Source organism: Vombatus ursinus, unplaced genomic scaffold (genome assembly GCF_900497805.2).
Source record: "Vombatus ursinus unplaced genomic scaffold, bare-nosed wombat genome assembly UNPS02001287.1, whole genome shotgun sequence".
Taxonomy (NCBI): domain Eukaryota; kingdom Metazoa; phylum Chordata; class Mammalia; order Diprotodontia; family Vombatidae; genus Vombatus; species Vombatus ursinus.
In genome coordinates this window covers 3,037,840-3,107,489 of record NW_020941065.1, presented here as the reverse complement: position 1 = coordinate 3,107,489, position 69,650 = coordinate 3,037,840, and the positions used below count along the sequence as shown (strand labels likewise).

At 44.0% G+C, this 69,650-nt stretch overlaps 1 long non-coding RNA gene across 2 annotated transcripts; it reads left to right on the top strand.

The window, feature by feature from the left end:
- Positions 1-21,694: 21,694 nt before the first annotated feature.
- On the top strand, positions 21,695-42,775 carry LOC114045404. Of its 2 annotated transcripts, XR_003569370.1 has the most exons (4): positions 21,695-21,839; positions 38,147-38,351; positions 38,843-38,920; positions 42,383-42,775. It is a non-coding gene; the product is annotated as an uncharacterized LOC114045404 (long non-coding RNA). The 2 variants fall into 2 exon arrangements; XR_003569369.1 differs by lacking the exon at positions 21,695-21,839 and having other exon boundaries at positions 37,723-38,351.
- Positions 42,776-69,650: the final 26,875 nt, after the last annotated feature.

Below are 69,650 nucleotides of genomic sequence, written 5' to 3'. Positions count from 1 at the left end.
AAAGAAAGAAAGAAAGAAAGAAAGAAAGAAAGAAAGAAAGAAAAAGGAAGGAAGGAAGAAAAAATAAAAAAGAGAAGAGAAAAGAAAGATGGGGAGAGAGAAAGGAAGGAAGGAAGAAATAATGGAGGGAGAGAGAGAGAAAGAGAGAAAGAAAGAAGAGAGGGAGGGAGAGAGAGACAGAGAGACACAGAAAAGAAAGAAAGAAAGGAAGAAAGAAAAGAAGGAAGGAAGGAAGAAAGAAAGAAAGAAAGAAAGAAAGAAAGAAAGAAAGAAAGAAAGAAAGAAAGAAAGAAAGAAAGAAAGAAAGAAAGAAAGAAAGAAAGAAAGAAAGAAAGAAAGAACACTGGCATGGAAATGAGAAAAGGAGAAATGCCAAGTTGGAGGGCACAAGGATTGTTTCATTCTTTGTATCTGTATCCCCAACATGAAGCACAGTTCCTGGCACATAGTAGGAATAGGGATGCGGTCTAGACCTAAGATTTCATTGACATAGGGAACTCCTGGAAGAAGAAACTTCCTCCAACTAATGAGGTCAGCACCTTCTCTGCAACTTAGAATCTTAGAGTTGTCTATATGAACGCTAAGAGATGAAATGACTTCATGCAGCCACTATTTGTCAGAGGAGAAACTTGGATCGGGGCCTTTCTGGCTCTGAGTCCAGCTTTCTATTCTTATAGTAGGTGTTTAATAAATGCACATTAATTTATTGATTGATTGAAAAAGTAAATTTTACATTGTCTAGGGGGTGTATGGGACAGCAGGCTGGGCTTGGAATCAGGAAGACCTTACTTCCAATCCTGTCTCAGACACTTACTAGGTATGTAACCCTGAGCTAGTGACTTTAACTCTCTCAGCCTCAGTTTGTTTATCTGTAAAATGGAGATAACTGTAGCCTTTGCCTCACAGGGTTCTTCTGAAGCTCTAATTAGATGACATATGTAAAATGCTGCATACTTCAAAGACATTCTTCCTTTCTTCCTCCTTCCCCTTTCTCTCGCCTTCTGACACTTTTCCTCCTCCCTCTTCCTTTCTCACTTCCCTCTAATTTCCCTTCTCTCTCTTTTCCTCTCTTCCTCCAATATGCCTCCTGACTTTTCACCACATACTCGTAACACTCCCCTATTCCTCTTCCTGCCCTCTCCTCCCCAATCCCTCAGTAACAGAAGGGGCTATCCACCCCCACTGCCTGTACTACTGTGTCAGCCAGCATCAGATGGGCTTGGGAAAGGGAAAGTATCTTCCACTTCTTTTTTCAAGTCTTTTTTCAGTCATGCCCAACTCTTTGCAACCTCATTTGGAGTTTTCTTGACAGAGTTACTGGAGTGGTTTGCCATTTCCTTCTGTAGCTCATTTTAGAGATGAGGAAACTGAGGCAGACAGGGTGAAGTGACTTGCCCAGAGTCACACAGCTAGTAAGTGTCTGAGGCCATATTTGAGCTCATGAAGTTGAGTCTTCCTGACTCCAGGCCTGGCTCTCTATCCACTCTGCCACCTAGCCCTCCACCCGCCTATACACTGTGTCCATGTCTCTTCCTTTCCCATCACCTCTGACCAAGGGATGGCATTTCCACATTGCCAAGAACAGTCCCTGGGAAAAGTCAAGTCCCACCCACCCACCCAAAAGTATGGTTTGCCCCAAGCCCAGAGACCCTTCTGCCTACCAGCTCAAGGCTTGGCTGGGGAAACCATCTGGTCCCCACCATCTCCCCTCTGACTTCACTCCACATCTGGTTCTAATGCTTCCTTCAGGAGTTTTATTTTTACCCCTCAGTCTAATACAAACTATACTATTGTACTACACACAGCAGATTTCAGGTTGACCTGGCAGCCTTGCAAAACTTTGGGAGAAGTAAGGTACCTGAAGTCCCGAACACCCACACCTTAGCAAAAGCCTCACTTTGCAGGGTTTCATAACATCTACCCGTCACTTTCCATCTCCTCCGAATCTAACCAGCTCTGCATGCTTTGGAAACCCTGGGGAGACAGTGGGCTCCAGGACACTGCTTAGTACCTTCACCTTTCTTTCAGGTTTCTGTCTGTGGCTTTGGCTCTGGGTGGCTTCCCTTTCCTACAAGTCTCTCTGTCTCTGACTGTCTCTGTCTCTTTGAGGCAGCTAGATGGCCTAGTGCATCCAGGGCAGGAGCAGAAGGCAGGCAGACTGGAGCTTCGTATCCGACCTCATATACTTAGTAGTGTGACCTTGACCAAGTCACTTCACCTCTGCCTCAGTTTCATCAACTATAAAGTTGGGATAATAATCACCAAAGGGCTATTGGGAAGATGATATATGAGTATAGTGCTTACTTATTAAGAGCAGCACAATGATGAAGTGGATGAGTGTCAGGACTGGAGTCCGGAAGATGGATCTTCCAAAGTTCAAATCTCAAACACATACCAGCTGTGTGGCCCTGGGCAAGTCACTTCATCCTGTTGGCCTCAGTTTCCCCATCTGTAAAAAAAAAGAGCTGGAGAAGGAAATGGCAAACCACTCTAGCATCTCTGCCAAGGAAACCCCAAATAGGGTTATGAAGAGTTGGACACGACTGAAAATGACTGGGCAAAACCAAAGGCACTTCATAAATACTTATTCCCTTCCTTTCTAACTCTCTGTCTCTGCCTCTGCGTGTGTCTCTGTCTTTTTCTGTATTACTCTTGGTTTCTCTGTCTTGTTGTCTCTCTGTCTACCACTCTCTCTATTTTCCTTCTCTTCCTTCTTCTCCTTCTCCTTTTCTTTCTCATTTTCCTTCTCCTTGTCATTCTTCCTCTTTCACAGAGAACTTTGTGTGTCCTGAATGCCTCGGGCAGGCTGGTGAGGCCTAGGGATCCCTTCCCAGAACAGTGTTTTTAAATGCATAAAATAAAATGCATAGGATTACAAAGGAAATCAATAATATTGAAATATAGTCATCAAAATATTTTCAAAGAAACAAGTTCACAGATGGCGGATTATCTCTGTCTCTGTGTGTGTGTCTGCCTGTTTGACTGTCTCTATCTGTGTCTTTCCTTGTGAAGGTGATAATGATGTTAGTGCTGATGGGGGTCCTAATGGGGGTGCTGATGTTGGGACTGATTTTCACTAATCCAAACCATCTGCTCTAGGGAGAACCCTGGGGGTCACCTGCCACTTCTCTCTGGTCTCTAGGAGAGCTGAGAAAACCAGACCCCCCTCAGAGATTTGGGGAGTTCCCCATTTCCCTCCCAGTCTATTGCTTCTTCTTCAGCAAGAACTGAAACCTGAATTTTGATGGGCTAGCCACACACTGTCAGAGCTGCCAGGCGGGGTAATATTGAGTGGGCTGGCACACTCATTGAACAGATGCTCCAATCTCCCCAAAGAGCCCTTGGCCATATCCTGTGGAATAGGGGGTGGTCACAGGCAGAAGCAGAAGAAGGATTGTTCTGGGGACAGAGGGTCGGGGAATCTGGAGCTGGGGTGAGGCTGGCACTCAGGTTACCATTTCAGCCTCAATCAAAACCTGAAACATGGCCCCTCCCCTGAGCTCTGAGTGACAGTCAATCTGCCTCCAGGGTTGGCCCATAACAGATTCACACTGGGAGGGTCAGTAGAACTGGTACCCCAAGGGCTTAGAGTTGGGCAGAGCCTTGGTGTGTTGACCACAGTGTGTGTGTGCGTGTGTGTGTGTGTGTGTGGGTGTGCACGCGTGCACGCTTGTGTGTGTGCCTCTAGGTTTATGTGTGTTTACACTGGGTGCACATGCATCTGCATATGTATATAAATGTCTGCATATGTGTTTCTGTCCATTGGGATTTGTGTGTGGTATTCAAATCAACTCAACAAGCATTTATTAAGGGCCTAATATGGAGGGGGAGAGACAAGAATGCATTCGGTCCTGCCCTCAAGTTGCCTACAGTCCCCTACAACCCCAAGTCTTCATCTTTTTTGTTTGTTTTTCATCTGGACCTGAGTTCCTAAGTGTAGGGATCGGCCTCAGAGCAAACTCCAACAAAAAGAAAGATTGACGGGCACCAGCTCCGTGACTTGGAGGCTTCAAAGTGTCATCTGGGGCAGTCAGGGCTCCAATGACCCAACCAGGGTCACAGGCTGGGACACTTCAGACAGAAGATGAAACCCCAGCTTCCTGGGCCTCACCTTTCCCATGCAGAACCCACCAATGAAGGTGATTCTTCAGGATTCAGTACTGAGGGCCTACACCCCCCTAGGGATCCAGTAGGTAGAATTCAGCAACTCTTCCTTTCCCCTTGAAAGAATGAAATTGCTTCCTTCAAAGCCCTCTTGGGGGAGGCCTGCTATGCTAGGCCTTTCCTGCTCTTCCTAGCCCTCCCCACCTGCTGTTAGTGTGTTTTTCCTCTTCCAAATCAATTGGCATATCTTTCAGACATACTTATCAATGCATGAATCAGTTAGTCAATAAGCATTTTCATCCCTACTGAGTGCCAGGCACTGTGCTAACTTCTGGAGCTGGGTCTACTTGGATGGTAGAGGCACAATAAATACCAAGGTGCCTTGGGACTCAAGAAAACCTGGGTTCAAGTCCTGCCTTGGATACATACTGATTGTGTGTCCCTGGGAAAGTCATTTCATCTCTTACTGCCCCAGATAACTCTCTGAAAGTGGAAATTTGAGCGCTGATCTGCATTGGTAGAAGGAATTTGCTCACTGAGAATTTCCCCTCATACACATATTCGTATATGTAATCTTTATAGAATGCATCCTCCTTGAGGGCAGGGACATTTTTGTTTACATTATTATAATCCAAGGGGTCCAGCACAATGTCTTGAATCAGGACTCAATTCCCCTTTGCTAAATCAAAATAAAATGAATGTGGGGGAAGGAAGGAGGAAGACATTTTCTTTTTTTAAGAGCCCTGGATCAGGGGCCAGAGAACATGGATTCCATACCTGAATGCAGCTGCCTGGTTGTGAGTCACTTAACCTCTAAGGACCTCAGTTTCCTTTTCTGTAAAATGAAAGTAATCCGGGCAGCTAGGTGGTGCAGTGGATAGAGCACCGGCCCTGAAGTCAGGAGGACCTGAGTTCAAATCCGGCCTCAGACCAAACACTTGACACGTACTAGCTGTGTGACCTTGGGCAAGTCACTTAACCCCAATTGCCTCACCAAAAAAAAAAAACAAAAAAAAAAAAATGAAGGTGATCGGCCAGATGACCCCTTCCCAGTTCCACGGAAAGGGGGTGGGAAGGGAAGCTACATCCATCCCCATGAAATGTAGAAAAGGTAAAACCAAGAGCGATAACTTAGAAATTATGAAAGGAAGTAAAATCATCAAAGTGAATCCATGTGGAAATGCAATTAGGAGAGAGTCTGAAGACCTTAGCACCTCAGTTTCCTTCTCTGTAAAATGAAGGCAGTAAAGCAAAAGACCTCTAAAGTTCCAGCTCTGACTATCGACTCTCCTAGAATACACACAGAGACTCACAAAAATATATACCCAGGTACACACACCTTCTCAGGCACAGGAGCACAAATATTTGCTCCTGAGGCTCACATGTTTAATGACAAAAGCTCTTTTGCTGAAAATAAAATGAAAAACCTTCCAAATTCCCAGGAGCCAGAATGAATGTACATCCATTTGGTTTCCTGTCCAGAATCTCCAACAAATCCCATTTGCCGGCTTTTTTTTTTAATCTCCCCCTTCCTTCTCCATCTCTCCCCCTCTTCCCACTCCTTCCCTGGCCTCCATCCCTTCCTAGCCTGCACATTGTCACTCAGCAGCAAAGCCCGGTCCAATGTGGGCTCCTTTTGTTTGCTCAGCCCCTCTCCTAATTGTATTCCCAAATGAATTCACTTTGATGGATTTACTTTCCTTTTATAATTTCTAAGTTATGGATCCTGGTTTTGCCTTCCCAACACTTCATAGGGACAGACGAGCTTCCTCCCCCCTTTCCAGGCCTCTTCCCCCATCTCCCACTTTTCCCTTCCCCTCTCTCTAGGCATCTCCCCCCTCTAGCTCCCTCCCCAAGCCCCCACCCCTCACTGCTGCCTCCTTCTTCCTCTCTCCCTGTCTCCCCCCATATCTCTGTCTGCCTTTTTCCCTAAGGATCTCTCTCTGCCTGCCCCTGCTCTGCCACCCCATCTTTCCTGTCATTTTCTACCATTCTCCCTTCTCTCTTTGCTCTCTACTTGTCTCCTACTTTCTCTGGCCTCCCTACATTCTTTCCCTCCCTATCTTTCTCTCCCAATCTGTTTCTTCCCTCTCTCGGCTTCTCTCTCAGCTTGCCCATCCTCACTTCCTAGCACTCATCTCTCCTCTATCTAGACAACATACCTGTTCTCCTTGCCTTGAATCTCCCCATTTTTTCTGTACCTATCTTCCTCTTGTCTCTCCCTGCTCCCCCATTTCCTCCTTCTTTCTCCTCTCTCTCTCTCTCTCTCTCTGGATTTCTCCCTACCCCCACCCCCTCACTTTCCTTGCTTTCTTTCTCTGACCCCTACCCGTTCCCAAATCTGCCTGCCTAAGGGCCTTTAGCCACCCACCAAATAGAGACTCATTGATTCCTATGTGCATTTTCCTTCTGAGAAGGACCCAAAGTGTTGGGGGAAAAAACCTATTTGTGATTGTTTTCTGAAAGTCTGAATTTACAAGTTTCCCTTGGTGACTGTTTGCAGTAGAAACAAGTGTGTAAAGTTGGCCAGCTCTAATGCTCAGAAAGGATGACTAGTGGAGATGACCTGGGGACATCTCCACCCTGTGACTCTATCCTGCCCTCTCGCCACCCCTGTATTGGGGGGCTGGGCTCAGACCCCTCATTAGAGATGGAGTTTCAGGATTCAAAAGGAATTTTTCAAATGTTTCTGTCCTTCTGGGGAGTGTCTCTCCATTTCTTCCCTAAAAAACCAGTCCTTGTCTGTGGCCTGGGGAAGACAGAAATTCCAAAGATTCAGTCTCCTTGTTAAACATGAGCTAAAAAGCAAGCAGCCCCCCCCCCCCCCCCAGCACAAGTGACTCAGAGAATGCTGGGCCACTGCAGCTCTATCCTCCCATGGGAAAAAACAGAGGACTTGGAATCACATCTGGAACCTGCCATCCACTCACTGTGTCACCCTGGACAAGTCCCTTCCCCTCTCTGGCTGGGCCTCAGTTTCTTCTGTTGCAAAATGACAGGGTTGAGCAAGTGGCTAATAAAGGGCCATGGCTTAGCTGGGTGAGATAAGTACCCAAGTTAGTGCATGCACTACAGTCCTCTGCCCTATTTCAGCAGCCTCCAGGCCAGCTTTCAGGGAGCCTTTATCTTGCCTGCCCCCCCCCCCCGGAGCAATCCTATAATGAGGGGTGTGAGGAACTTTAGTAACCAGCCAGTGACCCCTAGGTCTGGACCCAGGAGTGACATGTAGGTCCCCAATCTTATGAAAACTCTCCCTCAACTCGCTAGGAATTTCATAGAATGAAGATACAAGTAGGGAGGGATAGATTGGGAAAGGGAGATGATACAAAAAAAAACTAAAAATTTTAAAGAGAGACTAAACTAATCCGATCATTTTACAGGTGAGGAAACTGAGACACAGGGAAGGTGAAAGATTTGGGTGGCCTAGGGTCACTCTAGCCAACCTAGGATGAAGCCCTTGGGTTCCCTCTATCATCGTTCCTTTAAGGGCTTTCGAAAGGAACACGTCTAAGTTGATCCATCTGCCTTCTTCCCTAGCTGTGGGCAGGCCCAGGCCCAGGGGTTCATCTGCTCTGATTCCTGGGGAGCTCTGTCAGGGCCCCAGCCCCTTCAGTTACACTCCTTTAAGGACCCTCCACCTACTCCAGGCAGGAGATTGAGGTAATTATCTGAATTATTCATTTCTTCTCCTGCCATTTAAAATTTAAAAAAAAAAATTTTTTTTGTCCTCAGTTCTTGGGTATTTCGAGTGGAAGTTTCACGTGACCCTGAATTAACTGGATAACTGGATTTTAATTCTCCAGGTGTCCTTCCTCCCTAGAAAGGGGGAGGGACAAGTAGAAAGGGCCGCTGGGGAAAATTCCACGGAGAGGGGAAGGCGGAGGGAGTCGCCAAAGGTGAGGCTCAGGTTTAGGAAAAGTGGTTGTTGAGAACGGTGGAAGCGGGGAGTAGTCCCCGGGAAAGGGCGTGCCCGGACTGTGCTAGGGCAGTTCTGCTCCGGGCTGCTCCTATCGCTCCCTCCCGGGAAGAAAATTCTTCAAACATCTTTCAATGGGAGGTTTCAGGCTCCAGAAGGAATTTCGTTAATGCTTCTCCCACCCCCCACCACCCAACCGGGGAGCTTCACTTTCCACTTCACTCATAACAAGCCAGCCCTTGTCTATGGTTTGGGGAGGGCAGGTAATACCTGCGAAGTTTAGGTCTCCCTGTTAGATTTGGGCCGAAAGCCAAATGGGGATGGGGAAAGCGGTATGTTCCACGAGACGGGATGAGTTAAGAGGCGATGACCCGTCTGCTCTGGACAAACCTTGCGCCGTAGAATATCAGCGGGAGTCTGTTCTGACTATGTATCAAGAGCGCTCCCGGTGACTGAGATCATTTTACAGATGAGGAAACTGAGGCCCCAGGAGAAGTGAATTTGCCCGAGGTTATCCAAGTACTAAGTGACAGAGGAATTGGGCCTCAAACCCAAACCTTTGACTTCAAATCTACTCTTTCCTTGACGAGAATTCTCTGTGGCCTCATTTTCCCCATATTCAAAATGAGATTCCAAAAAAGCCTTCCAGATGTGATATTTTGTCCACCTCTTATCATCTATATTCTGAAGTCCTCCCAGGTCTGGTTTTCTATGTTCTAAATTCCAAACCTCCCCCCCCCGCCCCCCCATGCATACATATTTCTATTCTGAGGCCCCGCTTTGCTCTGACATTTTCTGCTCTAAGGCCCCTCCCATATCTGACATTCTCTATTCTAAGGCCCCTCCCAGCTCCGACGTCCCTAGTTCTAAGGCCCCTTCCAGCACTGACAGTCTATGTCTAAGGCATCTCCTGGCTCTGACATCTTGCTTTCTAAGATCCCTCCTAACTCTGATAATTCTTGTTCTAAAGAACCTGCAGCACTGCTATTCTAAGTTCTAAGGCCTTCTCACCTCTAGCACACTTTCCAGCTATAACTTCCTATAGTTCTTTCCAGCTGCCGTCCGGCAATGCCTTGGCAAAGCCCAGAATCCGGAGCGCTCCCCATTGCCGTCCGGCAAATTCAAAGGAGGAACTTTGGCCAGTTCGATTTGGTTTTGTTTTCCTGCAAGCTATGCATACCCCAGAGCACTCCAAATCAATACCGCTGGGGGTGGGGTGGGAGGCTCCCGCTGCGACAAGATCCAGTTTGAGAAGTGACTCACAGATTCAGAGAAATCAGTTACACTCGATCCCGGAATCTCACGTGAAAAACGAATTCGAACAGCAAAAGTCTGGCAGAAGCCAGGGTAAACAAGTCCCCCAGAACCACTAAAAGACATCGTGGTGTTGGTGGAATGGCAGTTAGATTTGATGTTAGATGCCCTGGTTTCTAATCTGTGCGCGATCAAGTATCAAGTGCTCGGCATTGTGCTGGGCGCTGAGAAACCCAAGACAAAAGTGAAAAAGTCCCTACCTTCTAGGAGTTTATAATCTAGCTGGGGAGACGAAAGAACTACACAAATACAGAAGTAAAAACTCTGGGCCTCAGTTTCTTCTGCTGTAAAATGACAGACTCAGACTGGAACAGAGGTTCTTCACCTTTTTTGTGTCCTGGACCCCTTTCCATCAGTCTGAGGAAGCCTTTTAATCCCTCATAGGTATCATGTTTTTGAATGTATAAAATAAGACATTTTTTCTTTTGTTGTTCAGTTGTGTCCGATTCTTTGTGACCCCATTTGGAGTTTTCTTGGCAAAGATACTGGAGTGGTTTGCTATTTCCTTCTCCAGCTTATTTTACAAATGAGGAAACTGAGGCGAACAGGGTGAGGTGACTTGTCCAGGCTCACAGTTAGTAAGTGTCCGAGGCCAGATTTGCACTCACAAAGATGAGTCTTCCCGACTTCAAGCCCAACACACTAGGGTTACAAAGGAAATCAATTATTTTGAAATAGTTATGATTTTTTTTTTAAAGTTCAGGAACTCCAGGTTAATAACCCGGGCCTGGGATGATTGCGAAGAGTGCCCCGGTCCTTCTACCCCAAACCTTAAAGAGTGTTAAAAATATATCAAGACCTGGCGATTTCTGAGATTTGAGAATCACAACCCGTAGATACCCTACAGCTTTCAGAGGCACTGGAAAATGGTGTCAAAGGGCCGCTTTGAAGCCAGACTGTCTTCACTCCTGAGTTTATCATCATCTTTCAACCAATCAAAAAGCGTTTATAATGGAGCTGGTGCTGGGTATGCAAAAACAAAAATAAACCAGTCCCTGTCCTCCGGAAGCTTACACAAGAGCCTGGTATCATTTAGGAGCGCTGAAGGGGCCTAAGAGTCCAGCCATCCCAACCCGTTCATTTTATAGAAGACATAGAAAGGTGAGGTGACTTCCCAAGGTGACACAGATAGGAAGAGGCATTTCAGAGGTTCGAATCCTGGGCTCTCTAGCTCGAAATTCAGCTCTGCTTTCTCCATGCCACACTGGCATCCTCCGCGTTGCTTCCTGCCGCCCAGAAATAGAAGTTAATTCGATTTCTCTGCCGTAATCAAAGAGGGGAGCTCTTAGGTAAATGACTACCTAACGGTCCGGAGTGGTGTTCACTGAATCCGAGTATCCTTACTACCCCAAACCAGTGCGCCCCCCGCCAGAACCGCCCGCTCCGCCCCGGTCTCCCTCAGACACGTCGCCAACCTTGGTGATCGGTGCTTGGCATTCTTCGCCTCCCTTTGCCAGAACTAGGGGGAGGACAGATCAGAGGGGGTTGGGACCCTCCCATTTCCTTCCCAGGGGTACCCACGTCGGAGCCAACCCCTCAGCAGCCTCTACACCGGGGCGGCGATGTTAAATACGGCCCTTTTAATCAGCGGCTAATCCCCCTGACGCTTTTAAACTAGACTGGGCCATTAACCCCGGGCCGGCTCTAAACTCCCTCAAGCTACATCTGTTGCTCGGCTCGGGTCACCGCATGAGGATTAGGCTTTTGCGCTGGGGAAGGCGAGATCAAAGCGCCGGCAGAAATAAATATAAACAGCCCCGCTCACTTGTGTACACACACGCACGCTCACCGGGCATCCATCATCTCTGAGTGCCGCCCCCACCTCCCCCCGCCCCCGCCTCACCCCCTGACAACCTGAACCTGGAGGCTCCACAGGGTCAGAGCACCTAGGGACACAGGAGCAGTAATTAGCCAGAGCAACTGAGTCAGAATGTCTGGTTCAAATTCGCCCTCTTCCATTTATTATTGTGTGGCGTTGAGCAAGTCACAACCTCTATGGGCCGCAGTTTCCTCAACTGTAAAGTGAGGGGTATTGGACTAGGTGGTCTCCAAGGCCCGCTCTAGATCTATGATTCTAGAGACCCAGGTTTGCAGAGTTTGACTTATAGCAACCCCACCAAGTAGATATTGTCCCCGTTTTCAGAACACGTAAGTTTAACAGGTTAAGCTGCTTGCCTGGGATCACATACAGTCTGAAGCAGGATCGATCCATCCACAAGTATTTATTAAACGCCTGTTCTGTGCCTGGGACTGTGTAAGGCTCTGGGAATACAAAACCAAAACTTTTCCGTAAGGGTAGTTATTCCTTCCATTTCACAGAGAAGGAAAATGAGGCTTAGCGAGGTAAAGTGGTTTGCTCTCAGTCACCAGGTTCCCTAAACTGAACTCTGCAGACATGACCCCAGTCCGACTCTGCCCCTTAAATCTTGCCCTCTTTTCAGGGCACCAAAGTAGCCCCTGGAATCGATTGCTGCTATTCTGCGTAAATGGGGTGTCGGAAGTCCTTGGGTTCTTACCCTATTTCAGCCACTAACTAGGGGCAACTTTTCTTAGTGTTTTCAGAACTGGTCTCAGAGCCAGAAAAACAAAAACAAAAACTGGGTTCAAGTTTTGCCCCGACGCATGCTGGTTGTGTATCCCTGCTTAGATCCCTCAGTATTGAAGAGAACTCTCTAAGACTTTTAAGTAGCAGAGAAGGTACCAGTTTGCACTTGTAGAGTACTGTCCCATACTGTCTCTGAATGTCATTTGTAAAATGGGACGGAGAGACAGGTGGAGAGGAGAGGCTGAAAACTCCTACCCTGCTGAATTTGTCAGTTGGTTGCTTTGGGGAGCTGGAAATTTCCAGGCTCAAATAAAATGAGGGATAAGGAAGGGCTTTGTAAATTGTGTAGCTGTCCTATCTTCAGGGATGAGAGGGATGGCATAGTGGTATGCCCAAACGTATATAATGCTGTATACTCCCGAGTAATTAATACTACTACTACTAATAATAATAGCGGGCATTTACATAGCACCTTGATTAGGTGCCCAAAGAGCTTTACAAACAGTATCTCATTTGGGCCTGTCCACTTCTTTCCCCTACCCGAAGGTGGAGCTGGAAATTTTATTAGTACCATTTTCAAAATTCGTAATCTTGCTGATTTCAGCGGTCATTTCAAGATTCATTTCAAGATTCCTAACCAGTTCTGCGAATGAGAAGCAAAGTGCCTACCAGCCCGGACACTCACTGCTGGTAAGCGTCAGAGAGAATTCGAACGCAGTCCCAGCTGAATCCGCGTCCTGGCGCACTGCGTTCTGGCCACTCCCCGGAGCTAGGCCCTGCCAAGCCTCTGGGGCGCAGAGCCTTCCCTTGGGCCGTTTAGCCCGCACTGAGCTGTGAGATGGTGATTATCTGCCCCCTACTCTCCGGATTAGGGGAGGGTCCGTATCCCCCGGTGGATCTTAGGGAAGGGAAAGAACCAAGTCCCTGCCGTGCCCAGCTCTAGCTTACGCCTCCTGCGCTACTGGGGCTGCAGGCAGCGCGCTGTTCTTGTGCTGCGCCATAAAAAGGTTTACAAGACTCTGTTAAAGCGGCCGTAAAAACAATTAACTTTAATGGCACCTTGACTGCATGAGCGTGCACGCGTTTGCCGGGGTTTTCGGGAGAGGTGAAACCCGGGCTTAGGCGCCCTGCCCTCCTGCCAGCGCGGAAGGAGGCAAATGCTTGTTTCTCCCTCCCTGTTTCCCTTTACACGCCTATCTTTCCCAAGGGTCGGTGTGGCTATGTGTGGGGGTGGGGTGGGGGGTGGGTGTGTATCCGTCTGGGTAATCAAGGAGTGTACTAGTCCGTGAGTGTAGATGCTTGCTTTTTCTCCTCTCTCTTTTCTTCTAGCATACATACATACGCTCAAGGCTTCTTATCGGGGTGAGGTGTGTGCATGTGTGTATCAGTGTCAGTATGCATGCCCTCTCTTTTCCTTTGCAAATACATATTCTCAAGGCTGTGTGTCAAGGTGGAGTGTGTGTATGTATGTGTGTGAGCTAGAAAGTGTTTGTGTGCATTTTTCCAACTCTGTTTTAGCTACCAAGGGTAAGTGTGAATCAATCTGGGTGTATCTGGGTGGGTGTTTGAGTCTCAGTGAATGTTAATGCCTTCACTTTTCCCTGAGCATACACACCTACAGATAATGGAGCACGGGTACACCCAGGTAGATACACACATCTACCTTGACACACGCACGCACACACGCACACATACACACACACACCACATACTGACGCTAACTCACACTCATTCACACGTAGATACACACAAGGCCACATACATACACACTGAGGCAGTGCCAGTCTTCCAGGCATGCTCTTCCCCTGTGAAGACTAGGGTTGCTAAGTAACTCTAGTATTATTTCATCTGCAAATGCTTGTGAATAGTGTTGTTGTCCACCAAGGTCTCCTCCTTCCTTTGCCCTCCCCATACATGCACACAAACACACCTCCCCTTAACCCCAAGGTAGTCAGCTCAGAAACAGCAAGGAGGGAGGGGAGGGCTTCACGCTAACTCTCTCAGGTTCCAGTGAATCAACCCTGCCTCCTCTGAACGCTCCACCTAGAGCGAGAATTCATTTGAGCAGAAACAAAAATGCTCAGGAGTCCCCATCTTCCTCTTTGTCTTGACTCCTGCTTCTCTGCCAGACGATGGAGGATTCCTTTCCATATGCAAACCAATCTTCCAGGGCCAATTAAATCCCTTTCCCTTCTTTGTCCAGGAATAGATTTGAACTACCTATTCCAACAAGGCAAGAATCCTCAGTTATCCTGTATGTCATCAGCTTTCAGACTGGCCCACAAGCACTGAACTGCCCATGATTCTATAAGAAATTATGATTTTTTTTTATTTGGGGGAGGGAGTACAGGCCAAAAAGAAGGGAATTCAGAACTGTTTAGAACTTCATTCATTAATTGAAACAAACAAAAAAAAATATTGATTAGACATATGCAATGGGCTCAGCATTTCCCATCACTGAACTAGTATCTCATTCATGGAATGTTCTCCCTTTCTTTTTTTTGCAATTGGGGTTAAGTGACTTGCCCAGGGTCACACAGCTAGTAAGTGGCAAGTATTTGGTCGCAGGCTGGATTTGAACTCAGGTCGTCCTAACTTCAGGGCCAGTGCTCCATCCACTGCGCCACCTAGCTGCCCTGAATGTTCTCCCTTTCCATTGCCACCTGTTATAATTCCTGGTTTCTTTTCAAGACTCAGTTCAGTCTCATTCTGCAGAAGGCCTTTCCTAGTCCACCCCCCACCCCCATGCCTTCCCTTCCAAGGTACCATAAGGTATCAGGTTCATTTCTTTTAATAGTATTTTATTTATTTCCCCAATTACATGTCAAGACAATTTTTAGCACTCATTTTTACAAGATTTTGAGTTCCAAATTTTTCTCCCTCCCTCCTTCCCCTTCCCCCTTCTGAAAATTGTGGGCAACTTGATATAGGTTTTATATATATATATATATATATATATATACACACATATATATGTACATATATATGTACACATATATACATATATATGCTATCACGTAAAACATTTCTGTATTAGTAAGGTATCTATTTTTATACAAGTCTTGTAAATCCCTATATAAGGATGTTGCTATGTACGAACATGTGGTCTCTGCATTACGATGTAAGATAAGAACTTTTGATTTTGTATCTCTGTCATCTAACACAGAGCCTGGAATGTAATAGGCACTTGATAAATGCTTGATTACTTGTTTGCTTGCTTACTTGATCATACTAGAGGCTGAATGTATAAAGATCTGAGTCCCCACCCTCAAGGAGTTTACATTCTACTAAGGAATTTCAGGCCTTTCGTTTCTATTTCCCCCCCACCCCACCATATCTCAGGGGATGTAGGAAGCAGGAAAACCTCAGTCATCCACCCTCTAACAAGATCAGTCATATTCTATCCTCCCAGGAGCTGGTGCTGTCACTGATTTCCCAATCCAGCTTGTTCCTGCTAAAAGGCTACTCTTTACCTCTTTCTTTCTTCCAAGAATCAATTCCTCTGATGATGGGAGAAATCCACAGCCCCCATCCACCTCTAATTTCTATGATAATACTTATCAGAGAGCAGTAGAACAACAAGATTTGAGGGCCAGAACAGGCCTTAGTACAGACAATGTCAAAGCTGGAAGGGAACTTAGATTTCTTTAAGAAATGGGAGAGGTGAGAGAGGCCCTGGAATTTGAATGTCAGAAGTGAGAGGGACCTTAGAATATAGAATGTCAGAGCTGAAGACACCATTTGGGGAAGTGGAAAAGCATTCTGGATTGAAGTTGGTGTTCTAGCTGTTTTAGAAGGGTATCTAAGGTGCTTCTAACTCCAAATCTACAGTGGTAAGAAAGGAAGAATGAGAAGATAGAGGGACCTTAGAAACCATGCCATCCACTCTTCATTTTGTAAATGAGGAAACTCGGGCCTAGACATGGCTGATTACATAGCCAGGGAATGGGAGAGCTAGTATTTAGTACCCAGGTCTTCTGATGCCTAGTCCAGAATTCTACTTGTTTTGTATAAGTTCACACTAACAAGATCAATTAATAATCAATCAAAATCAATCAATCAATCAATGAAAATTAAGCACCTACTATGTGCTATGCATTCTACTAAGAGCTTGGTGTACAAAGAAAGGCAACAGAAGATCTCTGCCCTCAAGGATTACAATCTAATCTGGGAGACAACATGCAAACAACTGTGTACAAACAAGGTATATTCTGTACCAGTGTCAAAAGAGCAATTCCACCACTATTCCCATGTCCAAATAATAGAATTAATTTCAAGAAAGTAGGATTGTCAAAGGCAGAGTGAATCACAACCGGATTGAAGACAAGCTGTATCCAAAAGGAGACAATTTAGTAAAATTCCCCTTTGTCCTTTGTCCCCTTGTCCCCTCTCTACCTCCACCAGCCCCATATAGATAGCAATTCAATCCAGGCAATATAAATCAGGAGAGTCAGACAGCGGCAGTTGATCTACTAGAAGGAATGAATCTTTAGGAGAGATTGGACACTCTGAGATAGGAGATATGGAGAGACAGAGAAAACAGACAATCTGGGCTTCCTGTGATTTGGGAGAAGACAGAAAAACAGGGACCATGAACTCTCGGGCTACAGGTGGCTGATTTGGAAGAAGTCTGGTGTTGATGACTTAACTCAAGTGAAAATTTGGGGTGAAGTTAGAAAAACTCTGACATTCTATGCTCTAAAGACCCTCCCCAATCTGACATGTTATGTTTTAAGACCCTCCCAGCTCTAACATTCTATGTTCCAAGGTTCTTTCCAGCTTTGACTTTTTCCATTTTACATTCTAAGGTTCCTTCTTCCTACCTCTGTAAAATGGGGAAGATGTTTACAATGCCTATCTTCCAGGGCTGTTTAGGGAAAATTTTGTAAATGTTAAAACACTAGAAAAAATGGGAACCATCTTCCATCTCCCTGCTAAGGAGGCCGATTCAAAGTTAAGTCTTCTTCCTATCCAATTAATCTTGACCAGTTCCAGGGTCTATATCTCTGAACTCCCAAATCCACCCTAAGCAGTCAGGTGCTGCAGTGGATAGAGCATTGGACCTAGAATCAGGAAGACTTGAGTTCAAATCCAGCCTCAAAACACTTCTTAGTTGTGTGAGTCTGGACAAGTCACTTAACCTCTGTTTGCCTCAGTTTCCTCATCTGTAAAATGGGAACAATAATACCTATCAACCAGGGTTGCTGTGAGGATCAAATTGAATTAATATTTGCAAAGTACTTTGCAAACCTTAAAAGAATTGCTTTTGAAAAAAAAGTAGATTAGAAACATTGATTTATTTCAAGTTCTCATTGTACAACCAGCATGATAAAGGGTGGGAGAGCAGAGTTGAAGAGGAGATGAACTGTCAGTCTGCCTTTAATTGGGCATGATGAGACAGCTGGTCCATCAGGCCTGCTTTGATAGAATTTGTTAAAGACTGCTTTATGTTTTACCCCAATTTATTATATAAATGGTTATTGTTATTATTATTAATGTCTCTGCCTTGTAAATGCCTGCCTTTAGTCAGGAGAGACAGATCAAATGAGTGTGCATGGTTCAATGAAAAAACCATTTATGCTGCTGGAAAAATAACTTGATACCCAAGTCCCTCTTGATGTTGAGTCAAGAGTGCCATCTGTCAAGGAAGGACAGAGCCCTTGAGTGACTCAGGCAATGGGAAATGTGGTGGTCCTGAGTGGGGAGTGATAGAATCCTAGATTTGAGGTCATTGAACAAACCTCTTCATTTCCCAGATGAGGAAACTGAGGTACAGAATTAAGTAATTTTGTCCACGGTCATATGGCAGGTGAATGTCTGAAGTCAGATTTGAATTCCAGGTTCATTCTCCTAACCTGCTCCCATGGCTACCATAGACACTAATGTGAAAGAACCAATCCCTAACCCAGGTTCACTTTCCCCACGGCTCATCCTCTCCATGCAAGTTCCTCCTCCCTTCTCTAGGTTTTTTGTGAATAGAGAATACTATTCCCCCCAGGCTCCAAATACCTCAGCCATTTAGCTAATTCAACTATCTACAACTAGTCTTCAAAGTCTGGGAATTACAGTCCTTTGTGGTGTCCTATCCAGGTGCATCCTTTTTCTTTTCTATTTCCTCTTGTTGCTATCTTTGTCCAAACCCTCCCATGGTATGGCAGAAAGAACACTGGACCATGCAGGAACCAAAAGCTGCATGGTCACCTCCTAGCTGTGTAACTCTGTTTGAGCTTCAGTAAGCCTAAACTGCAAAAAAAGGTCACCTTCCCTGCCTACCTAAGGATGGGTAAGGAGCCAAAAGGAGCCAGCCCAGATTCCAACCAGGCCCAGGGAAAGCAAAGCTTTCTCTCTTAGAGAAGAGTTGGAAGGGAAATGGGACAAAGGAACCTGGAAGACTGAGAAGACAACCATCCTGAACAGATCATCCCATGTGCCATTGCTTAATGGATATAGCATTAGACGTGGAGTCAGAAAGGCCTGAATTCAAATCAGATACTTAACAGCTGCTTACTGCTGGGCAAGTCACTTAACTTCTTTCTATCTCAGTTTCTTCATTTGTAAAATGAAAATAGTAGCACTCACAGAGTTGTTTAAAGAATCAAATGAGGGGCAGCTAGGTGGTGCAGTGGATACAGCACTAGCTCTGAAATCAGGGAGGACCTGAGTTCAAATCCGGCCTCAGACCAAACACTTGACACTTACTAGCTGTGTGACCCTGGGCAAGTCACTTAACCCCAATTGCCAAAAAAAAGAAAAAGAATCAGATGAGGGGCCTCTAGGTGGTATAGTGGATAGAACACCGGCCCTGGAGTCAGGAGGACCTGAGTTCAAATCCAGCCTCAGACACTTGACATGTCCTAGCTGTGTGACCCTGGGCAAGTCACTTAACACCATTACCCAGCCCCTCCAAAAAATAATAATCAAATAAGATAATTTGTGTAGAGCACTTTGCAAACCTTAGAATGCTATATACGCTAGTTGTGCTGTTCAGAGCATTCAGAGCTACAGCCTCGTCTCTACCACTCTTGGTTGCATGACTTTGGGCGGTTCACTCCCTCTCCTTAATTTATGCGGCAGGGTTAACCATGTCTCCCCTGTCCTACCTATATGAGTAGTGCTTTGAAGACATAAATAGTGTAGACTTTGAGCTGAGTCTTAGGGAAAGCCAGGAAAGCTAAGAGGGAGAACACTGTGGAGGCATAGGCAGCTCCTACAGAGTCATGAGACTGGAAGCGTTGGAGAAACTGCAAAGTAGGACAGCAGGGCTGGGCGCTAGGGATTCTGGGAGGTGGAACTAAAGTGTGAGGAGACTAGGAAGGTGGCAAGGGGCCAAGTAGTGAAGGGCTTTAAATGACAAACAGGATTTTATGTTTAATCTTGGAAGTAATACATGCCACAAAAGCTCATTGGGGGAGGATTAGTGGGGAGAAGGGTGGGTTTGACATGGTCACACCTATGCTTTACAAAAAGAAATTGCTTGGTGGCTGAATGGATTGGTGTGGGGACAGCCCTGAGGCAGGGAGATTATTTCTGAAGGGTATTGCAAATAGTCCTGGCTAGATGGGATTAGGGTGGAGAGACCAGGATCTCTGCAAGAGAGGATTGTGGAGATAGAAATGACCCAATTTGGCCACAGATTGGCTATGTGGGGAGAATGAGAGCCAGGAATCCAGAATGAAGCCAAGGTTTCAAGTCTAGGTGACTGGGAGAATAATGATTGGCTTAATGATAAGGAAATTCAAAATAGGGCAGGAGAGGAAGGTGTTCAGTTTTTTTTGATTTTTGAGTTTGAAATTTGTGCAAGTCATCCAATTTCAGATTTCTAAGTGGCCGTTGGAAACATGTGACTATAATAGCCCTGACTAGATTTACAGATCTGGGAATTATATGCGTAGAGATGATAAATGAACCCATGCAAGCTGATGAGATGATCAAGTGAGATAATATAGAGCCCTGACATTTTCTCCTCTAAGATTCCTCCCAGAGTTGACATTTTACATCCTAAGATCCCTCTCTGATCTGACTTTCTACAGCCTAAGGTTCCTCCCGATTCAGACAGTCTTTGTATTTCTGAGATTCCAAGTTCCAAAGTCCTGTCCAGCTCCGGCATGATGTTCTAAGGTCTTTCCCAGATCCATCACCTATGTTCCAAGACCCTTCCCAGTGTCCACATTTTCTACTCTCAGGATTCTTCCCACCAGTGAATTCTATGTCTTAGGTTTTGCCTACATTCTATGTTCCAAGGACTCCAACTTTCATCATCTGTATTTATTTCAAGTTCTTTCTAGCATGCACATTCTTCAGGTTAATTTTGGGGGCACATGGTCTGCCTCTGAAACCAGACTATAAGCTTTTTGAGGTGTTGGGAATGCTGTTTTATTCTTCTTTGTATTCCTTACACCAGAAAATATTAGTCTCAGATCACTTTTGTGGATATTGATAAAGAGACAGGAATATCTCATCATCTCCGTATCTCTATTTCCCCACTGGCCCACTTTGGGAATATCTCTGGGGGGAATTTTGTGCTGTTCCCTGGTCTTCTTCTGGCTAACCATGACCTCATTAATATTGACTCATTAAATTAATAAACAGTGACACATGTTGGCCAAGAAAGCTAACCTGGATTTCAACAGAGCTTTCAAGAAAAAGGAAGTACCCATTCCATTGGGTTCTACTAGGCCACGTCTGAAATATTTGCTCAGTTCTGAATGTTGATTTACTGGGAGCACATCAATAAACTGGAGTGTCCAGTAGGACCACCAGGATGAGAAGGAGCCTTGAGTTCATATCACATGAAGATCTATTTGAAGAAACTAAGGGCATTTAGCCTGGAGGAGGGAAGATTTGGGGGAGGCGGTGTTTGTGGGGGTAGAACATGAAAAATATCTTCAAGTATTAGAAGATTTATTACCTAGAAATGGGATCCAGCTTATACTGATTGACTCAAAAGGCAGAACTATGAGCAAGGGGGGGCAGTTAGAAAGAAGAAAAATTTAGACTCCATGTCAGGACAGACTTCTCAACAATGACACCTGTTTTCATAACAGGCAGCTAGCTGGAACAATGGATAGATCACTGGGCAGAGAATCAGAAAGTTGTCGTTCGGTCATTTTCGCTCTACTGCTCTCCATGACCCCATTGGTGGTTTTCTTGGCAAAGATACTATAAGTGGTTTGACATTTCCTTCTCCCGTCCATTTTACAGATGAGGAAACCGAGTCAAACAGGGTGAAATGACTTGCCTAGGGTCACACAGCTAGTAAGTGTCTGAGGTCAGATTTGAACTCAGGAAGAGGAGCCTTCCTGACTTCAGATGAGGTATTCTATCTACTGTGCCACCTAGCTGCACCTAGTAGGCCCTACACAAAGACTTCTGCAACCCACCCCAGTTCTCCAGTCACGCATGTCTCCTGTCATATATTTCATTCACCTTCTCATGTACCCTTTTCCCTTTCCCAGAGTGGAATGGGCTTCCTCTGGAGAGAGTGACTTTCCCTCATCATTAGAAGGAACCTGGAGATTCTTTCTCAGGTGTGATTTGAATTGACTGCCTGATGAGTTCTCCTCCAGTTCTGAACTTCTGTGTCTTTAAAAGAGAAAGAGGAGGAGGAGAAATTGGATAGAAGACACATGCTTGACATTCTTCTTCCAGTGACGGGAGCTCACTTCGGGCTATCAGGCTGTTGACAGCTTCAGGGACTGCCACAAGCTGGGGCTAGGCCAGCACACTGGGATTCCAGGAAATTCTAAATGCACCTCAGAGAGCTCATTGGCCTGTCCCCTTTCTTTGAGACAAGAGGCTCAAGGTCACCGGTCTTGTCCTAAAGTGGAGACTTGAAAGAGGGCACCGAGATAGGGCCCCGGGTCACACAGTTTGCCTGAAGCAAAGCCAGCTTGGAAGGCATGACTCCCGGGTCCTAGTTTTCCATCCGCAGCCCATTTTTAAGATAAGGAGAAATTAGAGGTAAGTGGCCAGATACTCAATGTGGTCTCAGGTTCCTTTGCTTAGTTACTAACAGAAAGTGAGCCCATCAAGCCTTCCTGTCTCTCCTGTCCCACTTGTCTTCCTCCTGCCCTGTTCCCTTGAACCCAGACACTCACTCAAGAGGGAAACAGAAACAGGAAGTGGGCAAGTAAAGCCCTATGTACATGTAGGTGTATTATTGTTTTTCTTGTTACAATGATAAATCCAAGAACATTTAGAAGTAGACAAAGGTAAGACATTACTCTTAAACTTTTAATTTCATTCCTGTTACTTGCATGTACCTCGATGCAGTAGACAGAGGTCTGATTTGGACTGGACACAGATCTCAACATAAACTCTTACCAGCTGTGGGACCTTGGCCAAGACACTCTCCCCCAGTAACTAAAGAGTATCAGTTTCCTCATCTGCAAAATGAGGATAACACTACTTGTGTTACCTATCTAATAGGGTTGTTGTGAGGAAAGTATTTTCAAAATATAAGCTATTATTAGCAACCAATGATAAAGATTTATTAAGTGGCTCCTGTGTGTCAGGCTGTGTGCTGTGCACTGGAGACATAAAGACAAAAATGGAACGTTCCCTGACCTCCAAAAGCTTACATTCTAATGAAGAAATCAACATGAATGTATATAAATATGTGTGTATATGCAGATATACACATGTAAATATACGTATGTGAGCATAAAAATATATGTATGTATAGAAATGTGTGTATGTATTGTAAATAAATGTATATATGTGTATGTAGATACATATATAATGTATGTGTATATTATATATTTATATGATTTACATATAAATATATTACATATAAAATATATACATATGTGTATATATGTATGTATATATATCAAACACAAGTAATTGTGCTGGGGAAGCAGTTGGGGAAGGGGGGGGATCAGAAGAAGGTGATACTTAAGCTGAGTTTTGAACGTAACTAGGGGCCCCAAGGGGGACATGAGTACGCCCTCAGCTACCACTGAACCCAACACATCTATATCTTTTCAACTCAATGTGATTCTTATCGATGTCTTTATATAATTCTTCCATAAAGGGTCCAATCATTGGGCTCAAGTTTTTCCTTTGGTTATTTCAGTGTCTCGGTAGATACCAGTCGACTACTTCATTAACTAAAGTTTTTGTTAAATCTTTCAGAATTGTTTATTTTTATAATGTTGATTTTATAGTACAAAATATTCTCTTGGTTCTGCTTACTTCATTCTGCCCCAGTTCATACAAGTCTTCTCAGGTCTTTCTAAAGCCATTTACTTCTTTATTTATGAAAGAACAATAGTATTCCATTACATTCACACACCATAATTTGTTCAGCCATTCCCCAGTTATGGCCACTCTTCCCCACCTCTCCTTAGTTTCCACTGAAAAGGGAATTTTTGAAGCTATAGGACCTACCATATTGGTCCAGCCATTCAGGAAAGCAATTTGGAATTATTTCCCTAAAAATTATTTAACTGTGCATGTCCTTTGTCCCAGCAATATCACTTCTAGATTTATATACCAAGGAGATCAAAGAAAGAGGAAAATATACAATATGATATGATGTAACATAATATAATATGCATCGCATGATATGATATGGCAAGATTTAATATGATACAATATATGATTGCTATATGATATGATATGATGTAAGACAATGTAGTATAATATAATATAGTATATTATAGTATATAACATAACATAATATAACAGTGTAACATAACATAACATAACATAACATAATATAATATAATATAATGTAACATAACATAATATAATATAATATTCTTAATTCCTTAACTGATATTCCCAGGACATGCACTTTTTGTGCACTTTTGTTGCTCTTGGCCTCATCAATGGCCTTCCTAAAATGTCGGGACTAAAACAGAACACAGTATTCCAGATGTAGTTGACCTGGGACTGATAGAACAGGACAATTTCCTCCCTCACTGTGGACACTCTGTTTCCCATAATACAGTTTAGGAATATATTAACTTTCTTGGCTGACATTTATCACACTCTCAATTTACATTTAGATTTGTATTGTTGTTGAGTAGTTTCAGTCATGACTGACTCTTCATGGCCCTGTTTGGGGTTTTCTTGGTAAAGATACTAGAGTGGTTTGCCATTTCCCAAACAGATGAGGAAAATGAGGCAAACAGGGTGAAGTAACTTGCCCAGGGTCACACAGCTAGTGAATGTCTGAAGCCAGATTTGAACTCAGGAAGATGAGTCTTCCTGACTCCAGGCCCAGCACTAAACCTACTAGACCACCTAGCTAACTCTTAATTTAAAGCTGCCTCATAGATTTAGAGAGCAGCTGGGTGACACAGTGGATAGAGCACCAGGCCTAGAGTCAGGAGGACCTAAGTTAAAATTTGACCTCAGACACTTTATTAGCTGTGTGATCCTGGGCAAGTCACTTCACCCTGTTTGCCTCAGTTTCATCATCTGTAAAATGAGCTGGAGAAGGAAATGACAAACCACTCCAGTATTTTTGCCAAGAAGACGCAAATGGGGTCATGGAGAGTCAAACACGACTGAAACTACTTAACGATAATAAAAATCTAAATGTAAGTCGAGGGGCATGATAAAAATAAGTCAAGAAAGTCAATGTATTCTTAGGCTGAATTATGGGAAGCAGAGTGTCCGCATCTGGAATGTTGTGTTCTCTTTTAGCCCCCAACATTTTTGGAAGGCCATTGATGAGGCGGAGAGCTACCAGAGAAGAGCAACAAAAGTAGTGAAGGGTTTTCAAGTGCATCCCCCGGGAGTATCAGTTAAAGGAATTAAGGATGTTTATCCTGCAGAAAACCAAGTGGGATATAATAACTGCCTCCAGGTATTTGAAGGGCTGTCACTTGGAAGAGGGATTAGGCTAGGACTGTTTGGCCCTGAGGGCAGAAGGTGGAAAAAAAATGAGTGGATGTTACAAAAAGGAAAAGCCTCAGTTTGAAGTCGGGGAAAATCTTCCTAATAATGAGAATCGACCCACAGTGGAATGGCCTGCCTCAGGTGGTAGTGGGTTCCCCACCCCACCCCCTACCCCTACTGGTGCAATCCAAGGGCAAGATGAAGGATTGTTGCAAGAATAAGGCAGAGAGCATTCTCATTCAGGCACAAGATGGAATAACCCTTTCAACTCTTCTGACACTCTGATATTACAAATGAGAAAACTGAAGCCCCTGGGGGCAAAGCGGATTATCCAAAGACACACAGAGGCAGAATTTAGGACTAGAACCCAGAGCTTCTTAAATCTCAATCCACTGAACCATGCTGTGTCCACTCATGGGAATAGAGAATGATGATGATAATATAATATAGCACCTACTGTGTGGGGCCACTATGCTAAGCACTTTACAAATATTATTGCATTTGATTCTCACAACAACCCTGTGAGGTAGGTGCTATTATGATCCACATTTTACAGTTGAGGAAACTGAGGCAAACAGAGGTTAAGCTACTTGTTCAAGGTCACGCAGTATCTGAGGCCATATTTGAACTCAGGTCTTCCTGACTCCAGGCCCAGAACTCTGTTCATTGAGCCACCTAGCTGCCTCTTAATTTAAAGCTGCCTCATGGATTTAGAGGACAGCTGTGTGGTGCTGTGGATAGAGCGCCAGGCCTGGAGTCAGGAAGACTCATCTTCCTGAGTTGAAATCTGGCCTCAGACACTAGCTGTGTGACTCTGGGTAAGTCACTTCACTTTGTTTGCCTCAGTTTCCTCATCTGTAAAATGATCTGGAGAAGGAAGTAGCAAACCTTTCCAGTATCTTTGTCAAAAGAGGGGTCATGAGAAATTGGACATGACTGAACAACAACAACATAGATTTAGAGCTGGAAAGGACTTTATATTGAGTCTATCTAATTTTCACAGATGGGGAAACTGAGGCATTAAAAAACTGGGGGTCCAACATATCTTGACTTTGTTCCCAAACTGCTATAAGGTTTCAAAGGATGGGGTTTATTTGTCCTCCATTTATTGGTACTGCAGCCTCTCCAACGCCGTAGTAGGTCTTCATGAGTCAGTGTAGCTGAAAAACTCCTCCCCTGGTATCCAGCCTTGTGACAATATGCCTCTTCAAATGCAGGCTAAATTTCTTGCTGGGCAACATAAACTCTTTGAAGCCGGGGGCAGGTTTTCATTTTTTTGTCTATATCTCCAGTGCCAGAGCATAGTGATTAGACTGTCAGACTTGCGACTGTCTTGAGACCTGAGTTCAAATCTCAACTCTGACACTTACTAGCTGTGTGACCTCAACTGGGCAAATCATTGAACCTGAATTTCCTCGTTTGTTACATGGGGATAATAGTAACTTTAAAGGTAGTGTTAATAACCACAGTAAATTGACATTAGTATCTGTACATCACACTTCAATAAGACATCAAAAGAGGGCTTCAGTAAGAGACTTAGCATCTGGGCTATAAACAAATCACTTTGATATGCCTTAGTTTCTCTATTTGCCCAGTGAGGAGACCTTTTTTTTCTCTAGATGTGCTATGAGCACTAATGAGTTAATATGTGTGAAACGCCTTTAAACCCTTTCATGGGATATAATTATACAGTTATTATCATCAAGGACTTTCTGGGTAGGGTTTCCTCTAGCAGTCAGCCAAGTAAAGTATATTCTATGGTCCTTCTTTCTCCATTACCTCTTTGTAGGCATTTCCCCCAAGTTGGGGACCCTCAATTTACCCTTCCGGAATGAAAGATAGCCAGGAATAGCATAGTGTAGTGGGAAGCATGTAGGATTTGGTTTGGGGGGTTTGTTTGTTGAGGTTCAGTGACTTGCCCAGGATCGAACAGCTAGTAAGTGTCTGAGGGCAGATTTGAACTCAGGTCTTCCTGACTCCAGGGCCAGTGCTCTATCCACTTTGCCACCTAGCTACCCCAAGTCTGTAGGATTTGGAGTAACAATACTTGGCTTTGAATCTCAGCCCTTTCGCTTACTAGCTGTGTGATATTGGGCAAGAACCTAGGCCTCCATTTCCCCTTCTGTGAAATGAAATAGTTGAACTAGATGACCTTGAAGTACACTTCTAGCCCAAGATCGAGGATCCTGTGGTTCTCACACCCACCTTAACCTTGCTTCTCTCCAGTGCGATAGTGTCTCTGCCGGGTCCTTTCTCTAAGCCTTGAAGTCGATCCCCTCCCTCACCCAAGGTATGAACCAGAGCTCCTTCTCTGGAAATCCCGGGTGGCGCCTCCTGCCTCACCCCACAGCCTCTAGGTGATGCTTTTTTCAGCTTCATGGGCTGGGCTCCATGAGTCCTCCTTGGAATTCCTGGGTAAGAACCTTTTAAGCCTGCCTGATTTATGGACTTCCATTAGCTTTTCTTCTTGATGCTCTATCTTTGCCATCAACTCTCCTCCACTCCCATAATCCATAACCTCAGGATAAGTTGTCTTTTTTTTTTTCCATTAGCCCCTTCAATGGAGACCAAGGCAAGAGAGTATTTATTCTTCCCTGCAGTTCCCAAGTCTACTTGGCCTCATCCTCCTTCTATATCAGGGAGAAGCCGAATGTTACAGTGGACCTGTAGTCCAACAAACAGGTTCAAATGCCCCTCCAAACCCAGTTTCCTCCTTTGTAAAATGAGGATGTTGGACAAATGGCTTCTGAGGCCTCTTGCTGCTCTTCTTGCCCCCACCCATTCATTCCCATCTCTCCTTTCCCTAGTTTGCCTTCTGATGATCCCACAGCTGGCATGGCTGAGATGGAGTCTTAAGGATGACTTTCTTCAGCACCTAGTGACCTTTTCTCCCAGGAGAAATCATCTTCCCCTGCAACCTTCTCCCCCGGGACATCCCTTTGCCATGGAGACTCTTTTTTTGTGAGTTCCTTCTAGGGCCTCCATTTTGGGGAGGGTCCCAAGCCACCCAACCCTCCTTCCTCTCCTGGCTCTGCCTTTTCCTTTAGGACTTAAATACTATGCCCCAACACTTCCTCCTCCCATTTCCAGCTCCCTTTTGGGTATGGTCCTTAGAATGTAAGCTCCTTGAGGGAAAAGACTGTCATTTTTTTTCTTGATAATTGATTTATTTATTTTTAGTTTTCAACATTCACTTTCATAAGATTTTGAGTTTTAAATTTTCTCTCTCTCCTATTCCTCTCTGCCTCCCCCAAGACAGTGTGCAATCTGATAGAGACTCTACTTATACATTCATATTAAGCATATTTTCCCATTAGTCATGATGTAAAGAACAATTAGTACTAATGGGAGGAACCACGAGAATGAAGCAATAAAACAAAACAACACAGGCATAGGAGAGCCAATAGAAAGCCTCCATCTGCATTCAGATTCCATAGTTATTTCTCTGGATGTGGATAGCAGTTTCAATCATGAGCCTTTTGGAGATGTCTTAGATCCTTGCATTGTTGTGAAGAATCAAGTCTATCAAAATCAGTCATCTCACAACATGGTTGTTACTGCATACAGCGTTCTCCTGATTCTGCTCACTTCACTCACCATCAGTCCAAACACATCTTTCCAGGTTTTTCTGAAGTCAGCCTGTTCATCATTTCCTATAGCACAATAGTATTCCATTACATTCATATACCACAACTTGTTCAGCCATTCCCCAATTGATGGACATCCCCTCAATTTCCAATTCTTTGCCACCACAAAAAGAGCTGCTATGAATATTTTTGTACATGTGGGTCCTTTTCCCGTTTTTATGATCTTTTTGGTACATAGACCTAGAAGTGGGATTGAGAGGTCAAGATTCTTTTTTTTTTCTGATCATATTTGTATTTCTAGCATTTAGCACATTTAGTTTGTTGCCTGGTCTTTCTGTCTTATTTCTTCAGGTTTCATCTGTGAATTCAGGCTAAGCCATACTTCAGATAATTCTGTGACATCTTGGCAATAATGCTATCCTGGTAGCTCTCATTCCCTAAAACCTCCCTGAACTAAGAAGTTTCTCTTGTTACAGAATCTGCAATTTACAGATTAAAAAAAATGAAGCCTAGAGAAGACTTCCTTTAAATCTCAGATCATAAAAGGACAGCTAGGTGGCACAGAGGATACAGTACCAGCCCTGGAGTCAGGAGGACCTGAGTTCAAATTTGGCCTCAGACACATAAAGCTCACTAGCTGTGTGACTCTGGGCAAGTCACTTAACCCCAATTGCCTCACCCCCCCAAAAAAAGAAAGAATTGTTTAAGAATTACTGGGGGCATCTAAGGTGGTTCAGTGGATAGAGCACTGGCCCTAGAATCTGGAGGACCTGCATTCAAATCTGGCCTCAGACACTTAACACTTAACTAGCTGTATGACACTGGGCAAGTCACTTAATCCCACTGCCTAGCCAAAAAAATATATATATATACATAGATAGATAGATAGATAGATAGATAGATAGATAGATAGATAGATGAACAAATCTCAGATGATAGAGCTAGAGTTGGGAAAAAACCGAGAAGCCATTTATTAGAGGATGATAATATCCAGCCATAGCTGTAGTGATGAAGACTAATAATGATATCTGTAGGGTACCTTACATATATCATCCCTGCTGAGCCTGATAATAAGTCAATGAGGTTTGAGGGACATTATGTCAAGCATTTTATAAACCTTAAAGCAATAAAAGCTCGCTGTTGTTAGTGTGAAATTCTTGGAAGCAATAATTATTTGAAACAACTTCAAGTAAATGAAATGGAAACTGTTTCTTATGTGTGTGACTTTGGGCAAGTCTCAACTTCTCCCAGGCCTCAGTTTCCTTATGAATGAATGAATGCATAAATGAGAGAACAAATTAATAAATACGCATTTATTAATCACTTACTATTTGCCAAGCCCTGTGCTAAGCTCTGAGGACACAAAAAAAAAGGAAGAAAAAAGTCCCTGCCCTCAAGAAGCTTGTATTCTAAATAGATAATATACAAATATATAGCATAAATGAAAGGTAATTTGAGAGGGGAAGGTCTGCAGAAGATGGGCCTTGAGTCCATTTTTTTAGGTAATCAGAATTAAGTGACTTACCTACTGTCACACAGCTAGTAAGTGTCTGAGGCCAGATTTGAATTCAGATCCTCCTGACTCCAGGGCCAGTGCTCTACCCACTGTGCCACCTAGCTGTCCTTTTCAGTTGAGTCTTGAAGGACCTGAGAGAAGCCAAGAGAGCATTAATATACTTATCTTTTAAGAGTCAATGAGATAGGGGCAGCTAGGTGGCACAGTGGGTAGAGCTCCAGTCTTGGAATCAGAAGTACCTGAGTTCAAATCCAGCCTCACACATTTACTAGCTGTATGACCCTGGGTAAGTCATTTAGCCCCTATGGCCTCACCAAAAAGCAAAAAAAAATTTTTTTTAAAGTCAATGAGATAACGAAGACATATATGCTTTGAAAACTATTGAGTGCTATGGAAATGTGAGGGAATATGGTTATAATTTCATCCACACATCCAAGAGAACTATTACAGCTCAACAGCTCAGAAATGCCTCCTGACTTGTTAGTACTGAATACTATGGCACAAAGTGCTCCCAGAGGCACCGTGCTCAGTATCTAAGGCCATTTGGCTGCCCTCTCCAACAGCCCTGACATGTGCTAAAGTAGGCAATAAGGAGCGTGAGCCAACCTCCCTTTGTTGATTTAGAAACAAAAGAACATCCTACTGATAAGATAACATTTCAGGACATAAAATGGGTCCACTTTGTGCCCAGTAATCATCAGACACATCACAGAATTCTTTCATTTTTCTCCAGAATGTCAGTTGTGTGTTGATTGAATATCTGGATATGTGACTGGTTTTTTCAGTATTTATCCAGGCATTTTTCAAAGGGCAGACCTTGGCAAGTAGCCCTTCCCTCTAGGGAGCAAGGTCACCAGATCCTGGCTGACTGTTCTTATGACCTTAAAGAAAATTTAGTGCTACTATTGGAGGTTATCAACATGGTACTTGCTCATCTCCAAGGCTTAGTAATGGCCAGTCTGACTGAGACCTGAGGAGCTCATTCATCCATGTAACTAGCAATTATTTTAGCCCCTAGGACAGAGTCATGAAGCACCACCATTGAGGCCCATCAACATGAAAGGTGCCCTCAATTGAATCATCTCTGATGTGGACATAAATAAGACATAATACAGACACATTCAATTGAATGGGGGAAAAAATTCTAATTATATTCATGCAGAATCTAAGCTCTATGAAGGCAAGCATCCTTTGTTTTTTGTTTTTTGTTTGTTTGGTTTTTTTTGCCTTTGATTTCCTCAGAATCTAGCACAGCATCTGGTCCATAGCATGTTCTAAATAAATACTTATTGGATTCAGCTAAATTCAATGGTAGTTTTAGGGATGGAGTATTGGAGCTGGAAGATCATGGTGCAAAGAGAAGAAGGCTGGCTCAGAAATCACAGGACCTGAATTCAAATCCTACCTATGACACTTGCTACCTATGTAGCTTTGGGTGAGTCACTTTCCGGCCTGGGCCTCAGTTTTCTCATCTGTAAGATGAAAAGGTTGGACATGATGACCTCAGAGGTTCCTTCCAGGTCTGGATTTATGATTCAGTGATCTTGGAGGTCATCACTTTGTAGATTACGAATTTAGTCTCTGTTTCTAATAGCTCATGTTTAGTGCTTTCCAGGTGAAGAGAGCACTTTCCGTATAAGAAACATATGAGGCAGGAAGAATAAGTATCACATGAGAGGCAGGTTGCTATGATGTGGGTTCAGATCCTGCTTCTGATACTTGCTACTTGTGTGACCCTGGTAAATCACTTAACCCCTCTAAGGCCTCAGTTTCCCAAACTGTAAAATGAATGTTTTGGTCTAGATGACTTAGAATGTCATTTTAGTTGTATATCTATTTTGCCTATGGCTCCCTTTTTACAAATAAAGAAAATGAGGCCAAGAGAAGTGACGGGAACATCCATACAGAGCTTGAAGGAACTTCACAGGCTAAGTGCAAAATGGCAGAGCCAGGATTTGATTGAAGGCCCTTTGACTCTAAAATCAGCGCCCATTTCAGTATGCAGAACAGCCTCTCAAAGACTTCCAGGGTTAAGCCAAGGATCAAAATTTGGTCTTCAGACTCTATTGGGGCTATGCATTTCTCATTAGAATATAGCAGAAGCAGCAGCAGCATGACCTTCTTCTTCCTCTTCCTCTCTCTCAGTCTCCTTCCTCTTCTTGTTCTTCTCATCCTCCTCCTCCTCCTTCTTTCTCTTCCTTCCCTTCCTTCTTTCTCCTCCTCTTTCTTTCTCCTCCTCCCCCTCCTCTTCTTTCTTCCTCTACCACCACAATTTGATTTCTATATAAACTTCATTTAAAAGAAGATGACAATGAGATATTAACATCAACATAACATCAAATAGAAAAGAATAGTAACAGGATAACATCTTGTCCCACTATGAGTTTGTGAACTTTACTAAAAAGAATCAAATGAGCTAAAAGTATCATAACTGCCACTACAATTTATAAAGTGCTCTAAACCTTGCAAAGCACTTTACATGCATTGCTTCATTTGATCCTCATAGCAACCTCATAAGGAATATCCTAGAAAAGTTATTATTGCTATTTTACAGACGAGGAAATGGAGACTGGCCTTGGTTCACAGAACTAAGTTGTAGATATGGAATTAGGACCTCAATTCTTCTGACCCTAAGTCAAGCACTTTTTCCGATATAGGCAGAAAAGGAAATTGAAACCTACATTTATGTTTGTCAGTTTGATGACTAGGGTTATAGGATCATATAATTAAAGAGTTTTGTGCTAGAAGAGACTTCAGAAATCTTCTCATCGGGATTATCTAAAAGGATGGGGGGAAGAGACAGCTAGGTGGTGCAGTGGATAGAGCACCCACCCTGAAGTCAGGAGGACCTGAGTTCAAATCTGGCCTCAGACCAAACACTTGACACTTAGTAGTCACGTGACCCTGGGCAAGTCACTTAATCCCAATTGCCTAAAAATAAAAAAAAAATTTAAAAAGGATGGGGTGAGAAGAGAGTTAACTATGGAATCCTAGGTTCTGAGTTGAAAGGGACCAACCACAGTGACCATCTAGGTCAAAGCATAGAATGCAAATTCTCTCTACAATATGTCTGGTCAGTTCTTATCCAGTCTTGTTGCTTGAAGGCCTCCAGTAAGGCAGCCCATTCTATTTTTGGACAGCTCCGATTGATGAAAAGTTCAATCAAATCTAAATTTGCTTCCTTGTAATTTCCATCTATTTATTACTCCCAATTTTACTCTCTTTAGTGATGAAAAACTAGTTTAATTCACATTGAATCCAACTTTAAAACCAATATGATAGTCCTTCAAGTTCTTGAAGACAATTATCATGCCTCTTCACCCAAAGTCTTCTCCAAGCTAAGCATATTCACACCTGACATGGACACATGGTTCTTTATCATCTTTGTTGCCCCACCATGTATACTGTCTCCAAAACCTCCTCTCTTTTACTGTCCAAGGTACCACCATCATCCAAGTCATCCAGGATTACAACCTATGTTATCTTTGACATCTCACTATCTCTCACCCCCCCATATCCAATTAGTTGTCAAGTCCTATCATCTCTACTTTCTCAATATCTCTGTCCCCTTCTCTCCTCTGATACTGCTACCACCCTGGTACTCATTACCTCATGCCTAGACTATTGCAATAGCCAGTTATTTGGTCTCTTTTTTCTCCTCACGCCAGTCCATCTTTCGCTTAACCATCAAGTTGACCCTTCTAAAATGTATCAAACTTCCCCTACCCGCCCCCATTCAATAAAATCTGGTGGCTACCTATTACATATAAAATCCTCTATTTGGTTTTTAGAACCCTTCATAACTTTGCCCCTTCCTACTTTCTAGTCTTCTCATACCTTACTCCCCCTATCCCCAGCCATGTACTCTTCAATCTAGTGACAATGTCCTCCTTGCTATTCCTCAAACAAAACACTCCATAGTCCAACTCTGGGCATTATTACTGGTTGTCCCCCATTCCTGCAACTCTCATCTCACCTTGGTTTCCTGGCCTACTTCAAAATTCAGCAAAAGTCCTACCTTCTACAGGAACACTTTTCTAATCATCCTTAATCTCAGTGCCTTTCCTCCAGTATTATCTCCACTTTATCCTGAACATATTTTGTTTGTATATTGTGGCTTGCATGCTGTCTTCCCTTAGACTGTGAGGTACTTGATATCAGGAACTGTTTTTTTTTGCTTTTTTTGAATCCTCTGTGCTTAGCACAGTCCCTAGCGCATGTACTAATAAATACTTATTGACTTAACATTTATGTCCCGTCTAAAATGTGGTGTCTAGAAGTGAGCATAGCATTACACAACTAAAATGAAAAACACTGGGACAACCCTCTCCTTAGACCTTGACACTAGACCTTCCTTTTTGCCCCACTTAATAATATTTTATTTTTTTCCAATTACATGTAAAGATAGTTTTCAACATTCACTTTTATAAGATTTTGAGTTCCAATTTTTTCTCTTTTCCTTCCTCCTCTACCTCCTCCCCAAAATGGCAAAACAATCTGATATAGACTATATATGTACAACCATATTAAACATATTTTCACATTGGTCATGTTGTGAAATCATTATAGGAACAAAAGGGGAAAACCATGAGAAAGAAAACAAAAAAAAGTGAAAAAATAGTATGCTTCAATCTGCATTCAGACTCGACAGTTCTTTCTTTGGACGTGCATAGCATTTTCCATCATGAGTCTTTTGGAATTGTCTTAAATCATTGTATTGTTGGGAAGAGCTAAGTCTATTGTAATTGATCATCACACAATGTTGCTGTTACTCTGTACAATGTTCTCTTGGTTCTGCTCTCTTCACTCACCATCACTTCATGTATATCTTTCCAGGTTTTTCTGAAATCTGCCTGCTCATCACTTCTTATAGAACAACAGTATAGAACATTCATGTACCACAACTTGTTCAGCCATTCCCCAATTGATGGGCATCCCCTCAATTTCCATTCTTTTCCACTAGAAAAAAATATTTTTGCACATGTGGGTCTTTTTCCATTTTTTTATGATCTTTTTGGGATACAGACCTAGTAGTGGTATTGCTGGATCTAGACCTTTTTTTTTTTTTGGCTAGGCAATGGGGTTAAGTGAGTTGCCCAGGGTCCCAAAGATAGTAAGTGTTATGTGTCTGAGGTTGGATTTGAACTCAGGTCTTCCTGAATCCAAGGCCGGTGCTCTATCCATTGCACCACCTAGCTGCCCCCGGATGTGGACCTTTCTTAATGCAACTTCAAATTATATTAGCATTCTCAGCTAGCATATCACATCATTTATTCTCATTGTCTTCATTCCACTAAAAAATTCCAGTTTTTTTAGATGAACTACTGTCTAGCTATTCCTCCCTCAGTTTACAGAACTCAAGTTGACTTCTTATCTAAAAAAAATGTTATATTTATTTCTATTATGTTTCCTTAACAGATAGGCAAGAACTTGGTTGATTCCACTAAGGTGGAAGCAATTTCTTTATCAGCCTCTGTCTACAATCAGATCAGTGACTTGTTAAAGCAAAGATCAATATCCATACCAAACTGGCAGGAAGAATAGAAAGGAGAATAAAAAATGGTATGAAATTGCCCAAGTAACTTCAATTTGATTTATTTAAACAAGCTAATGATATTGAAAAATGGATAACCAATGCAGAAACAAACATCAACACAGACAATAAGCATTGCCTACATAAGTTCATTGATATAAATCAATCACCATAATAAGGAGACCAAAAGATCTCAGAAACTGCCTTAACTAGTTAACAATTGGACCTCTTACTAAGCAAAAGGATATGAAAGCCAAAGAAGACACTGGTTTAAGGCATAAATTCATCTGTAAAATCATATGATTTGCTGGGAGCAATATCCTGAGCCCTAACCATGCCCCTCCCCCAAAGTTAGACTAGTTTTTCTTTTAAAAGCATTGAAGCTTCCCCTAGAATTAATTGGTTCAAGTCACTAAGGCTCAGTCCATTGCTGTAGTTTCCTGATCCCTGGGGCAGAAAACAGCCAGGACGAGGCTTACGAGTTGTGTGACCCTGGGCAAGTCACCTAACCCCAATTGCCTCACCAAAAAGAAAAACCAAAAGAAAAAAGAAAAAGAAAACAGCCAGGACATGAGAGGGTAGAGCACTTCCCTCTAGTTTGTAAGCACATACCAGCAGCAAGAACTACCTCTGGAAGGTATGATTTACTGAATTACTGATATACTTTACTGAAGTACTGATTTACTGAATTAATTCTTTATCTTGGATGAACATTTCTCTGTTCTGATTGTTCTTCCACTGTTTTGAGGAAGCAACAAGATAGTAGGGTTGGGTCAAGCCCAGCCCACAAAAAATAAACAAGAAACATGGGAAAATTTATATGAACTACTGCAAACTGAAAGAAGCAGAACCAAGACAAGACCATCCACCACAAACACAACAATGAAAATTTTAAAGAGATTATTAAAAGGAAGTTGAACTCTTAAGAAATGGGAAAAACAAAGGACATCCCACAGATGAGAAAATAAAACATAAGGGACTTATAGGATAGAATATTGTGAACACTGCCCATCAACTGTCTCTATCAGATATCTTTGTTTAACTGTTCAAACTGAAGGGGTATAGGGTAGGAATTACTGTGACAAAAGGCATTAATAATATGTACTTTAAGTTTATTTTTAAAAGTTTTATGGAGGAAGATGGTAAAATATATTGTCACAATGAAGGTTGTTAATAAGATCAAATGAGATACATGTAAAGAGCTTAGCACAGTACCTGGCATTCAGTAGGCACTATATAAATGCTTATTCCCTTCTTTTTCCCTTCTCTTTATTTTCTTAAGCATTTATTAAACACCTACTATGTACCAGGCACTGTACAAGAATTATCTACTTTAATTCTCCCAACAACCATGGCAAGGTAGATGTTACTGTTATCTCTATTTTACAGTTTAGGAAAAATGAGGCAGAAAGAGGTTAAGTGACTTGCCTAAAGTCATACAGCTATTAAGCATGTGAGGCTGGGTTTGAGACTGGACTCCCTCACTCTCTAGGCCCATCACTCTACCCACTTTTCTATTCAGATGCCTCACAAAACGGCAAGGGAAGAAAAAAAAAGAGTGGAAAACAAATTTATAGGAGCTTGTCAAGAGACCTATGAAAAATTATCCAACTGACATTAAAGGATAACATAAGAATAACATACAGATGAAAAATAGAAAAGATCTGTCAAGATTTCTAATACAATTATTTGTATCAGAAATAATTTTCTCCAATAATGCCAGTGGAGATACCACATTTGGACTCTAACAAAAGAGTTATCAATGAGCTACATTAGAAAATAGAAGACACTACAAAAGCACAAAAGAAAATAAAGATTCTACAAGGAAGAAGCTAGATAATGAAAACAAAAACCAAGAGAAATCAATTTATTTAAAATGTATTAAATTTAAATATTATTAAAATGTATTAAATATTAACTTATTTTGGGTTTTTATTAGAATTTATCCATTTTGAATTTTATTAAAATTCATTTAATTTTCATTTTAATATTTATTAATGTTAATTTTATAAAGTTTATTGAATTTAAATTTTAAAATTTATTTAAATTTATTTAATTTTAAAATTTATTAAAATTTATTAAATTTGAATTTTTAAAATGTTTAACAAATAAAGATGCAAAGAGAAACTGAATACGACCAAGTATACTTAAACACTGGACATGATGCAATATTGAGGATGTCCAGAGATCAGTTTTCCAGGTATGTGGGGGAAAAAAAGACAAGATAACAAAGTCTTGAGAGGAAAAAATCTGGATTTATTGTTATTGAAAGAAGGTGACTGAGAGAATATTACTATGACCACATTTTCATGGTCCCAAGAATGAACCAAAGATATGAATAGAATACAAGGACTTATTGTTCATCAACTATTAAAGAAGAAAAAAGGATTTGATTCAGTTAAATGAAATGCTTCTTAAAGTCTCTCCTCCAACAAGGTGTTTTCTAAGCTTCTGTCAAAACCATACAGGATTCCTTGGAAAGACAGAAAAACAGAGCCAACTTTGTTTGACAGCCTCATGGTTTTTAACATCAGGAGAGGAATGGAAGAGTGAGATGTATGCTCACACAATCAGAGATTTGGAATTTGAAGAGACTTTAGGGGTCACTTGGTCCAACTGCTTCATCTCACAGATGAGTAAACTGAGACCTAGAGAAGGAAAAGAAGTCTACCAAGGCTTTTGTGGTTCAGTCGTTTTTCAGTCTTGTCTGATTCTTTGTGAGCTAATTTGGGGTAAGCTCTGGAAAGATACTGGAGTGATTTGCCATTTTCTTCTCCAGCTCATTTTACAGATGAGGAAAGGCTACCCAAGCAATAATGAGCAGGCCCTTTGACTCCAAACCCATTACAGTGTCCAGTGTTCCACACTGCCTTTCAACAAAAGAGCTTGCGACGGTGATCAAAGACAGACAGTGACGAGCCCAAATGAAAAAAGAAATAATGCTCAAGGTCCTCAGCATACTACTATTTGTGGATGGTGATCAGGTATGTGTGCTAGGACCAGCTCTGACTGACTATGAGAACAATTTGTTAAATTTTCATTGTGAGCAATGATACCTCAGAAATCAGTAATCACCTTGAATCAAAGCTTGATTTATTGTTTGGTTGACTCTCTAGGCTTAAGAACGTGTTAATAATGCAGATTAAACTTAAAAGTGTGTATCTGTATGTATCTATATTTATTGATTGATTGATTGATTTTTATTTCTTCTTTCCTATTTTCCTTCCTTCTTGTTTTCCTCATTCCCTCCCTCCATTCATTCTTCCTTTCTTCCTTCTTTTTTCCTTTATTTCCTTGTTTCCTTTCTTCCTCTTTCCTTCTTTCCTCTCCTTTCTTTCTTCATTACTTTCTTTTCTTTTTCTTCCTTCCTTCCTTTCATTCTTCTTTTCTTCCCTTATTTTTCTTCTTTCATCTTTCTTTCTTTCTTTTGTCTTTCTTTCTTTCTTCCTTTTCTTTTCTTTTCCCACTAATATAGGATTTAGCTGGACCAGAGTAGAAGGCTCAGGAAATGAAGTCATAATCAGAATGAAGGTCTAATGATTGGAGGATAATGGTAATAACAATCACAATAACAACAATGATGGCAATAATAATATAATAAATAACTGTCATTTATTTCACCCTTTAAAGTTTGTAAAAATGCTTAACAAATATTATCTCATCTGAGTTTCACAACATGCCTGATGGCAATCCATTTAAGCTGTTTTCCCACTAGAATGTGAGCTTTCTGAGAGGCAAGGATTGTTTTTATTGATAATGATAATAATTAGCATTTGTAGAGCACTTTAGGGTTTGCAGAATACTTTACATATATTATCTCCTTTGATAAGCACAATAAACCTATGATGTAGGGTCTATCATTAGCCCCATTTTACAGATGAGAAAAATGAGGCTGATAGAGGATAAGTAATTTGCCGTGGGTCACAGAGCTAGAAAATATCATGGGATTGGATTGGTACTCAGAATTATCCTGGTTCCAATTCCAACAATCCATCCACTGTACCATCTTGTTACAAAAGGTTTTGCCTTTCTCTGTATCCCCAGTGCTTAATATACCTGGCACAATGTAGGCACTTAATAAATGCTTGGGGCCTGACTGATTCTAGTGAACCACAGAATATCACAGAGCCTCTTGAATGAGATCCATGCCCCAATTTCTCATCTCCCCCAAGCCTTGGAATATCCACACTGGATGCATCCTCTGCCCATTTGATTGGATGGCCCTTCCCAGAATTTCCACTGAATGAGGATGGTCAGGCCAGCCATGATTCATTGTTCCTCTTGCTGTAGTTGGGATTTCCTCTACCATGTCCCCATACTGCCTTCTCCTCCCCACCCCACCCCCATTTCAGCTTCCTTTTATGCTTTGTCTTCCCCCATTAAAACATAAGCTCCTTGAGATCAGGAATTGTCTTCCTTTCTGCTTATATTTGTATTCTCAGTGTTTGTCATAGTGCCTGGCACATAGTAGTCTCTTAATAAATGCTCGCTGACTGATTTGCTATTAACTGACTATCCACACATGAAAAACCAAATGGATGAACAATTCCTTTCATTCAGATTGATATGCCAATTGTTCCTATTGATATACCCACCAATCACCCTTAAAGCTCATCCATCAGTACACAAATCTGCAACAGACATTGTATATGGACCACATGCCAGGCCCAGAATGGAACAGAAAGAGAATCGGCTGGATTGACTTTGAAAAATTGCATAGCTCTTTTAATGGCCCAAAGCTTCTCTCTGAAACATCTTTCTTTTTGACAATATTCTTTCAGTAATGGTATATGGCTTTGAGTCATGGGAGTCTACAGTCTTCAAAGGCTTGAAGTTGAGGGTTACCCAGAGGACAATGGAGAGGTATATGGTGGGCAGGAACGAGCTCAAACGTGTTACCAAGAACTGCATGAGACAATCTAAGTAGAGGATGCCATCAATGAAATATATGGGCAGGATAGCAAATGACTCATTTACCTGTGGCTAGAGCAAAGGATAACCAATGGCCATGTGGTCTACTAGCATTTGAGTAATGTCAAAGGGTAAAGAGGAAGGCCCCTAGAATGTTGGGCGGACTTCCTCTGGAAAGTGTGTGAGAGGATACAGATCGAGTCACACAGAGGGAGAAGGAATGGATGGACAACGATCCACATAAGACCAATTTTCTTGCTTCCATTCTCTTCCTTCCACTCACACAGCACCACCCTAGTTCAGGCTGTCAGCTCTTCTCTCCTGGACTATTGCCACAATGGGTTTTCCTGCCTCCAGACTCTCCCCTCTAATCTATCCTCAACATAGCTGCCAAAGTGATATTCCTGAAATACAGGTATAAACATGCCACTTTCCTGCTAGGTAAAGAGCACATTAGCAGCTAAGTGGTACGGTGGATAGATTGGTGGTCCTCAAGTCAGGAAGATCTGAGTTCAAATCCAGCCTCAGACACTTACTGGCTAGATGACCCTGGGCAAGTCACTTAACCTCTGTCTGCCCCAGTTCCCTCAGCTAAGAGTAAAATGGGGAGAACAGCACTAGCTCCAAGGGATTGTTGAGAAAATCAAATGAGATAACATTTGTAAAGGCCTTATTGCTTATTTTCCTTCCTTTCCTCCCTCTCTCCCTTCCTTCCTTTCTCCCTTCTTCCCTCCCTCCTTTCCTTTCCTTCCTTTCTTTCTTCCTTTCTTTCTTCTCTCCCTTCTTTCCTTCCTTCCTTCCTCCCTCCCCTCCTTTCCTTCCTTCCTTTTTTCCTTCCTTCCTCCCATCATACACACATTACACAGTTAACTCCTTGTCTTCACATACCCCATGCCCAAAACACATTCCCGCCTCACCTCTGCTCTTAGAATACTTGACCTCCAAATTTCAGCTCAAGGCCCCTCCTTCAGGAGGCCTTTCCTAATCCCTCTTAGCTGCTAGCACCTCTCCTCTTTCCACCCCCTAGTAATCTCTGTACCAGGCCAGCCTTTTAGATGCTACTTCCCAATTCCCACTCTCCTAGGCTGGCTACTGCTCCCTTCAGGGGACCGGGGAGTTTGGAATGGTTTTCTAACACCCATCAGCCTCACCTAATGCCTAGCAATGTAGTTTACACCTTTGATAAAGTAACTGATTCAACTGAGGAACTTAGACATTGCTCATACTTCTTTTACACCTTTGATTAATTGATTCTTCACCTCAAAGAGACATCTCCTTTCATGAAGGCATCAAGGCTTGAAACATCTTGTTAGCTACAATAACTAGGGCCTAGGGTCTCCAACCTCCCTTTACATCTCTTATTCACTTTGCATAAATTTGGTACTCACTTATATGGGCACATGCTGTTTCCCCAGGAAGAATTGGAGCTCTTCCCAAAGAGGAATTATTTCATTCTTTGTATTTCTATCCCCAGCACCTAGCTGGATTGGTGGAAGAATAGATGGAGACACATAGTAAGATATATGTGTGTACATAGGTATGTGTGTAAATATGGATATACGCATATGCCTATGTGTGCACATGTGTATGTGCATATATGCACATATGCATGTATACACATGTGTATACGTGCACACATGTAGCTGGATGGATGAATGGATAGATAGATAGGTCTTGGGATGAAAAAAAGGTCAAAAATGGTCTGACCTCAGCAAGCATAAATTCTAATGGGGGAGACATGCAAACAACTAGTTACATACTATAACCCCCCCCCCCCCACAGACACACAAGCAGGGATTCAAACTCAGGTCCTCTGACTCAAATTGACTAAATCACAAAGAGGCAAGTGACTTGCCCAGAGTCACACAGCTAGTTGTGTCTTCCTGATATAGTCTTTTCACTATACTAGCTGACATTTACATTCTCGTGGGTTTTTTTTAGTCAATCAACAAACATCTATTAAGTACCTGCTATGTGCCTAGCACTGTACTAGGTACTGTAGATAGATGGAAGAAAAGACAATATCACAATCCTTGCTTTGTAGTTTGTATATGAAGCACGCAGGGCAGCAATCGTTATCTCTTCTTTGCTGTGTTTCCTTCAGGTCGCATAGCTAAGACGCTGGCAAAGATGGGCCTCCAACCCCCAGCAGGAGCTCTTTCCTCACCACCAAAGCTGGCTGGAGGCCGCCTTCTTCATCTCCAAGATTGGCTCAGACTTGCAGAGAGCCAAGTACCTTCTGGAGGCCAGCAAACCTTTCACCAGCCCCGCCCACACTTGATGACTCCAGCCCCATGGGTCCTTGCCCCACTCACCTGCCCTCCCCTTGCTCCCTGCCTCTCTTGGCTTCCACATGGGGACATCACGATCCCCTGGCCATGTTACCCAGCCCTTTCCCCAACAGACAGCTCTTGTAAATGCTAACTAAAAAGGCAATAACTAAACTAACAAGGCCTCTTTCTGCACCCCCTGTCTCCTGGCTTCACCCAGAGGAAATCAGTCCAGATTTTTTTTCCCCCATAGTAAATAAATAGTTAATATCCTTGCACAGAGAGAAAGACACACCTCCCTACAGAAGCAGCCTTGACTTGGGCAGCTCTTTCCAAGCTCTTTATTTCTTCTTTGCTCCACTGAACCCTCCCCCATCTCCCGTCCCCCCTCCCACCCGTAACACTGGAACCTGCTTCAGGTCTCTTGGCCGCTGAAGAAAGCAGCCTCACAGCAACAATAGATGGAGAAGCCAAGGCAACAGCTCCCTATGGACATGAATCATAACAACCCGGAAAAAATAGCCAGCAGAAAGCAGAGATGAGAGAGAAAGAGTCCCGGGAACCACTTTTTAAAAAACCAAATTATAAATAATCTATAGTTTATAGTTTTATGTATAATCAATTCTGAGTCTTTACGGATTGGGAGGGGGGAGTTTAAATAATCACATTTAGAAAAATCTTAAAAATTAATATTTGAAAATTTAACATATTTTTTTAAAAAAAGACAGTCTCTGCAGTGTAATTGACCCCTTGCCTCATTTATTTTATTAATCAACCAATTCAACAAGCTTTCACTAATTGATTACGATGGGCTTGGGGCACTGTGCTAAGTGCTAAGGATACAAAGGTAGGTTAAAAGTTCCAGTCCTTGAGAGCTTGCATTCTAACTGGGGAAGGAACTTGTAAATACATCGGGGAAATACTCAGACAAAGTAAACGGAATGGCAAGTTCCCGAAAGGTAGAGTCTGTCCCATTTCTGTGTTTGGGTCTCAGGTACCTGGCTCCAGGTAGACCCTTGATGAAACCGGACTTCCAAGAGGACAGGATTACTCATATTGCTTCCTCAGCACTTGGCCCAATGCCTGACACATAGTAGGTGCTTAACAAATGCTTTTGAATTCTCTGGTTGCTTAATGCTTAAAAATAGTATAAGCTTGAACAAATCACCCTATTTGGGTTTCAGGTTCCTCATCTGTAAAATGTTGGGGTTTCATTCAATTCAATAAGCATTTATTCAGCATCTGCTCAGCACTGACTGCACAGAGACAGTTTTGTAAAAATCTCCATTTATCTTAGTGTATTTATGAGACACTAGATGAAGTCAGAAATACCTGGGTTCGAATTCTACTTTAGACATTTGGTACGTGGCAATGATGGAATGAGTGTACCTCTCTTACAATTACATTCTCTTAGAAGCTGGAAGGGACAGCTTGGTGGTGCAGTGAATAGACCAACTTTCAAATCCGACCTCAGACACTGATTAGCTCTATGACCATGGGACCCTCATTGCCTCAAAGAAAAAGAAGTTGGAGAACATGAGTTCTAAGGTCCATTCTATCTCTAAGTGTATGATTTTATATCTACTACTACACATATTATACACATACATATGTGTATAACAAATTAATAGATATAGTGACATAATTAGAATGATATAGAGTATATTGGTGTATCATAATGTAATGAAGCATATTTTGTATGTAATATATTGCATGTAACATACATATATAAGATGATTTATATATACAATATAAACTTTTTCACCAATACCTTAATTGAAGCATAATTTGGATAGACTTCCTTTGAAAGGCAAGATCTTCTGCTGTTCTCTCCTTCTGCTGCGTTGACCTTAATTAACTGACCTACACAAAGCCCTGGCCTTCCCTGAATGGAAAGTGGAGATCAGACAGGTTACTAACCCTATCCAATTAGAATATTGCATTTACCTGTTTATGGATTTCTATCTGCAATGCAGATGCTAGCACTTGAAATTCGTAATAAACCAAGGGTCAATTACTTCTTCAGGGTAGGGCACTCCCACCATTCCCACAGCTCTATAACTGAATAAATAAGCCTGAGGAAATTAACTAAGTCACACAGAGGCAAGTGACTCATCCAGGGTCACACAGTTAGTTGTGTCTTCCTGATTCCAGCTTTCTACCTAGTAGGTTACCCTAACTCCATAATACCTCTAATAATAGTGGACATTTACATAGTGTTTTGAAGGTTTAAGAAGTGCTTTGGAAGCATTATCTGACTTGAGATTGTCCCTAGGTATAATCTAAAATTGTAATTTAGATTGTAACTTTCCCTCCATCAGACCCCAAAGGCAAGGACAAAGTCCTCTAAGCTATTATCTCCATCCATGGGAAGATGGCAGATGTCATTACGGAGCTTCAGAACTAGGGCCCCCAAGCCAGAAAGGGCCCTTGGTATCTTTGCCCAATAAAAAACACATTGATCTCCTGTAGCCATTTCCCTTATTCTCAGTGTCTCTGATAGGGGGAAGGGTCAGGGCACTAGCAAGCACAATATTCTGTATATATATTTCTTATAACTTTTTTTTTTGGTGGATGACATCTCTCTCAATGGAATGTAAGTTCTCTGAGGGAAAGGATGCCTCATTTCTGTGTTTGTGCCTCTGGCACCTAACACTGGGTCTGGGACATAAGAGGTGCTTCATAAATGCTTACTGATTGGTTATTTGATTCCATTTCATTAAAAATGAGGCAGCTACCTGCCAAAGTAGATGGAATGCCAGACTTGTAGTCAGAAAGACCTGAGTTCAAATCCTGCCTCAGACATTTACTTAGCTGTGGGATGCTGGGGAAATCATCTAACCTTTCTTGCCCTCAATGACTTCATCTGTAAAAGGGGGATAATAATAGCACCTACCTTTCACAAGGTTGTTATGAATTTTTGAATGTGATAATATTCATAAAACACTTTGCAAATATTAAAGCACTACGTAATTGCTGGCTATTGTCATTATCATAAAGGCTCACGGTGGATTGGTTTGGATTAAAGCTGGGTCTCCTGGCAGCTAGGTGGTACAGTGGAGAGAGTGTAGGGCCTGAAGTCAGCAGGATCCTAGTTCAAATTTGGCCTCAGACACTTACTAGCTATGTGACCCTGGGCAAGTCACTTAACCCTGACTGCCTCAAAAAAAAAATGATCTTATTTTATTCCTATGTAAAATGGAATCCTTAATCTCTCAACTCCAGAGAGTTAGTGTGAGACTCAAGTGGTATCATTTTTGTAAAGAGATTTTGAAAACATTAAAGGTAATGTAAAAAGAAAACTTCACATACACATCCCCCTCCTCCTAACACAAAGACCTCTTCTCTCCCTCTCCCATCCTCTTTCTTCTTCTTCCATGTTAAATCTTCAACATACTGATAGTGCCCCCCACCCCAAACATAGCTTTGCCCTTTCAGGCATCCTTGAGACCATATCTGATGCTAATTTCTCTTCTGCTCAATTATATGTCCACCTTCTGATAGGTGGCCAGCCAGCTCCTTCTTATACCTCCATTATTTTTTCTTTCATTTTTTATTGATAGCTTTGTTTTACCTCACCTATATTTCCCAATAGTTCTCCCCATCTTTCTCCTCCCAAGGGACATCTCTTACAACAAAGAATTAAATATATCAGCAAATCAGTCAAGTCCAACATTATATGTAGTGTTCCACACCCACAGTACCCCACTTTGGTAAAGAAGGGAGAAAAACAGTAAGCTTCCTGCAACCTCTCTTAGTTCCAGTGATTTCCCTCTGTTAATTATTTCCTATTTAGCTGCCTGTAGTTTACTTTTTATGTATTTTTTTGCATATTTTCTCCTCTATTAGATTGTAAGTTCCATGAGAGCAGGAACTCTCTTTTGCCTCTTTTTGTATACTCAGAATTGAGCATAGTGCCTGGCACATAATAGACACCTAATAAATGTTTACTTATTGCATCCAGAGAAAGAATTGATAAATAGAAGTATGTATGGAATAATTATATATGTATATGTATATGTATATATGTGTGTGTGTATATACACATATATTTTTATGTCTAATGGTAGCCATCTCTAGGGCAGGGAAGGGGAAAAGAAAAAAAAATGAGAAAAAAAAGAAATTTACATGATAACTTTATTACATATTCAAGAGGAATTGTGCAATCATCTTTTTTTAATATTATGTAAATGCTTGTTTTATTCCATAAATTAAAAATAAAATTTTTTTTAAAAAAATGTTTAATGAATTGAAGAAGAAAAAAAAGGGGGGGTGAAAAGAGGTCCTTTCCAGCCATCCTTTAACTCAGCCTCAAAAGCTATCTCTCTCTGTCTCTCTGTCTCTGTCTGTCTCTCTCTCTTTTGTATCCCCAGCACTTAGTACAATTCCTGACACATAGTAGGAGCTTAATAAATGTGAATGAAATTGAATTGTCCATGATAGGGCTTCTCTAGGAGTGAATTTCCACCTCTGCTACTGTTCAAACCATTTTTGACCATTTTACCCATCCATCCATCCATCCATCTTTACCCTCCACAATTGACAGAGGCATCTCTGGCCTTACTCAGCTCCCTCCTGCCTTCTTTGGGGAAATCTTCCACAATAGAGAACTTGTTCAAGGTCAAAGTGGTAACAAGTGGCAAAGTCAAGGTTTGAACCCAGGAACCTGTAACAAAAATCAAGGTCATAGAAATTCCACAGGCTCATAGATCTTGAGCAGGAAGGGAACTTAGAGCCCATGTGGTGATACTGACCCCCTCATTTTACAGATGAGGAAAACTGAGACCCAGAGAGGTATACAGATTTACTCAAGGTTACAATCAAAGATTCAGATTCAGGATTCCAACAAAATTTTGGACGAAAGTCAGGCCTCCTAACCACCATAACAAAAATCCATTCCACCCCTCCCCTCATCAACCCACACTTAGCATTGATCAGGGACCCATCTCACTTGCCTGAAGTAAATGCCTTGTAACAGGCCCCACTCCACTTTCTGGGACAGAAAGAGCTGGGTGTTGAGAGTGTCAAACATCCCCTTCTGAGTGTTTCTGGCTCCAGAGCACCCCATCCTGAAGAGCTTGGCTGAGAGGGGCTTTCAGCAGGCCCTGAGAGGTGGCAACAGGCCTCTGTGAAGACAAGGAACCCACCCACTCCCCTCCCACCCTTCTGCAGAGACGCTGGGGCAGTGAGGGAGGGAAGATTGGAAGCCAGATTCCTAAGGCATCTGGATAATATCAGTCACTCAACTGTCTAGGGGACTGGGGTGGGGGGAGGGTGGGGGAGAAGGAAGATCTCTCCCCTTAGAGAATGCTAAATACTACTGTCTTTGGGCCTGAGGTCTGAATCTTGGAGACCGATTTCTGGAGATGGACCCTGCCATACTCATCAGCCATGAACTCTGCTCCTGTGCACAAGGCCTCATTAGCTGGAGGGCAGACACAGGGACCAAAGGAAAGCCAGAGGTCAATTATGATATTTGTCTGACAGAGAGAATGAGGGAGGGAACCAGGGCCCAGACTTCTGGCTGGTCAGCAATGGGGGGAAAGCGGAGGGGGGGAGAAAGAGGAGGGGAAGACGATCAATCTCTCCCCCTCTTGGGGCTTGCGATGCAAAACTGAACCTGATGCTTCCCAGACAGGTCGGCACCAGGGGTCATTTCTGTAGGCTGTAAGGATTGCTGATAGCAGCTGTACAGACAGGTGTAAATCTGTCCCAACATTCCTGTCCCCACCCTCCTTGTTCTCCTCACCTGAAGCTGGGCCCATTTATTACACAGCCCTGCAAACAACTCAGACCTCCAACGGGCTTAAACACACAGTCCCCAGGCACACACAGATTTAACACTGCCTGGACCCCATGGTGCTTTTTTTGAAGGTTGGGTTGTTTTTTTTTGGGGGGGGGGGGGGTTGTGCACCTTAAGGCAAACTCCTTCAGCTGTTTGTTAAAGAAAAAAACAAACACCAGTCATTCCAGTTTGAGGTGGGATGGGAGAGCCATCTATTTGCTATCATTAAAACATCCTTCCTAGCAGATAGCAGGTGAGAAAGGGAGGAGGAGGAGACCTAGAGATGAGGCCTGGTTTACTAAGAGTAATTAGTGGGATAAGTGATTGCATCTTAACTAACTCTTACTCCTTACAAGGTGCCTTCTCATTCCTGCTCCTCCTTCCTCATCCTGAATCTGTCTCCTAATATGAAAACAAATCATAAAAGTCTGTCTTTCTCCCAGGAAAATCGTGGAAGTTTCCTTCCATCTTGGCCTTAAATCCCTCCCCACCTCCCCCTCCACCAAGAGGATCTAGGAAATTATCAGACATATGCCCACCTGACCAGAAAGTAAGGGAACAGAAACCTTTCTTTCTGCTCCCACTTGGCTCCATTCTTATTAGAGAGGTGGTGAGGGTAAGGGGATGAGTGATAGAGAAGGGGAAGGGGGATGGAGGAGTGGAAATCTTTTACAAAGGAGAGTGGTGGTTCTTTCTTCAATGGATTTCATCTTGGACTAATGTTCTGTAAGGGATGGGGTGGAAGGGAGAGCCAGAGATGCCTGTTGGAAAGTCTTAATGAATGATAACTTATCTCGTAAGTTGTTGGTATTAGACAATTGCTATCGTGGTGAAACTATATACCTGGGAAGGGGGGGGTGGGAGTTGGAGTCCACTTTGGGAATTGGTTACTTGGAAAGGCTAGAGCACGATTTAATGGCTACATTAATAGGGAGATAGATAGATAACTTTGGAGGCATGTTAAGTAATGAGACGGGAGATACACAGAGGTAACTGAGCAGCAGGCTACTTACTGGCTGGCCCCATTTCGACTTGCTTTTCTTCAATCTTTCTTATTTTCCCCCCCTCCCCTTTTAACTCCTTTCTTTCCTTTTCTCCCCTCTTATCCTTGTCTTCCTCTTCTTCCATGCTTTCTTCTCATTTCTTTCTTTTTCTTCTCTCTTTCTCTTCCCATTTCTTTTTCCCCTCCATGCTGTTTCTCCACAGTGTGAGCTTCCAGCACTGATGATACCTTGTATTATTGGCACTGGGCCAGAGAAGAGAATGGGGGATGACATCTGCAGCCATGTTATCTCACTAGGGCCCTGTGGTTTGGGAAGTGAAGAAAGCAGCCTGGAAAAGACCGCAAGCTGGCTTGGAATGAGCTGGGGAGGGGGGAGGGAACCAAGGAAGATTGGGAAGGCATTGGGTTCTAAGATGAGACTGGAAGAGATTCCACAAAGTTCACTTGAATGGTGCCTATCTAGAGGTGCCTCGTGGCCTAGAGAGTCTACAAGTCTCAGACTGTATTTTTGCTCCAGTCACTGAATTCCTCCAGTCCTATATAGTTGTGGCTTTTGCTTAGGGAAATGAGGCTTGCCCAGCCCAAAGCTCCAGCTCTGGCAAGTCCTACTTTCAGTCACAGGCAGGCCTTCTGATCAACCTCTCCCTCCTCCCTGCTAAGCTCCCACTTCCCTACAGCATTTCAGCCCATCTCTTGCTCCTGTATATGCTTGCTCACTATCAGGAGAAAGCGGGAGGGAGGCTGAGTGTCTTGCCTCTTTTCTAAGCCTGCCTAGCTTTGTCTCATGTCTGGCTTCTGTGGTGATCTGACTTCCCCAAGGGCAGTGTAATGATGGATGCCATCCCAGACTACAAAGAGTAACAGCAGGGAGGTCCAGGAGAGTACCGGAAGGCACGTCATCCACCTCCCCAACCCTACCACCAGCACTTTGTTTTTATGTCAAGCTCTGACTCCATCATCCGCCATCCAAAATTCCCAGAAGTAGGTGAAAAGATGAGACATGATTCCAGAAAAGGGCCAGGGAGACATGACCTTGTATACTGCAACTCTTATCTTCTTTCAGGTTGAGCTTTGGAGATGATGAGAGGAGTTGGAAGACCAGCAAGAAGTCTAGCTGGATATGTCCTGGGTCGCCACTCTCTGTTTTGCTCTAAGGGTGGAGAAGGGGGAAAAATGTTTTTGTCCTACTCCTTTCTACTTTTTCCCCCATCATAATCCTTCATATTTAACTATTTCGCCCATTTTTTGTAGGGGGAAACATATCAAGAGGAGACCTTAGAAGCTGACAAATTTAATCCCTTCATTTTATAAATGAGGAAACTGAGGCACAGCGAGTAGATGGCTTGTGCAGAGTCATACAGCTAATAAATACCTGGGGCAGGGTATGAACTCAGGCCTTCCTAACTCTAGGCCCAATGCTCTATCCATTGGGCCTCTTAGCTGCCTCAATTATATGTCAATGAACTTGGGGGTAGAGTGGAGAGTTAACCACACTATTCAAATGGGTTATTGATTATAATAATGGAACAAATTTCCTTACATGGAAGATGACACCTGGCATTTCAGAAGATAGAAGATGTATAGGTAAAAGGGATTGTAAATGTCATTTAGTTCAACAACATCCTTTTTAGACATGAGGAAACTGAGGCCCAAAGAGTTAAGTGACTTGGCCAAGGTCATACATCTAGGATGCCAAAGGGGGCTTCAAGTTTAGCTCCTTTCCCCCAGTACCAAGATGCCTCCTTATTATAAGATTTGCCCACATCTTCACACTGCTATAGACACAGGTGCATATAAGTTTATCACTCAATACACAGTCTTACAGACCACAAGGGGTCTTACACAAACTCCATGGCCCAGGGCAACTTGCTGCTGGGAACTCTGCCTAAGCATTGTGATTCAGGGATCTGGGAAGGATTGATCTGAGGGTGTTCAGTCTCCTCAGCCAGGCTGGGCAGGTTGAGGAGGGAATCATATTACACCTATGAAGAAGCCTGAGCTGAGTGATAGGGCCTCTTCCCCTCCCTGCCCATCAGCAGTGGCTAATGTATAATGTGTAGAGAGGAGGGGTTGTAACCACCCAGCAGGACCACAAAGACTTTACCGATATTTCCGATCTCTTTCAGCTTTAGAAACTCCATTCTGACGGGCTAATGGACGCTTCTCAACAACTCTTCGTACTCCCCACCCCCAGTACATCCCCTTTCACTGAATGGTTACTTGGGGAAAGGAAGTGGAAATAAGAGTAAGCATCAGAAAAAATGAAAGCTGATAGTCCTTGACTTGCCCAGCTCAGGACTCCCTAACCAGTAGCATATAGAAACTCAGAATGAGCTAGAAAAGCTCAGTGGAATCGACAACAAATTCATACCAGCCTTGGAAAACACCCTCACATCTGACAACCCTGTCATTTCCTCAGTCACATAAGGCACATACCCATAGCTACAAAGGAATCTTGGATACTAAACTTTCAGGAACTATTTCTAGAGTAAGTTTTTAGGATTGAAAATTTGGAAAGAAGTCAACCGTCTAGTCCAACTAGTTAGTCAACTAGCATTTGTTGAAATGCCTACTATGTACCAGAATTGTGCGAAGTTCATTTCACAGATGAAGGAACAGTAAGGCCCAGAGGAGAGGTAACTTACCCAAAGACTCAGATACCCATAGGAAGGAAAGATGAGAGACCAGAAAGGCAAAAGAAGGGTTAAGTGTGCAGAGAAGCTTCAGAAATGTCGAGCAGATTCGGTAATACAGTGGAAGGATCGCTGGAGTTTCAGCTCTGCCACGTATCAGCTGCCTGACTTCTGGGCATGGCTTTTCCTCCCTATGGGCCTCAGTTTCCTCCTCTGTGAAAAGAGGGAGACAGAACTAGCTGACCACTAAGACCCTTCCCAACTCTGCATCTGTGATGCTCTCTGATCCCGAGACCTGAGCCAGACCCAAAGTATTCAGCAGGGCTCCCTCCTCCCAGGTGGCATGCCCAAGAATAGGGGACGCTGACACACCCCAGCTTAAAAGTGCAAAAGGTACGATTGTAGGGCGCACACGAGACCACGCAGTAGAGGCCCTTCGACCACGAAGCAGATTGTGACAGCGGAAGAAACTGAAGTGGCGGCCGGACGTGTGCAGCCACAGACATCCCCAGGCCATGGTATGCACGGCACAATTTCCCTCCAAGTAGTCATGGGCTGGGACGGACCACCTGAAAGAGACAGGGCGGGCACAGTGACAAAGAGAAGGAGGAAGGAGCCAGGAGTAGGCTGCTTGGGACTCCACCAAGCGCAGTAGTGGCTCGCGCTGCCACAGAAGTCTGGGCACATTCCCTCTGCTCACCAGCGGGCTCGCGTGCCCGCCAGCTTCCGGGGCTGAGGCCCAACACCCGACCGCAAACCAATTGGCCGCTTCCGGGCTAGCGTCCCGAGGCTGGAGCGCTATGAGGCCTGGCACCCGAAGCATAGAGGTACCAGAGCCACATCCGAGGAATCCAAGCCGGGGCGTCACTTTCCTCTTCGGGTGCCCTCTGCGTACCCTAGAAAGGTGGGCATGGCGAGAAGCCCTGACGAGGTGGGTGAAATAAAGTCAGCAGCCGATCTTTTCATTCAGCTGGGCCAAGCAAAATCTTTGACATCGCATGTCTCCCAATAATTGAATTCACTTAGACAATGTGGACACCAATCACATAACTAGTTCAAAAGCGCATCCTGTCCTATATTTGACGTGCTGATGGAGGTAGGAAGGAGGCCGACAAAACCTCGAGTCCCCGATCCTGCTCTGCACAGCCGCACTGGGCTTGGGCAGCAAAAGGACCAGATAATTGAGACAATGATCCGAATAATTTGGCTATGGTCTCAGTGTTCGGAGCTTTGTTTTCTAATGACTTAAACATTTCGAGTTCATGAACTTGGTCGAGTGCTTGAATCTGAGAAGTTAAGAAAACAAGTAAAGGAGAGGAACACACAGACAGAGACAGACAGAGACACGAACAAAAGCACAGAGATACAGAGAAATTGGAGACAGAGCCGGAGATCACAAGAGCATCAGACCCAAGGTCAGGAAGACTGGATTCAAGTCCCCGTCTCAGACATTTATTAGCTGTGTGAAATGGGAAAGTCACAGCCTCTCTGGGCCTCCCTTTCCTTTTCTGTAAAATGAGGGGTTTGCATTTGATAACTTTCAAAGTCCCCTCAAACTTCTTCCAAAGCTACAATCCTGCGATGTGAGTGCATTTCTCTCTCTCTCTCTCTCTCTCTCTCTCTCTCTCTCTCTCTCTCTCTGTATATATATATATATATACATATATATATAAACACAGATACATGTTTATCATAAATATCATATATGTATACATATTTCTGGGAAATGTTGGCTTTCACTCAGACTTCTTCCCCGAACTGGGCTCTGAGACAATACCTGGGATACGGGAAATGGCCAGGGCTCGATGACCCCATGTCAGGGTACGTTGTAGATAAGATTCTTGTATAGCTACAGGTCGAGTTCATGGCCTCTGAGGTTTCTTCCATTTCTGAGGTTCGGCGAAGGACCAGGCGATCTCTACGTCTCTCTCTTCCTCCCTATATACGTGTATTTGCGGTGTGACCTCTAGCAGGCCTTTTTCTGCTCCCCTGGATAATACAGCTGGAGCCGCTCTGACAGGTGGGGAAAGAAGGACTTGGAATCGCTTTAGAAATCGGGAGTTGGGGGTGATAGAGATTGCACCTTGTCATTAATTCTTTAGCGTCCCACCACCACCACCGAACTGTTGACTAAATTACCTGTGTCTTTGCACCTTGGCAGATGGAGATTGGTTAAAGGGGAGGAGGAGGGGAGAGCCTATGTCAGGTGCTTTGCTCTCGACTCCTAGAAATCGTGTTCTTGACGTGGTTGCCCAATTCCTCTTCCTCCAGCTGGGCTAGCTAGCCCGGCCGCCGCACAAAGCTGGTCAGCGGCGCCAGAGAGCCAGAGCCTTGGGAAGCGAGGAAAGAGACGCCCCTGCGTGTGGCGATTCTCCCCGGGTCGAGCTGTTAGAGCCTAGGCGCCCAGAGGTCTCGGGGTGCCACGGCCTATTAGGTCCCAGGCACAGGAGATGGGAAGGCACGGAAGCTAATGAGGTCGGCCTGGCCTGGTTAGGCTCCCAGTCTCCCGACTCGCCTGCTTGGCTTGCTCATGGGGCCGCCAGGCTCACCTCGCCGGCCAGGCGCGGCCCCTGCGCAGCTCACATCCAATTTGGACAGCACAAAAGCTGATGCCCAAATCCCCGATAACAAACAGCGACGCAGGGACCATTCAGAGCACGGCTTAGTTCCATTCGTTTCTCGACTAATTAACTGGAATCCACCTCTCTCCTTTTCCCACTGTCCAATTACTTTGCCTGTTTATGTCAAAGGGGGCTCAGGACCTTTGTGGATGTAATTTGACGTCTTCTTTCTATTGATCTTATTAGGACTTGGCTCCTTGGGTCTCCCAGCCCCCATCCAATACAGAGAGAGAGAGAGAGAGAGAGAGAGAGAGAGAGAGCGCGCGCTTCGGGGCTTTAGAGTTTTGAATTTTTAGAATTGAAAGAGAATTACCCCAAATTATTTACCGTCCCTCTCCTCCCCCCCACTCAGCTTTTTTTTAGGGTCCATAATAAAAGTTTCAGATTTTTTCTGCTGCTCTGACTTTGGGTGATTCGTTTCCCTTCTCTAGGACCTCCGTTTCCCCTAACAGTTGGACTAGACGCTCTTTAATGCCCAATTCAATCCAACAAGCATTTCTTAAGCTCATGTTGGGTACCAGGCACCGTACTGGGCACCGGGAATACCAAGACAAAGGCAAACAATCTCTGCCCTCTAGGAGTTTCCGGTCTACTGTTCACCACTGACATTGCATGTTCCAAGGGTCCCTTCCCAGTTCTAAACATGCTCTAAGGTGCTCCTACTTTGTATTCGTTCTTGTTTAGCGCGGACAGCTTGTTTAAACTCCCTGCCAGCTCCGACAACCTATGATCTAAACTCTCTACAAGCTTTGAGAATCTGTTTCAAAATCTCTTCCAGCTCTGAAAATCTCTAACGTGGGACTTACAAGTGTCATTGCCCCGAGAAGGATATGTCTACGGAATGGGATTGGGTTGGCATGCTAAAAAATTATTTTCTTCAGTAGTCTGGGGGTGGGGGGGATGGCAATAAATAGGCTGCCAAGGGCTAGGAGGGAGGGAGAAAAGGAGTAAGGAGGTGAACGGATTCTTTAGCCCAAGCTAAGGGGGAATGCGAGGTGAGGGTTCCATAGGGAAAGAGAAGGACCTCATTTCCAATCTCCCCCCCTTTTTTTCCCCGAAATTCATTGGAGGGGAAGGGGGTGAAGAATTGAAATCTAATACAGGTTGGATTGAGCCCTGCCGCACATGAAAGGGAAATTTATTAGTTCCCAAACCATCCAAGGAATAAACATCGATTTCATTGACCTAATTATGGGTCAGACTGTCTCTTTCATCGATCAAATAAAATGTAGAGAAGGGAAAAGGCAATATGAGCTGAAAGGAGCGAAATCAGGGTTTCTTTTAAAAGATGCTGCACTGTGGCCTTGCTGGAAAGAAAAGGCCAGAGCTCTGAATGGGGCTGGAGAAAATTATTTTCCAAAGTCTCCTCCACGAGAACAAGGAGTCAGCCAAACCAGAAATCTGGGCAATGGGAGGGGGGGCAGGGGCTCAGGAAGTCTTGGACATGTTACCCATCCGAGCTTCCTGGTGGACTGTCTATCAGAAGGAGCCAATCAATGAGGCTAAATATAATTTAACAAACCGACAGCGATTTCCCCTCATGTCTGAGGAGACAATCCCCTCCCTCTCTAAGTTTCCTTCTTTTTCTTTCCTTTCTTTCTCTTTCTTTCTTTCTTTCTTTCTTTCTTTCTTTCTTTCTTTCTTTCTTTCTTTCTTTCTTTCTTTTTCTTTCTTTCTTTCTTTCTCTTGTTTGTTTTCCAAAGAAAAAAACCAAGTTTCCAAGAGATAAGGGAGCAGATTTGCCCAAGGGCATCAAATCGAATTCTGGAAAAATAAAGACAGGCTCTCCTTCCGTCCTCCCTCATCCACACCCCAGGTCCAGAGGAGCTGCCCTAGGCCTCCTAGAAGGACTCACCCAGGAAGGCTCTTGGCTCTGCTAGAGCCAAGTCAGAGTTGGTTGGGCCGCGAGACCGCTCCAACTCGTTCCACTTGAGCACACTTTCCCTCAGTCAATATGCCCTGCGCTTTCAACAGTCGCCACAGCTTCCGTTCTCTTCCTCTCTCCTTTGGGAGAGTTGCTGTTGGGAGCTCCCATTTGGGTGGATTGCCAAGCGCTGGCTGCCCCCAGGGCCCAGGATCTGCCGCTGGAGACCAAGCTGCCGGGTCTGGATTGGAGAGCGAGCATACTGACCAGACTGGCTGCTTCTGGCCTGGCCCAGACCCGGCCCGCGTCCCTTTGGGCCACCGAGTTCTGGCTTCAGTTCTAGGAGAGCGGGATCCTTGACGAAAGGAGACAATTGCTCTCAGTTCACTTCTCCAAGCCCCCATTTACTCCCTTCCCAGTACAGCACAGTATTACAGCATTTTTGGTTGCTATTGCGGGGGGTAGGGGGGGGAGCGCGGGGGGAGCAGAGGGGGTTCCACTTCGTGTGTTTACTTGGCATTTAGCAAAGCGGCAATTGGCCAGGATCCCCTCCTGGAGGAAGCATCCCGAGGAACGGTTCAGGCTTAATCTGTTGCCTTGGGCTGCACCTTGGCCGAGGAAGAAGGCAAGGCCCTTAAGTCCCCAGCGAGTGCAGAAAGGTACCCCGGCCCATCTAGAATCTGACACCTCTCCCCAGCCCTACGTCTTCCCTTCAAAGTTCCTGGAAACAGTGCACGGCCTCACCCCGCGTAAGTCCAAGCCTCAGGTCCACAGCTCCGATTTGCCCAGCTAACCCAGGACCCACTAGCCTTTAAGTGTTTGGGGTGAGAGGTGGGGGGCGGTAAGGGCCTGTCCTTTACCCTCTCTGCTGGGGCCAGAGGAATTTAAGATTTAGACGCTCCTGTGTGGGCGTGCCTGATCTACGAGTCTGGGTTCTTGTTCTTACAAAGGTCCCTCTGGTTCTCCACTTCTTTTCAACTTTCCTACAACATTTCTCCAAACCCCTTTGTTCTCCGACCCGCGGGCAGAAGGATCCAAGCCCTCTCAGGCTGAGGAGCCTGGCTGTTTCCTTTCCTTCTTCTCCTCCTCTTCCCCATGGGCCCTCCCTCCCCAACCTTCCGCGCTGCCTCTGCCCCAGACTCTCCTGAGCCCTGCTCAATCTCAGAGCTGTTCCCTGGCAGCCCAGCGTTTGGCCCGCGCTAAAGCTGCGCAGGTAAGACAAACAGATTCCAGTCTCGGAGCCTCGAGGTGAAGTCTCTCTTGAGCGCCATCCAGCGGTTAGAGAAGGGGAAAAAGCAACCTGATTAAAGAGCGAAGCTCCCCAGCAAAGGTTTACTCCCATTGGAAGTGCATCTGAACAGAGGCTTAGGAGGGGGAAGGAACTGGATGGAATCTCTCATGCAGACTCCACCCTCACACAAAAGAGATCCTATGATCTTTCCGCGCGGGTAAGATTTATGTATCCAGAGCTGAAAGGGACCTTTTCTAATCTAACCATCTCATTTTATTGAAATAATTGGAGATGTTTAGCCTGGAGAAGAGAACTTTGGGATAGAAGTTTTGTTTTGTTTTGTTTTGTTTTGTTTTGTTTTGTTTTTGGCTAGGCAATGGGGTTAAGCCACTTGCCCAGGGTCACGTAGCTAGTGTGTGTGAGGTGTCTGAGGTCGGATTTAACCCTCTCATTTTAGAGATGAGAAAACGAAGACCAGAAAGATGAAGTCACCTAAGGTCACTCTCTAAGCATTTAAGTAACCAAGTTTCTCACACATATACCATAGCTTCAAGGTTATCACTTTCCTCACCGAACTCCACTATATAAAGTTGCCACAGCCTTCTGAAAATTAGTTTAAAACATCTATTTTTCCAGCCTTCTAGCCCCCCACCTCACCCCATTCACCACTAAGATAGGACTTTTAGGTTGCATGCAGTGGATGGAATCATTGAAGACCTGGGTTGGAATCCTGCCCAAGATGCATTGCATGACAAGTCACTTAAACTCTCTGAGCCTCAGTTTTCTCATCTGCAAAATGAGAAGATTAGACTTGTTGAATCATTTTGCAGTCGTTTCTGACTCCTGGTGACCCCTTTTGGGGTTTTCTTGGAAGAGATACTGGAGTGGTTTGCCATTTCTTTCTCCAGCTCATTTTACAGATGAGGAACTGGAGCAAACAGGGTGAAGTGACTTGTCCAGGGTCACAGAGCTAGTAAGTGTCTGAAGTCAGATTTGAACTCAGGAAGACGAGTCTTCCTGACTCCAGGTCCAGGACTGTGCCACCTAGCTGCCTTGAGGCCTGGACTACATAATCTCTAAAGCTTTAAGTGTATGAACCTATGATCTATAAGGCAACATCAATATCAAGCCACTATTTCAACTGATCCCATCATCCCAAACATTTGTTGCTGTCCATCCATCCACCTTACCGAGACACTTTGGTCCTTCCCATCCATTTATCTCCCTATGATCACTTGCAAGGCAAGTGCCCTAGATACAACCAGAGACTGACCAGAAAGTGCCATAGATTTGGGATTTCTCCCCCACCCACCCCAGGTGTTATGCCGACCTCTGTAGCCACTGTACTTGTCAATTTCATCTGGTGGTCAGGGTGGTTTACCCTGTATGCATACTGAAATAGGGCATGTAACATGGCATTCTTTAAAGAGTGCAATGTTATCTCTGGATAATCTGGACAGATGCCTGTGTACACACATACACATGTATTATATACATTATTGGAAGGGTTACTTTACTGCAAGAGTGAAAACACTGAAAGAAAGGAGCAGCATTTTCTCCAGATACCTGATAATTTATAATAGATTATCTTTATTGATATGAAAAAGGTGAGGGTGGGGTAGCTAGATGGAGTAGTGGATAGAGTACCAGCCCTGGATTCAGGAGGACCTGAGTTCAAATCTGGCCTCAAACACATAACACTTACTAGCTGTGTGACCCTGGGCAAGTCACTTAACATCACTTCCTAGCCAATTAAAAAAAAAAAAAAGAAAAGAAAAGAAAAAGGGAGGGGGAGGTGCAGCACTCATTGACAAACTTCACAAAAGCCACACTTACTAGATTGACTCTGGCAAGGGGTGTGGTCCCTACATATTTTCCTGTTCCTATTTGAATCACCTCTTCAGGGCCTGTGACTCCCAAATAGATACTGCATGCCCACACAAAGAAAGCTATGATTGATGAATGCAGCATGGTACATTGGCCAGAGGGCTAGCTTTGGAATCAAGAAGACATGAGTTCAAATTCTGCCTCTCATATATACTGGTTGTATGACTCTGGGTAAGTCACTTGATCTGTCAGTGTCCCAAGCCTCTAACACTATAAATTGCAGAGCTTCTAGTAGGCATTGGTAGAAGCTTATTTCCTGATGAAATCAGGAAGAAAACAGAAGTCCAGGCTCCTTCCCCCTCACACCCCTGAAATGTAGGAATATTCTCTAGAAATGAAGAGTGGAGGAGAGCAATGGAAAGGTGGAAAGGAGGAAGATGAGAGAAAGACAGAGAGACAGACACAGACAGATGGACAGAGACAGAGACAAAGAGGCAGGCAGGCAGAAGAAAGAGACAAAGACACAGAGAAAGATGGAAAGGAGAAAGGAGGGGAGGAGAGGAGAAGAGAGGAGATGAGAGGAGAGAAACTCCTTTAGAGTAGGAATTGTTTCATTATTTGTCTTTGCATATATATCATCTGTGCCCAGTATACAGTTAGTGCATGATAAATGCTTGTTGGTTGATAGATGGCATGTGGATTTCTAGGCATTCTACTCTTGACAAATCTTTCACCTAAGGCAATGGGGCTATGGCATTTGGGGTCCCATTTGGTTCCCTCTCTGAATGAGTGACTATGTTCATACAGAAAAATATGACTGGGTGTCTGGTCTTGGTGGTCATGGTCTACTGGTGTCATCCAGGGATAACAAACTCAGGAAGCTTTTCACCCTTTCTCCATCAGCCCTTCTCCCACTCTCCTAACCCCTTGTACTTGAAATTTTTAACTTAATTTTCAGCTCCCATCACCTGCCAAGGAATAGATCCGGAGTATTTCAACTCCCCCCCTCTGAAAATGCCTCCCTTTTTCTGGGTCCTAGCATTTCAGGACGTAAGTAGGAAAAATGAAATACAGAAGTTAGCTCAGGTTATTCATGACATTCATACACAGCCCTAAAAGTGAGTATAACATCATATTTTAACTTGTCTAATAAAAAAAAATCCCATGCCTCCCCCATTTTCTCCTTTCTCAAAAGAATTGTAGCCATACTAAAGAGGTTTTGGAGGAGGGGAAGGGACTGACACATTATTTACACCTGCAATGTTGGGATGACTATATTTTGCCCCAGTTGACTCAATTGTAAATCTTTTCCTTATGGCCCCAAGTCCTGCTCATCTGGGTTTAATAAGTCTCTCTTGCATCCCTGCTGCACCAGTTGGAGGAGAGGCCCTAACCTGCCTGGCGCACTGAAGCCCGGCTGAGCAGCCTATGGGTAATTACTAGAGGCACACTAATGGGCTGCCCGTGCTCCAGGTATCCAAAGGGGAACTTTTACTTCCATTGGACGTTTCTGAAAATAATTTCCTTTAGTTAGACCCTAAAGAAGCAAATAAAGCCCCTTTCTGACTCACCTACAAGAAAAGAAGTTAGAAACCAAGGGAAAGGATGCCTTAATCTTGGTCAAAACCTATCCCTTCCCAACTTGTTTTCTGTGTGTCTCTTTACTGGGCACCCCTCAGCCCCCCATTTCCCAATGAGTTTATATTCCTCTTCATCTGGTTATGGGAAGTTGCCCTATTTGCAGGATTTACTGGAAAGGAAACACACACCATCTCTCTCTCTCTCTCTCTCTCTCTCTCTTACTCTCTCTCCTCTCTTTTTCTTCCTCTCTCTTCCTTTCTTCCTTCCTTTTCTCTCTCTCTCCTTTCTTCCTTCCTTTTCTCTCTCTCCCTCCCTCTCTTTTTCTCTCCTCTCTTCTTCCTCTCTTTCTCCCTCTTCCTTTCCTTTTCCTATCCTTTTCCTTCTTCCTTCCTTCCTTCTCTCTCTCTCTCTGTCTCTCTCTCTGTCTCTCCTCCCTCCTGAGAAGCTAAGACTCCCTTTGACATTGTCTGCTCTGAGAGTCACTGTTTGCTTCTCTGTGTCTCCATCTGTCTGTTTATCACTGTTTATCTATGCCCCTCTCTGAGTCTCAGTGGATGTCTGATTGCCCGTCTCTGTAAGCCTGTGCCTCTTTGTTTCTCAGCTGTCTCTTTGTCTCTCCATCTTTCTATCTTCTTCATCAGCTGTTTTCCCCCCTGCATGTCTCTGGCTGCTTTCGTTTCTCTTTGATTCTATCTTCCTTTCAGACCCTCTGTCACGTCTTCCTTATGTGGGTCTTGATCTCTCTCTCTCTCTGTCTATCTGTCTCTCTGTCTGTCTCTGTCTGTCTTTCTCTGTCCCTGTCTCTGTCTCTCTTTTTCTCCCTTTATGATTAATTTTCCAACACTGGAAAGGGGAATTGTAACAGCCCTATAACACTCAGGACTTTGACTTTGCCTCACTCTCACTGTACTTTTCAATGGTTGGGGAAAGAGGCAGAAAGATTTCCTTACTGCTTTAAAGAGAGTCTGACAAGATTGTGGCTACCTGGTTTCTGCTTCTAAACTAATCATATGCAAGGAGTTGAGGCCAGACTGACATCTCTCATCCAACTGACATCTCTCCTGTTCCCAGAGGAGATAATGATTGGTGCAATTCCCAAATGAAATGCGCTATTAGTGTTATTAATAAAACCCTGCAAGTTCCCAATGTAATTGCTGGATAAGGGTCGGGGCAAGTAAGCTGGACAAGGAAAGTCCCTCAGTAACCCAGCTGAGGAGTACAGGACAGAACCCATACTAGGGACAGTACTTGGAGAGGTAGGGTTGAGGTCAACTTTGTGATCACATCAGTAGGTGGGTAGTTAGTTTCCCTAATTAGAGTTGCTTGGCCATGTTTTGGCAAGTGTTCCTCTTGAATACAGGCACAAACCAGGCAGAGGGGTCTCAGAGTCCAAGCCCACTTCTCCAGTTTCACTCTCACTGTGGCCTGGGCTGGCCACAGAGTCAGCTAGTTTTGACACTTGTTGGATGGGGGTAGATCTAGGCAGAGAGCCCTGTAAGTCCCCTTTCCCTCTCACCTCCCCCAAATGGTGTCCTCGGGGCAAGGGAGCTTGCACCTCACCGTGATTCCTTCTTCCGTATCCTCCCTCCCATATTGCGGCCCCATCTAGATTTGCTAGAAGTAACTTTTTCCAGAGATTTTTTTTAAAAGGCCTAGATACCCCTAAGAAAGTTAAGTACATCATCCCCCAGTGAGAAATCTAAAAACTTCCCATCCATTCATTAATTTAAAAAAACAACAACTTTTTTTTAAATACCTCTCAGCTTTCTTTCAAATCTTTTCTTTTGGAGCATCTTCTGATAAGATACAGATAATTTCTCCCAACTCATCTGATCCTATTCCCCTCCCCCGCTCCTTTACCCCTTAAGTACAAGGCTAAGACTGAAATAAGAGAAAAGGACCTTGTAGTTACAGCTTTCTCTTTTCCCATGCATCCCAGGGTTAAACATATCCAAATGCAATGGGCAAATGAGGTCTGGATACAACACATTCTAGATTAGGGACAGGGCATAGGAGTGGGGTGTGGGGTTGATGCTGCTGACGGAGGGGTTGGTTCACAGGAATCAATCAAAAGCTCAGTGTTTAAGGTCCTTTCTCTTGGTCCAGGGATTTGGTATGTTTTCTTCAGCCAGAAGGCTGGATCTACACAGCCAAGATAACTCAGAAATTCAAAGCAAAGAAAATGTTCCCTACCCTGCCCTCCTCATTAATTGCAGATAATGGCCATTGTGTGTGGAAATCCAGTCAGAACCTTGACCCTGAATTTTGTGGACCACTGACTGAGTTGGAGGGTGGGTTGAAATGAACTTTCTTGGCTTCAGAAAGAGAAAGGATGGGAAGGGAGCAGGGAAATCTGTGTGTCTGTGTGTGTGTGTGTGTGTGTGTGTGTGTGTGTAAGGGGGCTGGCAATTTAAATCGATGGCTCAGAAAGACATAGGAACACTTAGGAGTTGAGGCTGGAACTAAGCAACAGACTCTTATGGATTCAATCATTCAGACTCAGACAGTGGGGGGTGGTCTGGGGAAAGTGGGGGTGGGGTGATTGGTCAGTGGTGGAGAGACAGAGACAGAATTGAGAAGTCAGAGAGAAACCAGAGACAGATTTCAAGACACATGGAGAGACAGAGAGAGACAAAGAGGGAAGAAGACTGAATAGATGCCTGGGAAAATACTGAATATAGATCAAAAGACAAGGCTGTGTTTTCCCTAAGGTGAGAAAGAGGAAGTTTTAGTTTTGAAAACAGCGAGAAAATTCTGGGTCTTTTAGAATTTCTAGTTTCCCTTTGGACTCAGCTCAAGCACCGCTTTCTACATGAAACCTTTCCTGATGCTCCCCTGACCTCCCCTCACATCATCTTGTGTTCATCTTGTTTCCATTTTGTATATACCTATATATGTGCACAATTTCTCCCTCATAGGACGTAAGCTCCTCATATTCTACTTGTCTCGTTTTTCTCTTTGTATGCTCTGTACCTAGACAATGTTGGGCAATTAATAGATGGATGCTGATTGATTGATCTGCCTTAAAACAATTACCCACTCCACTTAGGCAACCGATGTATCTCTCTCTCATTTAATATGGGGTAGAAGACTACAGAGTCCCCTTTATTTTTCTCATCTTCCTTTGTTTCTCCCCTTCCCCTCCCATCCCCACCTCAGAAATGCTCCAGTCAAGAATTCTGAGTTTGAGCCCAGGTTCTGCTACTTAGAAGCTGTGTGACCTTGGAAAAGTCACTTCATCATTTCTGAGCCTCAGTTTCTCAAAGTATCAAATGGGAGTAATACACTCCCTAACTCACAGATCTGTTGCCATGAAAACTGCATTGTAAACTTGAACCTGCTATAGAAATGTGAGCTGTTACTCTTATCATAATTTAGTCTACTTTAATGAAACATCAAGAAATGACATTGACAAATTCAGATGCTCACAAAGTTGGAAGGACTGAGACAGGAAGGAAAAGGGAGAAGGGGACCGCCATCTTCTGCCCTCATTATCCTTCTTCATTTTTCTCCTGTTCCTCAGTACAATGAAGCCAGTCTTTTTAATTGAAACCCAGTAAGAAAAACAGAAATAGATAGTATGCTCAAATTGAGAAAACATGTCCTGAGCTCCATGAGGATGGTTAGATCACCAGAATCGAAGAAGCCTGTTTGTCTCTTGCCTGTCATTTGCCTATTGACAGCAGCCCCCATCCAATTCACCTTCCCTTCTCCTTTACACATTTTTATCAGTTCCTCCCAGAGAGATGATAGCCACCCTCTCCAGAGTGCCTGCCTATTTTGTTCTCTCCCCTCCATCTCTATCTGTCTCTGTCCCTTTCCTTTCCACTTCTCACTCTGATGATTATAATTAAAAAAAGAGAAATTGGGAGCATACCACAACTCTATTCTCTAGCACAGCTGTTGAATGTAACATTTGGGTTTCTCCTTTCCTCCAATTCTGCCTTTGTGTCTCTCTCACCTTGTCTCTCTGGGGACTGGAAACCACAGGCAACCCGACATGTGGGGTCAGATGGATGCCCCACCTCGCAGGGGTCCAACAAACTTGGCGCCCCATTCAAACATTGAAATAAGCTGTCTGGTGGATGAGGCTTCTGATTAGGACACCTATGCTGGGTAACTTCCTTTCCGAATGCTTCCCAGGATTACCTCTATGACACTCGGGCTGCTGGTCCTTAACCCCTGCCCCTAATTCCTACCACCACCCCACCTCCAGCTTCATCCTGTCTTTCTACCCAAGATTAGAGTCCAAATCCTGGATGAAATCTCCCAACAGTGGGCTTCAACCTTCACTCTGGGCAAAATCAGTGGTGAAAAGAGGGGACGGTGTTCTTATTTGTTTTGAAAGAAGTATTTTCTGGTCAAATCTGATTAGTGAGAAATTTAGCCTTTTGCCACCCACTCTTGCTCAACTCAGTCTAAGAAGAGGAGTGTACATGTGTGTAAATAGATCTGATGATAGATGTTAAAAATAAACATGGTACAATGCATATTTATTTCATGAGTCACCATGTAATAAATTATATATTACAGTACAATAATATTTATATGTGTTCATATACATATGTATTCCAGTTTATTCCTTAGACTATATTATCTTTCTTTTTAGGTGATTGAGATATCTGCACAAAGAGAAAACTCAAAATATACAGCTCTGTGCAAGTAGGAAACTACACTTTAATCCCTCTTCCTGAGAGGGAGAGAAAAAGAAAAATTCTTCACCCCAGATGTTTACAACTACAGCGCCCCTAACCCCCCCACTTCCCACCCTCCTTCAACTTATCTAAATCATTATCTTCTTACAAATTTGCCAGTTCTGAGTGGTGACTTTAGACAAAAGAAAAATGATGAAATAAGAATAGTAAGGATGGTAAGGGTGACATTTTTTCATTTCACTCTTGTCAAAAAATTATTTACATTAAAAGGAGGCATGATAAACGGGAATTATGTGTATGGGCCATCATGCTTTGGGAACAGGGAACCGAGTGGCTCCAAAGCAAATCTTTACAGCAGAAATATTGGGACCCCCAGCTGGACAACTTTGACAATCTGCATACACACATACGAATTCAAACTATTGCACTAAATTTCCCTGATCAATAATTCAGAGACCTGTCAAAGGACATGTGAATGAAAGTTACAGAAAAAGCATCAGCCTGGCTGGTTCCTCAAGGCATGAAGGGAACCTAGAGCCTAGAGCTTTCTAACTTAGGGCCTGAGGGCCAACAGTGACTCTGAAGGGTCTGATGGCCTCAATCAGGTCCATTTCTTTTTGACCCCCATCCCAGATCCCAAGATTTAAACTCTCCTTTAGCCCTTTTGGCCAGAGAACTTTCGAAAAACTGAGAAATCTGGTCCTCATGGATAGCCCCAACCTAAGAAGCAAGAGGTAAAAATGTGAATTAAAACACAGGCCCCCATGGGTAACCAGAAAATAGAAAGGCATAAATATAAGGTCCCCAGGAAGTAAATATGTGGGAATGCAAAACTTGTCTAAATCCTCGAGTGCTACAAGCCTCAAAAGAGGGAGAAACAAGGTATTCTGTCCCTTTTATGAAAAAGAAAAGAGGGGAAAGGGAGGGGGAAGTACAAGAAGAGAAAGGAAAGGAAGGGAAAAGAAAAAAAAAAGATGAGAAAGAAAAGACCAAAGAACACGACCAAATCATGTCCTCATTGTTACTGGCATTTCAGCCAAGTAGAAGAGAGATGTTTGATCAAAGCAAGACAATCTCTTTTCTTGCCCAAAAGAAGAGCTTCAGGGAGCCAGCGTGTGTAAAGGCAGTTGTGAGGAGGGAGGAGATGCAAGCAAATGGACTGCTTGGATCTCGGGGTTCCACTCAGCTTGCCGATCTGAGTATTGTACGTTCTGAGGACTCAGCCTGAGATGGTATAAGGGATAAAGCCCCTGGCAAAGAGCGAAAAGGGACTGAAAGGCAAGCGGGTCCCCAGGGAGGGATATGAGAAGATAGAAGTCAACCCCCTCCCCCGCCCCTCCCCAAGCCCCTGCCGCCCTTCACCCCACGGACTGCTTCCCTCGATGTTTAATAAAACCAAAATGCCCATAGCAAAAGTCCCGAAGCTCACCCCGGAATGGAACAAGAGTAGGGGTGAGGCTGTGGTCTTTCTCCTAGTCGATTTCAAACGCCTGTCTTCAGAAGTAGCTAGGCCCGAAGGTGAGGAAGGGGCGGGAGTCAAGAGTTGGTGGAGAGGTCGGGGGTTGGCTCAGACAACAGGCAATTTCTAAATAATCCAAGATGCAGGCTGGAGGCCCCCTCCCCAGTAAAAGTTTATATAGTCCAAAGGTATTGACTAAGTCCTGAGAAACCTACTTAATTAGAGTCCAAGACCCTCCCGGAGAAACCAGGATGCCTTGTGTCAACACAACTCCCTTGTAGTGACACCTTGGGCTCAATTCAACCTCTCAGGCAAACGAGGGTGAAAGTTTAAGTAGGAATGAGAGCGCAATAGTCCACAGCCAGACCTCACACGTGCTAAAGAGAATATTTACAGCAAACTTGCCAAAGTAAACGAGCCCGCCCACCCCACCACCACCTCCCCCTAATTTTTTTTTTTTCAGATAAACACGCTTAGCCCACAAAAGAGTCGGCCTGTCTCTTTTAAAGCTAGAGGCAGGCTTAGCTGCCGAGAAAGAGATTTTGAGCCGCAATCAGGCTCACAGAAAAGGCAGCCTCCTCGAAGATGAGGCCAACACATCTGTACACATCTGCCCCCTTAACCTCAGGGACAGCGATCTTACTTGGCGCCTTGCAGCGCTTCACGTAACCCCTGAGCGCACAATACTCATTTGCCCTCAACTTTAAACCCACGAGGCTTATTCGGGAGAAACGGGAACCAGGGCCTACCCCAGGATATAATGTGGCAGGAAACTTTCCTCCCACCCCCCACTCCACCCCCCAGAAGTAGGAGATTGTTTCAGATGCTTTAAAAGGCGTCAGCCAAAGTCGAATTTCGGCCCTGGGGACATCAGGGTCCAGGGGGATTCACTTTATCTGTTCCAATTTCCTCTGGAGAATCAAATCTCATCTCCTCCCTGGTGACAGTGCCCACAGCTCAACCTTCGTGAGAGCAAAACCTCTCTCTTTAGAGGTCCCGTTTTTCTTTAAAGGAAAAGGTGGGGGTGGGGGCGAGGGACTGGAAAAAGGCTGGGAGAAAGAGAAAGAGTAAAGGAAGACAGAAGAGGACGACGAGGGACAAGGAAGGGAGAGCCTGCAGCATGGAGGCAGCGGGCCCGAGTTCTCCCCTGAAGCCGGGCAGTCAGCCCTAGCAAAGGGCGGGAGGGGAGTGGCGCTCGGGTCCTAGCTCCTTCTAGAGCGGCGGCCGGGCGGACCAGGAGCAGCTGGAAGCTGCTGGCCAATGTTTAACTCGGGGCCCCGGCGTGGTGGCCACCGGTTCCTCTTTGTTTGCTCGCAAATTAATCATCCCTTGCGCAGTCGGCGCCAGGCTGGATTTATCACACTTGGGGAGGGGGGCTCGGCGGCCGGGGAGAGACAAAGGGAGTTCGCACCTTCCAGCTTTTGATCTCCGATTAGTGCGGCCTCCCTGTATAATACGAGTCTCCAGGGGCCCAGTCTGGGAGGTCAGTCGTAATTGGCGGAAGTTTGTAGGCCATTAGCAAGACGGCGACATTTTAAAAATCATAATCCGCAAACTTTCACCCCCCTCCTCCCCTTTAGTGCCAGGAGGGGCTGCAGGGGTTGGTGAGGAAAGGACCCTGGGGACTGGAGCAAACCCTGATTCTGGGCCTCAGAGAGAGAAGATAGAGGTTGGAAGTAACCTGGTCTTTACCGTTTTTAAGGAGAGGGCCCTGAGCTATCTAACCAACAGGGAGCGCCCAGCTCTCAGCTACGCGAGAGAAATGTTTCAATCCAAGCCCCCTCACTCCCCATGCCCCTCAATCTGTGGCAATGAACGGAAGGCCCAAGGATCTGGATGGAACGAGTCTTTCCCCCTCGATTGGGAAGCAGGAGGGCAGAGTGGGTGGGTGGCAAGAGAGTGGGAGACAGAGTCAGCTTGCATTCGTCAAGTCCGTTTCCAGAAGGTCTCCTTGGCTGGCCCGGGACTGCGGCGTGGAGGTGGGGGAGAAGATGATCGCGTGCACTTGGGGGGATGCACTTGAAATTGGGCAGGAATAACCGAGCAAAGCCGGACTTTGAACTAGACCAGGAGAGAATCAGGAAGCACCAGGTCCTCTGGAGAAGAGGTCATGACAGTTGTGGCCCACCTGAAAACATCCTGAAGCCGGCCCCAAATAGTAATTCTCATTACAAATGGTAACATGGGAAATGGTGGGGACCCTAGAATCCCTAAGTCACAAACAACCCAGCTGCCCCTTTCAGGAGCTCCCGAACTCACTGTCTTAACCGCCGTCTCGAGAAACGACGGAAAGGTTAGAGCTTGTAGGAAATAACTCCAAGTCTCCAAGTTTTTTTTTTTTTCTCTCTCTCTCTTCCTTCCCTAAACTCCACATACTTTGGGGGAGGGGGAGAGAGAGAGAGAGAGAGAGAGAGAGAGAGAGAGAGAGAGAGAGAGAGAGAGA